A 60,948-nucleotide genomic window follows, 5' to 3' on the forward strand; every position below is an offset into this window, starting at 1 on the left:
GATAACTCATGGTTTTTTTTCATTAGAAAATAAGAATATTTGGAAACACATTACATAAACCACTCACCTTAATAACTTGAATCTTGGCAAGACAACTCACTAACAATCTCCCCACAGCAAGCCCTAATTCCCTATCTCTCTACGTGGAACATGCATGCTCTGCATGCTGCCTCATTTCTTTTTTCTTTTTTTTTTTATGTTCCAAAAACGATGGAACAAAGCTCCAATTTATAGGTTAGGCAAACCGGCAACAACTTAGTTGCAATTGGATGGTTTTGGCGGTCTCAAAGGCAAGGATAAACTGGTGTCCTAAAATCTTTCCATGCAGCCACTTTTTGATGAAGACTAAGCAACCTATACTGCTTATTCATCAAACCTATAATCACATGTGTAAGAAATATAAGTGACTAAGCACTTAAACATATCCACCTTGCCACCTCTAGGTTCCATGTTGCACCATTAATTACCTATAAAATTGGCATTTAAAACTCTAAATAAATATTTATTTTAATTTTAAAATACGGGGTCTCACAATTTATCCTCCTTAAAGAAATTTCATCCTCGAAATTTACAAAAACAAACTCCTTCCAGTACAGACCAATCTAACTTAACTTAATCTTGTCCCACAATTCCTAAGGTGGTCTAATCACTGGGCTACAATGAAAAACTTAGACCACAAGCCCAGGGGTATCTAATCCCTGGAGCTCTAATACATTTTGTCATGCCCCGGACCCGGGATCGGCAATAAAAACTCGAACCTGAATCCAAAATGTGAGTTAAAAGCTCAATAAATAAAAGGAAATTGACACGGGTTGGAAAAATAAACTCCTCTTATTAAAATAACTCCAAAATCCTTACAGGGCGTACAAAAGTAATAAATTAAAATCCTTAAATCCCTTATCTAACACAACCTCAGCTTATCTATCACATGTCTTGCCAAATAACACCTGTCTTACCAAATAACTCATCTCTAAAATAATAGGTGAGGGGTGAGCAACAACCACCGTCGCTTAGTTAGTAGAATATGTAATATGTCAATCAAGCGATGCCTTTTTACACACTCTAGAAAATACAATAATAATATCAAATCATCATACATGTAGTGCCATATCACATCATCTCTTTATGTGTTCATTATATCCTTAATAAATTGTAACTTACCATATGACCCCTACTGGTCATTCTGCCCTAATGTCCCCGTGTGTAGTTTACATTTATCCCTCAGATTAATGCAACACTAAGGTTATCATGCTCCATGAACAATTCCTAATACCCACATATCACTATATTAATAATTCCAAAAGCACTTCCACAAATTCAACATGCTTGACTTGAAATAGAGAGATATTTGAAAGTAGATATATCTCATGATAACACATGATTTTTGTTTATTAGAAAATAAGAATACTTGGAAACACATTACATAAACCACTCACCTCGATAACTCGAATCTTGACAAGATAACTCACTAACAATCTCCCCACAGCAAACCCTAATTCCCTATCTCTCTACGTGGAATATGCATTCTCTGCATGCTGCCTTCTTTCTTTCTTTTTCTTTTTTTACGTTCCAAAAATGATGGAACAAAGCTCCAATTTATAGCTTAGGGAAACCGGCAAAAACTTAGTTGCAATTGGATGGTTTTGGCGGTCTCAAAGGCAAGGATAAACTGGTGTCCTAAAATCTTTCCACACAGCCATTTTTTTATGAAGACTAAGCAACTTATACTACTTATTCATTCATCAAACCTATAATCACATGTGTAAGAAATACAAGTGACTAAGCACTTAAACATATCCACATGTGCCACCTCCAGGTTCCATGTTGCACCATTAATTACCTATAAAATTGGCATCTAAAACTCCAAATAAATAGTTATTTTAATTTTAAAATACGGGGTCTCACAAGTAAATAGAATAACTAGCCTATGGATCACTCACTGGAGATTATGTTTCGATGGATCTTGCTCACAAAATGTTGCAGGAGCTGGAATTGTCATCATTAATCCAAAAGGGGTCCATCATTGCTACTCATTTCTTCTGGATTATAAGGATACTACCAACAACAGGGCAGAGTATGAAGCACTAATTATTGGCTTAGAAATTCTAATAGAGTTGGAGGCAGCTGAAATAGAAGTATATGGTGATTTTGAGTTGGTGATTAATCAATTAAATGGAGAGTACAAGTGCAGACATATCACAATGGCAGGGTATTACCTAGCAACTACTCAATTATTAGATAATTAGGGTAATGAAGTAACAATTAGCCATATTCCTAGAGAAGCAAATTTGATTGCCAATGAAATGGCACAGAAGGCTTCTGAAGCACAGGTTCAAGAGAGAGAGACTGAGATGAAAGTAGAGATACAAAGGAGAAGTCTTTCTTCCATCTTTGAAAGAGGATTTAGCCTGGATGTAATGACTAAAGAGCCTGAGATAAAGCACTAAAGAACATCTATCACCCAATACTTGAAGGACTTTTTTCTTCCTACTAGTAAGAAGATCAGACGACATGCAACTAAGTTTGTTATGTGGGATAAAACTTTACTGAGAAAAACTCTAGATGGGCATTTATTGAAATGATTAGGTTTGGAAGAATCAATGAGGGTGATGGTTGAAGTACATGAAGGTATTTTTGGAGCACACCAAGCAGGAACAAAGATGAGATGGTTGCTAAGAAGATATGGCTACTTCTGCCCCCGACATGAAGAAATATTGTAGAGCTTATGCTAAAAGATGTGAGGAATGTCAAAGGCATGAACCTCTCCAACACACACCATCAGTACCTTTGAATTCAGTAGTAAAGCCATGACTTTTCAGAGGGTAGGCCATGAACTTTATCGGGCAAATATACCCAGCTTCCAGCAGAGGACACACTTTCATAATTGTGGTGACTGATTACTTTACTAAGTGGGTTGAGGCATCAGTTGTGAGGACCATTAATTCAGCTATTGTGAAGAAATTCATTGAGACCAAAATCCTACACAAATATGGGGTGCTTGAAACAATTGTTACAGACAGAGGGCCATCATTGAAACAATTGTTACAGACAGAGGGCCATCATTTATCTCAAAATAAGTAGAAGAGTTTGCAGCTAAGTTCAAGATAAAGATGATCCAATCTAACCTTTATTATCCCTATTCTAATGGTCAAGCAGAAGCTAGCAATAAGATATTAGTGAACATCATCAAAAGAATGGTGGCAGATAGCCCAGAAAGGTGGCATAAGAAGTTGGGAGATACTCTTTGGGCGTATAAAACCTAAAAAAGAACAGGAACTGGGACTACTCCTTATGCATTGACATTTGGGCAAGATGCAGTGCTCCCTATAGAGATTAATGTGAATTCTATGAGGCTTCAGAGAACCAATTTGGCCTACATAGTGATGAATTTAATTAGGCCATGTATCAAGGAATTGAGAATTTGGATGTTTCCCAAATTGAAGCTCTAAGCAAGATCCACGAAGGGAAAAAAGGTTGTTGCCCAAGCTTACAACAAGAGAATAAGATTAAAGAATTTTTAAAGAAGGAGAATTAGTATGGAAAATACTTTTGCCCTTGGGAACTCAAGTTAAAGGTTTTGGGAAATGGAGTCCTACATGGGAAAGCCCTTTTACAATCACCAAAGTATTAGATATAGTGGGTATTGCTTGGCAGATTTAGAAGGAGACTTAAAAAAGCATCCAATCAATGCTAAATTTCTAAAGAAGCACCACCCAACTCTTTGTGATGTTAGAGACTATTATATTAATGAAGTCTAATACTTAGAGAAGAGGTGGGGGCCCTTTCGTTGCAGTTGTTTATATTAGAGAAGTGTAAATAAGTAAGTAAAATAGTGAAGCAGTAAAAGATCTTTTCATTCAACAATTAAGGGAAGTATGGAAGCCTTAAGTTAACAAGTTTACATCTTTAGCCAAGGCAACTATCCTAGAGTGATAAGTCTGCATGATGGTGAAAATGTTGGATAAATGTCAACAATTTGTGATAAATTTATACATGCTAATAAATAATAAATGCGAACAACTAATTAACAGTGTATGAACAATGAAATAATATTAAACATAAATATTGAAGATCAAGGCTTGCGTAACAGAAATTTCGTCCCTATGCAGTACTTGTAGTTCTACGCACGTCTGCTTCACTAGGATTCAACGATCAAGTCAAAATTCTAGCACTGGAAAACTTGACTTCTGGTGAATTTCTATGTGATTCTCTCAAAAAGGATATTTGTGATTGTAAAAGAAGAATGTTGATTTTCTGTATCCTAAATGCCATGCAGATGGATGTATATATAGTAGGTGTATACCTGTTCGCAATAGGTATGAGAATGAAATGTGTCTGTTGGGAGACATCTTCTCCAGATGGGTGTTTTGCTCTGCTTTCTTTCATCACTCTTCATACTTCATCTGAAAAGATGAGTATGTTGATAAAATAATAAAACATTAATTAATTAATTAAAAATAATTAGTTAAAGTATTTAATTATTAAAGCCTGAGCGTAAGAGCCCCAAGGCCCATCTTTTGATAATTAATTATATATTAATTATTAATTAATTAGTACAACCTAAAGCCCAACCCCAAGGGTGAGCCCAATTTTGTTCTCCAAGGTCCATCACTCCAATCACTTTCTATAAGGGACAAAGCCTTACAAAGTGAGGAAACTTTTTGGTAGTGACCAATGTGGTACAATGAAATTTCTACTCAAAATTTCCAACAGAAAATGTGACCTAACTTTTCTAAAGCTATACTGTTGTTGGCCAACTGAGCTTTGGACTCATCCACTTCGTGGTTCACTTTCTTCATTTCCTCGATTTTCTTGTATAGCTTGCTCAAGAGAGTCATTTACTCAGCTTTCAGAGCAGAAAGTTGTTCCTCCAACTTTTGGATCTCAGCAGCTACCACCATTATTCGATCCTCCGCTCTCCTTCACCAGCTGCTGCAGAGTAGTGAAGGTCCTAGTGTGCTTTTCCTTATAAAACCTCTTGCCTATTGGCCTTGAGATGTTGATCCCTTAAGGCCCTCAGATTTTCAAAGAAGGAGATAGATGACTCATACTACACCTTAGTCTTCTGTTAAGCTTGGTATAAATCAGTGAAAGCTTTCTCAGCATCTCAAAGAGCCTTAAGGCTGAATGAGGTAAATAAATCCCTTTACATATATTCTCTGAAAACCTTGCACTGATCTTGAAGATGTTGAGGCTCAAAATGACGCCTTAGGGATCTCAGCTTCGTCCGCTAATTTGCCCAAACTCTTTAACTAGTTCGGGCAAAGAGGCCATGGCTGAAAGAGAAGCCAGGTGATGTAGCATCATACCAGTACCACCAAAAGCAGCAGTAGCAGTGGTAACCTTAGTAGGGATGAAAATAGAGGATTCAGCGGCAGCATCAACCTTTTTAGGTTGAGTGATTGGGATCCCTAAGACTCTTGTAGCTCGAGGAGGTTAAGAATAAGCTACTATACTCACAACGGGCTAATGAGACCTACCTTAGCCCTCATCAGAGGCCTATTAAAACACAATGAAGACAAACTAATAGAGCAATCTGGACCCGCATGAGGAAAAGACAAGAACGCAAGTATGTTTGTACCTAAGATGAGCCATGAACTTTGGGAGGAGGATGTGTTGCTGTAGCTGCCTTGGAAGGAGTTGGTTGGCTTGCCTAAAGAGGAGCATGAAAAGCCCTAGAACTAGTCGCCTCTTAGACAACTGGTATCTCAAGACTATGGGCTCTTCAATAATTGATGTTGGATGATTGGTAATCTCTGGCAAGGGGGAAGACTGGCAAAGCTAGAGTTCAAAACATAAATTTAAAGTGAAAAGACATTAAAAAAAGCTTAAAATGGCTTAAGAAAAGAGAACTTACAAAGGCACTGTCATCCTCTACAAAGTGAAGCATCCCTCCAATTGTTAGATTGAATTGGGAGGTCAGGGTCACTACCATCGCTAGAGGAATGGAAGAAGAAGAAGGAGCGGGTGCTTGCTCGACTGACGACTCAGCTCGAGGAGAAGAAAGACGCACATGTCAGGTTGGAATGAAGAAGACTTAGTTTGAGAAGTCCATTCTTCTTTAGAAGCCTGTTTTGGAAAACAACAAAAACTAGCTGAGTACAAGAGATGAATTTTAGAAATAATTAAGTGCTCAAAGATTCAAGAAAACTACCTTTAATTGCTCCAAGATCTTAGCAAATACCTCCTTATCAATTTGCTGCCTTTCCACACTTGCCTTCATCTCTTGGGGATAAGAATCAAGCTTTTTGCTAATAGCAGGTCCTAATCACAAGAAAGAACATGATCAGTTTAAGACTTAAGGAGATGAATTAAATAAAGAAAAATCAAGTTTGAATCACTTATTGATAGACTACGGGTTTTTTCCTGCCCGTTTTAATTGAAAGGGCAGAAGAAGATCTATAGACTTGAGAAGCATAAGACCTGGTTCTCTTCTTGGTTAGAGTGGCTCTTAGAGCAAGAAGATTAGGTCTAGCTTGAGGCCTCCATTCGGGCTCAGAAATAGAAGATTCTACAACAGAAGATCTTGCCCGACAAGGAGCCCTGGTCTCTGCTTGCAGCCCAGCTTCTGTCTCTTATTCATTGAACATCTCAGAGATGTTCCTAGCATCCTCAGAAACATGGCTAGAACCCGCTCTTTGCTTAGTTGCCTCTACAACAGCCTCCTGAAGAACCAAGGCATCAACAACCTCTTCTTCTGGCCCGACATCCATTTTCTGAGGATTACCTTGGGCTATAATATTAAGGAGATAGATAGCAATCACAAACTATGAAAATATGAAGTAAAGGAAATGGGCAATAATGTAGGTTACGTATCAACAAAAGTTGGTTTTTATGATTGATGGCCTCTTTCCAGCTTTCAAACTCTTCTTTCTTGGAAAATGACTTGAAGAAAACTTGCCCGAAGATCCTATCATGGGCTTCTCTAACATCTCCATCATACTTCTTAGACCACTTGGCCTCCCACAAAGTGGTGAACAGAGACGTGCACTTAAAGTTAATGGCCACGGGCTTATGAGTTATCTTGCTCATTACCTCCAAGTTGCACCTGCTTGCTCGAAACATGGCCTCTAAAGGAAAATAAAGGTGATATGAAGTTCCACACTCGACTGAATCGAAAAAAAGGACTGGAATTGCTTGTCTATACCCCAGTTGTCTACCACAGAAGTTGGGGTGGTAGACCTCCAGCCCGTGTTCATAGCCCGCTCAGTCACTCCTGACTCCTTATGCTAAGTCCCTTTGTTGGATGCCGTTAATGAATTTCTCCTTGCAGAAGCTGCTAGCATCCTCCCCAAAAGAATCCTGGAAGATGTTGTCCGAGAACTAAGGGTATCTGCTGAGCATTGAGGCACCCCATTCCAAATTAACCTGAGTTTTACATATTCTGAAGAAATAGAGGCAAGTTAAGGTGGAGTGGTTGGTGGTGGGAGCCTCTGCTAGAATTTGGGCAGGAGCTACTTCCTCAGGAAACTCCAAGTTGACAGCCCAACATTCGGGGTAGTACTATTGAAGCCATAGCTACACCATCTAGGTAGCTTTATTGCCGCTGGTTTCAAAAGGATGGTTTATTGTCATCTCATAAAAGATGATAGAGATGTGCCAGAAAGAAAAGGTCGGTGGCGACATCATCAAAGGAATGCAACGCTTCCACCAAGGGGACCCATTCCAACTTCACTCATTTGGATTTGTTAAGAAACACATGTTTATTCAACCAATATAAGAAAAGGTACATGTGCTATTGAGCTGGGTCAGCAGTGAGGGAAAACAGGCTGAACATCTTCTTGGTAAAAGATATGAAGCTCATGAAAGAAGTCTCATAGCTCTTGATAATGGTAGAGTTATACTCCAAGCTGATGAAAGACTGAGAAGTCTTTGAGCCTTCAGCAGTCAGGCGTGAGGATGATGACATGTCTACACACCTGCCCAATGACCTTAAACCAAAAACCTGAGCCATATCCAGGATGATGAGAGTCATGAGACCCATTCTGTATTGAAGGTATTGGTCTCTGTGTTCCAGAAAATAAGAGTTGTTGAGAGAAACTCATGCTTGATGGGGATAATGGTCTTGGACATCATGATAAGCTCATAGATGCCATTTTTGTCATCCACTTCTTATTCCAGATGGACTTTAATTTATCCACCCACTTAGACCAGGCTTCATCATTCATTAACGGGAAACCCGTCTTGAAGCTATACCACTTTGGAGCAGAGATAGTGAACCAGTTGGCAGCGGCCATATTGCTTTCCACAGCTACATGAACTTTGGAATTCCAAGCGGGCCCCAGTGAATGCACTCCTCATTCCTCGAAGAAAATGGACAGATTAAGTCCAGCCCGAGGGCGATGAAGGCCATTGAGCCAACAGCGAAGACTGACAATACCCTCTCCAAACTCGTATACAGGGCATGATTTGGGAGCCATTGTTGAATTCAAGATAAAAAAGTGAAAAGGGGGCTAGAAATTGAGGCAAGAAATGGCTGAAAATTTAAGAGATTTGGAAGTTTAGAAAATCAAGTTTGCTGAATAAGATGGCCGAAAAGAGAAAAGTGGAAGTTATTAACGGGCAGGTAGTTAACTTTGGAAATCATGGGTTGGTGCAAAGGTTTATTTAAAATGGCTAATTAAGAGGTGATAATACCTAGTTTCAGCATGCAATTAATTTTAATCATTATCAATATCTTGATTAGCAGACTTAACAATGATTAAAAGAGGCACTGTTTGAGTGGATATTTAATGTTAGGCATAGTGTGATTGGAGTCCCAAGAACTCAAAAAGTAGAAGGAGGATTGGGCTTGGACAAGTCAACAACCCAGGAAGAATTAAAAATCATTTTTTGCCAAGAAAAATAGGCAACAAACCTATGTGAGAAATGACACTCAGAGGGCAGCTCACCCCCAGCAAAAATTACTTTTCAAGGGCATGGATAGGTAAATAAATGGTGACTCACCATACTCCAGAGGCCATCACCAAAAGGCGAGGCTATAAAAGCAACGAAGGACACAAGGAATAAGGACACTCAACCAATCAATCAAAAGACATCCAACTTTGCACTCAAGCAAGCAAGAAATCAGAAAGCTTTAGTTTGTCCAAACTTTACCCTTTTAGTTGTAGGTCCACCATAGAAAGCCATCTTTTGTCAAGTTTTAGAAGCTCTGCTACCTTTCCCCTGTGTTGTAGTATTGAATCCCTCTAGTAAACTAGATTTATATTTCATTCTCCAAAGATTACAACCCTTATAAAACACAAAGAGAAATGGTTGCAAGAAGACGATCCTTGCCTAACAAGGTCATAATCTTGCCTGAGTCTCTTTTGTTTGCACTTACATAAAGTAGATCTGTTGTTTATGCATCTTTCATTGTATCTTACATCATTTTCGACTGCTTTTCATTCAAAGTTTTATCTATGATTAATCTTATTAAACGAATTAACCTTGCTTCTTTAGCGTTAGCCATAACCAAAGAGATAATCTGAAGGGCCCTAAACTCCCTTTAATTGGACATATGATATTATGAGTATAAGTCCTTACTTACAAGGCAAGAAAAAGAACTTTATACAGACTTAACCCATCTGTAAACAATCCAATCGAACCAAGAAGTCTAAATAACTTGTGGTGCTTGTAATCAATCCATTTAATAACTAAGAAAGAACAATCTGTTGTACAAACATAACTGTGGCACACTCAAAACCATATTAGTTTTGACTGTAAGCCTCAAGGCTCCACAAAGGCACCATTCAAAGCTAATAACAAACTCATTTTGTAGTACACCAAGCAGCAAACTTTGCATAACAAGCAAGACCTAGAGGAGTTATGCGAGGGACATATCTAGCCCAAACAGAAATCAAATAATAACTTCTTAAGGTAACATCAAACATGATCGACTGGTACGGTACTCTGTGGTATACAACACTCTAAACTGAAGCCAATCGTTAATGGATCACTTTAGTTTTATACAAGTCGATTATGAAGATTTACCAAAATACTACCGTATGAATAGGAGTCGACGGGTACGGTTCGGTCGGTACATCAATTTCTGGCAAAAAATCCCACCCGTATATAGTTGAGAGTATGAGAAAGAAGTCAAATGATGGAGTTTCACTTTTGTGGCATGTAGCATTAAGTGCTACGAGAATTGGATAGCTTAAATTTACGGGATCACAAGGAAAGCAATAATCCAAACTAATTTAGGTCATTCAAGCGCTCATAGCATTTATCCTACATAGCATGGAAGAATTTTTCCAAATGATAAAAGAAAAAACTTGGAATTTTGATACATATCTAAATACTTAACCAGTAAGATTAGTTGACGCTAGGAGCCTATTTAGAATGATTCCAAATCTAGAGATTTAATTAACATTATGATATTAAATTGTTTGTTTAAGCTGTTACGATCCATATATATGCCAAAAAAAAATTCAAAACAAACAAATGAAGGAAACAAATCCATAATTTTTTTTTAATAGATTATATCTCGGAAAGTGATTTTTGCACTTATTTTTTTCCTCCTCTTACACAGTTCTAATTGTGTATGATCATTAAATTAACCGAATAAAAAAGAATTAACGATAAAAATTAAACAGATGGGTGCAAGAAGAGAAAACAAATGTGTAAAAATTATATCTTTATTTCAATGTTTCATAAAGCTTTTTGGATAAAAACATATGTGATTTCCGCACTCTAAATTTCTGCTACTACACTCTACCATCTATTGTAATCCACCACGTGTAAGTGTTTAGGCCATCCAACTCATGCCCAACAACAGCACACACAAAAACATATTGACAGAATGTAAAGAAGTCGTCATTGCAAATTATGCCAAATCATCATTTTATACACACTCATAACCATAATTAACACACCCCAAATTACATATATACCCTCATCTCTCTCCCTGCCTCTCTGTTTTGTGTATATCTTTTCTTGCAATCTAAGTCTACCCCTTTATTTTCTGTCCAAACACATCAAACTCCATATAAAACCCCCCCCAAACCCCATTTGCACACACCTCTGACCTCCACAAATGACTTCAGTTTGCATATCAAACTGCTTCAACGACGCACGTGACCCCCGCGTGCCAATTCGGGCCACCTACGTGAACCTCTACAAGTGGCCCGAGTCCGACGCGGAGTTTGTGCGCTCGGTGAGCTCCAACGGGCGGCGAACGGATCCTACACTGCGACACGGGCACCCAAGGGTGGTAGACAGCATATCATGCAGGCAAATGTATCTCAGGAGCTATAAGTTTTCAAGGAAAGAGAGCGTGCCGGAGAAAACCCAGAAGTGCTTTGGAAGAGTGAAGGAGAAGATGGCAGGAAATAACAACAATAATGACGGGAGTAAGGGTAAGAAAGGGAAGGGAAAAGTGGGGAGGAAAAAGAATAGTAAGTGTTTGGTTCTCAGGAAAGTGAAGGAATTTTCATCTGCTGCTCTCTTCAGAATATTTCAGAGGTTGCTGTCTTGCTCTGCTAGTGTAGATGTTGTGAGTCATGATGACTAATTTAAATTTTCGGTTTTGTAATTTGTGTTATTTGAAGGGTTTTAATTTAGTTTTTGGTGTTTTAATTAAATTATAATCCAGAAATTGTTGCTGTTAATTTGTGTTTTTGTTTGTGTAATTTGTGTTAATATATAAATAACTAAAAGAAAATAGGGGCGTATATATTTGGTTCTGCAATATTTTCTGCATTTACATGTTTTTGGCTTAGAAATTTGCATCTCTCTCTTTCAGTAAATGCCAAACATTTGAAGCTCGATTAGTTAAGAACATTCATCTCTGCATTTGTTATCCCGATCCAGTGTTCGACTCCCCACTTCCCCAATGTCGTATCACGTGTACGAAAAGAAAAAACAGTTTAAGTTGTTAGCACCATTTGACAGGTAGCTTAGCTAACTGTAGATTATGTACAAAGCTATGTAATACAAATGTACGACTGCTTAATCATGGGTCAAAACAATAGAAAAGTTGACTGGTTCAAGCTTTATCTTGGTTGATTAATTTTGGTAAAGAATCGTTGAACTGCACAGGATTTAAAATTATCAGTCTGCATAACATCTGATTGACCAAAAAAACAAGTGCAGGACCAGTTTTGAATTTGAATGGTGGGTACTGAAAATATTTGAGCTTTCAGTGTTACAATATATATTAGATATTAGGATAAAAACTGTGTTAAAAGTATGGTAATTGGCTTTGGATTCTGTTTAGGGTTAAAGGGAGCTGTGAAAGAGACCTGGCTCTTTTGGGTCAAAGTATATTGCTCTCTTAACAGGAAAAGCCTATAGTTACGGTTAAATTAACTGTTGATTTGGTGCCAACTGCTACATAGACAAATAAGGCACTAAAATGAGTAATTCAATGCTACTTATAAGTGAAAGGTTTTAGGTTCGGTTATTGTCAGTGGGGAATTCGAACAAAATTATTATAGCTAGCTCATTATGAAACTCACTCCCCTACCCTTTAGTGTGGAAAATATCGTATGGATTACAAAAAGAGCAAGAATGACAAAAATTGTACTATATTCAGTGTATGGTATTAAAAATTTCCAATGAATGAAATGATTGCAGTTCTCCTGTTGCAATCCAAAAGTTGTAATCTTGCATTTATTCACGGATATATCTCCATTTTTTGTAACACTCGACACACGACTTGCTACAATCCGACATTAACTAATAAGGTGGAGAATCTAACATATAAACCCGGGTACATTCCTCTCTTCCTACACGAAATGAGTGCTATAATTAAGAAGAGGCTCGGGAGAAGATTCCTATAACTCTCAATCCGATATTATGAAATTAATGGATGAGTAAATTCAGTATACTCCTCAATATCCAACGGGATTAATTTGGTTTTCATCGTGATTCTATAACAAATATGGGAAAGGCAGCCGGTTTTCACTCACAATGTTTAGTTTCTCACACTTTGCTGTTTATTTTTGGGCAAAAAATTAATTAAATTAAACAAAAGCAAAGCACATAACTAAATACGGTTGTGTGAAAAGCTAAAAATAATATGGTTATTCATTTTCATATTGAAAAATTACCTTCAAATACTACAAAGAAGCAGATAGTGAAGGTTTTCACGTCATGAATCTCATGACCTCTATTAACAATTAAATTATAACATGTATAATTATGCTCATGTGAACTGTCAAACATTAGAAGCCATTAAGAAACAATATGTGGCTTGGCCCTGACCTTGTTACATAACTATTTTTACTTTCGGCTTAGAATGTAGGTGGTAAGAACACGAGTAATGGTATCGACAGTCAGCTATATATGCGAGTATCTGTCGGTCATTGATACTAAAGGTGGCAAATGAATCTATTGGTTTGTTAATGCGTATTTGTTAAGACTTGTTTAATTGATATAACCATAATATAGAGCTGGGATTTAGTAGTGGTGATAATGGTGTAAGGTGAAACCAAACTAAATGGGTTTTAATAGGTACCATTAACAATCCAATGAGTTGATTTGTTATCTCTAGTTGATGCATTGTTGATGGTTGTTAATTGTTCATGTATTCTGGAACAAACTTGTATAACATTTGAAAATCACTAACAAACCATCAACAATTGACAGTCATTCACGTACATATAAACATTTGTTGCTAGCACAACTTTAATGAATGAAATGTTATATTACCAAATAATTTTCCCTCCAGTACGAAATTTGGCTGTTAATTATTTAATTAATCTCCCAAACACGAAGGATTGCAGTTTTATCTAAATGAAGTGTGGCTTGACATCACAGCTAGGACGTGAGAGTGAGGAAATAACAAAGTGATAAGTTGGGGGGCCAAGGGAAAAAGAGAAAGATATAATGATAACAGCCACCAAACCCATTGGCTTTTTTGTTGATGAAACTTGCATTCTAAGCAGGTCCTTAATCAATACGCCTGCAGCAAATACTTGATTTCTATATGGTCCTCATCAACATCTGGAAAAGAAGAGAAACTGAGACTTGGAAACTTGTAATAATCATTTTTTATGTATATATAATGATATTTGGAGTTGGAAATTTAGGTTATGACACACAATAAGTAAGCCATATTTTGATACGAAACTTGTTATTTCGGAAGTTGAACCTAATAACTCTCACGTACAAGAAAAAAAAATAGAGTAATGCTAGGTAGACTAAATTTTATGTGTCACCAATAAGAAATAAGCACATTAATCAATACTTAAGTAATACTCCAATCATCAACTTCCATGTCAATTATTTTACAAAATTTAGTTTCCATATTTAATCTCCTTAGTATTACCCCAAGAAATATTGCTAGACCGGATTGATCGTGACAAAAATTTATGACAAACCTTACTAAAAGAGAGAGCTTGCCACCTCAAGGATTGAGGAGTAGTTCCTCCTCAAAATGCTCATGGCATATTCACAAAACTTCGTCCTTATGATTAAAACCTATTTATATTATAAATCAATTTGTAAAAACCATCTCTGTAGAAAAATCAACTAAAACTAAGATTGTTAATTTACACTAAGAGAGGGGAGATAGTTTGAACCTAGGACGTAATGGGTTAAAGAGAAGCCCTTGATCATCATGGTAATCCACCACTTGCTTGTGTTCTTACTTTAATGAATTTTTTTTTGTGCTAGTGATGGTTAAGAGATATTGATCGGATTACTATGATTTTTAATAATTTGTTATGTTATTTGTGCACCTTTTTGCAACAAGAACTAAAGTAATACATATTGGTTATATTAAAGTCAATATTCTCAAATAAGGAACGAAAGTGGTTTTTAGGCGATCATCTCTTGAATAAATGGTCATATTTCGGGGCACTTGGTTCCTGCCCTCAATCCAGCACGGTTACAGGTAATCTTACCTTTCTCTTCAACATCATCATCATCTGATACTGTATCTCATGGTATTCAAACGAGACTACAAACAGGAGCAATATCAAAGAAGAATTATGCAGCTTTTCTTGCTGAAATACCTGAGTTAACATCATTACAACCTCTGGATTCAGTCTCTGGTGGTTTTTCTTTTATAGCGGATATTACAAGTGTTGAAGAACCTAAGATTTCAGGATGGCTTTCACTAAAGCTGAGTGGCAATTAGCTATGCAAGAGGAATATAATGCTCTAAAGGCACATGGAACACGGATTTTGGTACTACCTCCAGCAAATAGATCTGTTATAGGCAGCAAATGGGTGTATAAAGTTAGAAAAAAAACCCTGATGGATCAAATATGTATGCAGTAGGAATCTGACACAATATGTATTTTTATTTACAATATGGATGAAATATATTTGAAATATATATATATATATATATATATTTTCGTCAATTTTCCGGATAATTAAAGATAGGCGAATGGAAGGAGAAGAGGCCCCAGTTTTGCTACTACAGAACTCATATTTAGGGACACAAACACCATGTTCTTATCTATCCATGAAGATTGGAAAGAAGATATTCATTGCAAATACTATTTTCTTGTTTTGCCTACTTTAATTGACGTTAAAGCGATGACAAAGGTCTTCTTAACAGATGAATTCTGAAATAAAAAGATCTCAATTAAACTATGTGACATAAAGAAACTCCATTATTAATGATTTTTTTTTTTTTTTGGTAAACCATTATTAATGAATTAATAAAGTAAAAGTATGTTTAGGGAGTTCTACTTAATCGTTATTGTATTCGCATCTCTTTTGTATGTTTCATTGCATGTAGTTAGATCTACGTGTCTAAGGGAAGGGCTATTGTATGCTCTAAGGCTATCTCCAACCGAAGGGCCTAGAGGGTCAGAGGGCCAAAAATCGTCTCCAACCGAGAGCCGGGTCAAAGGGTTTGTGGACCCTACAGGACAAAAAACAGCCAAAGGCCAACTAGTTGGCCCAATCCAGCCAGCCCCTAGCCGGGCCACAATGAATGCAACGGCTAGTTGCTAACGTCAGGGTGACGTCAGTTAGCCGTTATATTTGAATTCTTCTTTTTTTTTTTTTATTACAAAGTTTAAAACTCTACTTTTTTTTTTCTATAACTTCCTAAGCCATTAAACAACATTAAATTAAATTAAGTAACATGAAACAACATTAAACAACATAAAAAAAAACATTTAACAACATGAAACTTAATCAACAGTTTTACATTTAACAACATAAAACTTAAACGTCAACTCCATGCTTCTTTTGGCCCAAATATGTGCAACAAAATCCTATTGTAGGTACTTGTTTGTTGCACTGGAACGTATCATTCTATAGCGCCTCATTACTCATTTAAGGAGATACTACCAGTTATTGTAGTTTTTAAATTTAAGTTATTGTAATTTTTAAATTTAAATAATAAATTATGTTTGGCACTACGGCCATTTGGCCCTCGGTTACAGATGATTTTTTGTCACAGGGCTATATTTGGCTTTATGGCCCTTTGGCTCTCAGTTGGAGATATGGCCCTACACTGTTCATTAAAATATTAATTTCTTGGAGGGTCAGAGGGCTCATTCGAATCATTGAGGTGGCTAGCTTCCAAGTTCGGTAGCATCAAGTTGAACCACATGTTCAGTGAGACTAATTTTGTGGCTAATGCTTTTGCCCGCCAGGGTCTCTTGGTCTCAAATTATCATATTTGGGATTATTGTACCCCTAGTTTTTCCTCTTCTGCACTTTTATTTGATAGTTCTAGAAACTGTTGTATTCGTGGATTCTTTCTTTAATGATTTGTTCTTCATAAAAAAATATGAGATGCCTTGAAAATTGCCCAGCAACTACTCGATGAATTGCGTCTATGCGCACTGGGTAGGGTAGTTACTAGCTTATGCCTTTGTATGCGTTGTTATTGGCATCTTTCAATAGGCTCACTCGGTATATGATTGCATATGTTGGCATGCCTTGTTAGCATGCTCACACAAAAGCTATTGACATCAATCAACATGCTCGCTTGAAAGTTATTGGCATCTGTCGACATGCGTGCAATATGACTTGGCAAATGACCTTGGGCCTACCAAAACTCGATAAAATGACAATTTTCATATTATTTCATCCAAAAAAGGTCATGCGTGCAATATTCTTGTTAACCCCCCCCCCCCAATAATATTTTCTGGATCTGCCATTAGCCTAGTAGACCACATATTATATTATTTTGGTGGTGTTTATTAGTTATTAAGAAAAATTAGTATTTGGTCCCTAGTTGTATAGGTTTTAATACCCACACCCTTATTAAGCTCCTAATTTCAATTCAAAATATTTTCAAAATAAAAAAAAAATTAGAATAAGTTTGTATTCATTAATTTTTTTATAAAAATATATCAGTTTTCTATTTTTAGGTTTACCCATTCATATAATTTTTCAACTTTTTTAATCTTAAGTGTACAAATTCTTAAATATATCAATTTGTTACATGTAAAATGAACACATTTTTTTATACAAAATCCATCCAACTTTTTTCTAATCCATTTTTTAAACTTATATGGGTACATTCTATTTTGTTGATTTGATAATGTATCTATGTCAAATTTAATCAAAGAAATTTAATAAAGTTATTAAGCCTAATATATATATTGGTGTGGTTTTGAAAAATAGACCCATGTTTTTGTACATTATTTTTTGGTTAATCCTATCAAAAAAAAATTATTTTTGGTTAATTTTGATGAATGTACCCACACACACACACACACACACAATGTACTGGGAAGTATAATTTATCCTTTATATTTTTAATCCCACAACTTATGAGTTTTATTTAAAATATCATTAATATAAATAACTAAATTCAATTTTAGAATAAAAATATAATAACCCACATATAAATACATTATTACATTAATGTTAGGGACTTTAATCAAAAATTAAAAATTAACAAGATTTCAGTCAAAGAACATTGATAATTAACAATCACATCCATAGTCTTTCTAGTTATTATTTCATAATTCGTGTATCTTAGGAGGGTGTAGTCAAACTAAGATTTGATAGGATTTTAAAAATGATAGATTTGATAGGATTTAAGAGGATTAAAGACTCTTACAAAATTCATATGGATTTTTAAAGAATTTGAATGGATTGTGGTGGATTGTGGTGGAAGGATTTGAAATCCTAGGGGGTGAGGTTGGATTCTTTTTAGTCTTGGTTATATATACTTTTGGCTCTCAAATCCCACAAAATACACAACTTATTGAAAATCCTCCAAAATCTTAATTTTTTTGATACACTTGGATTTGGATGCATTTTAAAATCCTTTAAAAGCTTTTAATTGACTACACCTAGATTTTAAAGGATTCTAAAATCTTTTAATTGACTACACCTAAATTTGAATGGATTCCAAAATCCTTTAAAATCTTTTAATTGACTACACTAAGATTTTAAAGTCTTTTAAAATCCTCTCAAATCCTAGTTTGACTACACCCCCCCCTTACTAAAAGGGTAAAATAAAAGCAATTCCTCCCACTCCATTGAACGCACATAACTTATAAAACCATCATTAAATTTGATATAACTCAAACAATAATTTTATCTTCCTTAGTTCTTTGTCTCTGCCTTCAACTATAGCATTTTTTAGGTTATTTAGCAAAAAGCAATAAAATTTTAATATTTATTTATTTATCAAAAGTCTATTTTTATTTTGGACCTAATTAATGATATATTTTTATTAATTAAACATAGGTCTTAGGTTCGATTTCGTCAAGAACGAATTTGAACCACATTATTATGGCAAGTCCATTGTAAGGCTTAGCCCACTCCTCACCCCTTTAGTGTAAATATTATCGTTTGTTAAAAAAAAAAAGGTCAATGATGAATGTCACATGAGTTTTAAGTAAGCATCTCCAGTGGAGTCTTTAAATAGGGAAAACCACCGTATAAAATTGGTATAAAACAAATATAAGGACAAAATGAATCTCTAATGGATCGGAAAGTGAGTCCCTTAAGTATAGGGACTCACTAGATACATAGTGTGTGTCTTCGCATATAAAGACTGTATATTGACAACCTTAAGTGAAAAACAGAACCCACAATCTTGATTGAAGCTTTTAATGCTTTTAATTAATTAAAAAATGGTTAACATAAACAAAAAAAAATTGCACCTTGAGTGGAAAACAAGACCCACAATCTTGATTGAAGATTTTAATACTTTTAATGTTTTTAAGTAATCAAAAAAAGATTAACATAAAAAAAAATGTGCACCTAATCAAATTATCACATGAAATCCTAAAAACTTTAAATTTAGGAATTCTACTATAAGGACTCTACTATTGGAGGCAATATTCTTTTGAAATCACAAAGATTTCTTTTAAGTTTTTAAATAAGTACTCAAAATTAACAGTGGCAGTTCCTAAATAAGGACTTTCACTGGAGATAAAGAGTTAGAACACGGTTCTATTCTTCTATATCTCTCTTCACTTTGAAGGAATGAATGTGAAATCGTAGGGACCATGGTAGCCATGACTCATGAGTTCATTGCAAAGTGGGGTTAACGGTTAACTTGGTGGTTTTTTTCAACATAGCAATAAACGCATGGTCAGATATTCTATGTGGAATCCATTACTAGAACGTGATGAAATGCATAATAATTTTAAAGTAATGTTAAGTAAACTAAATATTCAAACTAAAATCGTAAATTATGTGATGTGTCGCTAATAAGATATAAGTATGTTAATCAATATTTAAGTAATAATTAAATCATCAACAATCATGTCATATAATTTATAAAATTTGATCTAAATAGTTAGTGTGCTAAATTTAATCTAAATAATCGATCCGCCTAAAACTGCCTATAATTTTACGCTGTCAGGATGAGTCCAAAACAAATCGCTCACAGTATTCAAGTCATGAGTCCTATTCCACTCAAACTATTTGTGCTCAGATGGTCTACACAGCAACAAATGCTTTTCACTTCTAGCTTTCTCGTCACTATTTTTAAGTTTAGAGTCGTTGTAAAATAGACAATATATGTGTAGTAGCATATAAAGTAAATAAGATATAATATTGAAGAAATTCAACAAGTGTGCTTACGTTTTTGGGACAACAACAATAGTTTCTTTTTTATCTAAAATAATAGAATTACAAAAATAACTCTCACTTAATTTATATAATCTCACTGCCATTTAATATTACAGTTTAAGGGTATTCGTCTTCAATTGTAAGTAAGAGGTATTAAGTTCGATTCTCGCCAAAGGTAAATTTAAATCATATTATTGTTAGTTCATTGTGAGGCTTAACTCATTCCCCCACCCCCTTAATATAGATAAAAATCTATATAATCAACTATAACTCACCGTTTTTTCTATCTTCTCTCTAGCCGTCTCACACATAGATGCATGAGAATTGGTGTAACGCACCATTACATATTGATCCCTTTATATAGGAAATATTACAAGCTAAAAATCTTCATAACAATAATGCTATCTTCACCTAGCTATATAAGATCAACCCCTATATTAATTATATTGTTGAAATAAGACGTACTATTTGATCAACCACAAAATTATTCCACCTAAAAGCATTCACGTTGGTTTGAATTCTACGTGGCCATTTGTTCTTCTTTTGACAAGAAGCATTATATATCGAGTTCGCGTCGTTTAATGTTGTACAATATCTCTTTCGACCCACCAAACTCTTAGCCTTATCCACCAACAAGTTATTTTCTTGTTTTGTTAAACCGCCTGCAGACGAACGTCCTTCAACATACTCAGCAAAAGGATGGTTGTCATAAACAATTCCGACTTTTGTTATTCAACAAAATTACGATATTTGAAACGAAACAACTTTTAAGTGGGCACTTCAACTCTGAACTGTTTATCTTTCAAGTTGCATCTCATAGATCATACTTGTAAAATATTAGCCAAATTGAAAATATTTGAGACATCTAATTGAGTTTAAAGAAATTGACGAACACTTTATTTTATTAGAAACAATAAAATTTCATCATAATAATTAAATAGGCAAATAGTTTCGAATTGAATTGAATTTTTGCAATAACGATCTATGAATCAAGACTTACAAAATAGACGGTTCAGATCGTTGAAATTTGATGTGAAATGAATCCCGCAATTAATCTTCATTTTTTGAAAAAAAAAAAAGAAATTTCTTCTCTTAAAAAGCCTCCCTTAAGTATATGTTCGGTACTGTACCGAACATTATTTTAGCTTCCAACCGTTGCTCCAAGTCCTTTTCGTTCAGCCCCGTATTGCTTAAAATAAAATATAAAATAAAAATAAAAAAGAATAAAAAGGTAAAGTTTCATACCTTGTTTGACGACTTCCGGACAATACAAAAATCATCCGAATTGGATTAGGATTCTCTCCCCTCCTCTTTCCATCCCCTTTTATTCCCTCCTCTCACATTCTCTATTTTATCTTTCTCTTTCCATAAAAAATTAATATAAGATATTGACGCGGCTTAACCGTGACCGTTCAAATAGGAAGGGAGGGAAGGGGAAAAAAAAAAAAAAAAAGAGGGTAGAGAATCCTACTCCGTCCGAAATAACCATACTTCGGAGCACCAAAAAGTTTTATCCTTTTTTTTTTTTTTTTTTTTTTGGTGGTCCTCTTGGTTACTTTGAATGTTACTCTAGTGGTAACCACGAGCTGGTGGTCCAGTGGTAAAAAGTGGATTACGAAACTTTCTTAAAACTAAAAACTGGAGGTCTCAGTTTCAAAACCAACTGCTGGTGTGAAAGCCAGATTTGTAACCAGAGAGAGGCTGAAATGTCTCTGTGAGTCTTTCCGGCCCTGGAAGGAGTCGATAACCATGGCTTGCCACCAAATCGTCTCCCTTTAAAAGAATAAAATAAAATAAAATGTTACCCTAGTGGTGAAAAAGCTCGCAATGAGATTCGTTAGGAATTAAAGTTCAAATCTAAACTTCCGACAGGCCCCCTAAAACAAAATTGTGTCTCACATGGATTCGTTTTTTTAAAACCAAATCAAGAAACCAAAAACATTTAGGGGTGTGCTATCCACACATCCCATTTTACTTCTCACACACCCTTAATAATTTATGTTTGTTGATCTTCTTCAATTCATCTGATCCGATGGTTGAAAATTAAAAAGATGTGTGAGAAGTAAAATGGAGTGTGTGGATATCACACCCCAAACATTTATTGTCAGATATTAGGGTTCATAACTAATAGGCACATATAGGCAGGAAATGTTTTAAGCTTTGAACAAGAAATCGAGAACTAATAGCTCCATGTCCAACACCAAAACTAATAGCCACACAAGGGTTCAAAACTAATAGCTCCAGGTCCAATTTCAGTTAAACCCTAGTATCTGGATTTAGTTTGAAAAGAAGAATTTTAGCCTGTCGGCGTGAGACTAGCGTGCGCTTATTTGACAGAAGACTAACAAAAGTTTAAATTTAGACCTCAATTGCCAACGTAGCTCATCACAAGGACTTAGTTAACAATTTTTTCATCATAAAAGTGACATTAAAAGTGTCATGTCACCACAAAAACAAAAAAAAGAAATCTCTTCTCTTAAAAAGCCTGCCTTAATTATATGTTCGGTACTACCATACCGAACATTACTTAAGTTTTCAACCATTGCTCCAAATCCTTTTTGTCCAGCCCTGTATTGCTTAAAATGAAAAATAAAAAATAAAAAGAATAAAAAGGTAAAGTTTCATACCTTGTTTGACGACTTCCAGACAATACAAAAACCGTCCGAAATGGATTACGATTGTCTCCATTCCTCTCATATTCTCTATTTTGTCTTTCTCTTTATATAAAAAAAATTAATATAAAACGTTGACGTAGCTTAATAGTGACCGTTCAAATAGGAGAAAAGGGAAGGGGAGAGAAAAAAAAAAGGGAAGAGAATCCTACTCCATCCGAAATAACCTTACTTTGGAGCACCAAAAAGTTTTATCCAAACCACCTTTTTTTTTTTTTTTTGTGGTCCTCTTGGTTACTTTCAATGTTACCCTAGTGGTAACCACGAGTTGATAGTCCAATGGTAAAAAGTGGATTACGAGGCTTCCTTAAAACAAAAAACTGAAGGTCTCAAATTCAAAACCAGATGCTGGTGTGGAAGCCAGACTTGTGGCCAAAGAGAGGCTGAAATGCCTCTGTGAGTCTTCTCGGCCCCCGGAAGGGATCGATAACCGTGGCTTGCCACCAAATCGTCTCCCTTTTAAAAAATAAAATAAAATAAAATGTTACCCTAGTGGTGAACAAGCTCGCAATGAGCTTCGTTAGGAATTAAAGTTCAAAACTAAACTTCCGTCAGTCCCCCTAAAACAAAATTGTGTCTCACACGGATTCGTCCTTTTAAAACCAAATCAAGAAACCAAAAACATTTATTGTCAGATATTAGGGTTCATAACTAATAGGCACATATAGACAGGAAATGTTTTAAGCTTTGAACAAGAAATCGAGAACCAATAGCTCCAGGTCCAACACCAAAACTAATAGCCACACAAGGTTCAAAACTAACAGCTCCAGGTCCAATTTCAGTTAAACCCTAGTATCTGGATTTAGTTTGAAAAGAAGAATTTTAGCCTGTCTGCGTGAGACTAACGTGCGTTTATTTGATGGAAGACTAATAAAAGTTTAAATTTCAATTGCCAACGTAGCTCACCACAAGGACTTAGTTAACAAATTTTTCATCATAAAAGTGACATTAAAAGTGTCAAGTCACCACAAAGATTACGAAAAAACTCGTAAACTTGTACATTGTTGAAGTGTGTAAAGAAAAGCATGAATTATTATATCGTTCCTTGTTGGAGGAAAGAAGATAAACGATAGATTTTTTATTTTTTTATTTTTTTCCTAAAAGAATATCAGTTTGTGTATGCGTATAGAGGGCCTGGTTTTTAAATACAAAAACTCTTCTAAAAATTCAAAATCTAACTTTGAAGATTCAACACAACAAGTATCCATGAACAAAGAAAACAAGTCGATACAACGTGTTCCTGCAAACCCTGCAAGCCCTAGGTAATGTTGTTAAAGGATCGTCAACAAGAGCGCTCTAGCGCGTTATAGATTCTTATCATAGCCATCAATATAATTTTTAGTGGAACCTGTAGTTAAGAGGATATAAACTTATTACACATGTTAGTTAAGCTATAGTAATCTTGCTTTCTTGGTGATGAACCAAATAAATAAATATTGACAAGAGAAAGAAACAAACTGAGAAAATCAATTGAAATCTGGGAGAAGAGTAATTCAATCAAGAAATATTTGCTTCCTCTCCCTTCCCGCCTTCCCGCCTTCTCGTCCGCACTCGTCCACACGTCCTCTCTTGATATAGAAACTAGAACCTCTACTTAAACTATCAATCACTCCGGCCTCTCCTTTTCTTCACCAACTCTCCATATATACCCGTCTTCATTTTCTGAACCGGCATTGATGCTTTCTTAGGACATCTCTCCTAACACAACTAACTCTGGTTAGACCCTGGTCCCTTCAATGGAAAGTTTCAACTTTCAACCACATCAGCAACTTAACACCAGCAAACACCCTTGTTTGATTAGGTGCTTATGATGCAATAACAAAGCATGCGCACACGCATCATAACCTTGATTCTAAACTATATACAGGAACACTAGGCAGTTCTGGTGAACAGAAGCCTTTTACCGTGATCAGAAGGGCCTAAACAAAGTAGACACAGAACCGAAGAGCACAAGAACATATTCCAGAGAAAAGGGACACAACACAGGCTGGTCAAGGACTATGAATAAAGACCCATGGATCTCCAAAGAAGTTTTAAGCTCCACAATGATCAACCATCACCAGTTTTAATTTGTATTCTTCTTTAAGTTTGTTGCTGCTAAATTAGTTTTCAGATTGATTTAGTTTTATACGGGATCAACATAATTGCTCATTTCCCAATTTGCTAGAACAGACAGTAAGATTGACCATTTCTAGTAGTTTCGGAATATGCTAAGCATTCAAAGTTTTAATTTAAGTACTCTAATTATAAAGTTTTCTAGTTTGTATCAAGGTCACATAGAAATTCCAACAGTTTCAAGCTTCTATACGCATGGAACCTTTGAACCGGATCACTATCGTGCAGAAACCATAACCAAAATCATATTATGAATGAAATTATTAGGATATGCAACGAAAAAACTTAGCAGAGCACATCTTGCGGAGACCATTATAAACATTATGTTTGAAACATCTATTAACAACCCTATTAAGAATGAAGTGAGTCACTACAGGTAAAGTGGTACAGATCGAATTGAATAACATAAGAAATCAAATCGAAACAGACACTAGCAGCAGAATCAATACAATCCATTGTAATCCGAAATCAATATCAGCATTATATAACGAAATCATTATCAGCAATTTTTTAACTGAAAATCCTATCAAACAAATTCTACAAGGCACGGTATCTTAAAGCATCAAACTTCTTATAACAGGTAAAAGAGCAATAATACAGTTGAAAGGAAAACAGAAGTAGCAGCAGACCTGAACCATCATCAACTCTATCAATAAATCCGATAAGCGGGATGCAAAATATTGAGTGGGTAGCATCAGCAGTAGCACAGTCAAATACAGATGGGTAGCAAAAATTGAACACTACCCACTTTTAAAGCTCGAACTCCTCGTCCCTAAGAGCCACCTCTGCCGCCTCTTCTTCCTCCTCATCGAGAATAAAGTACTCATTCCTCTCCACCGGCCTGAACATATAGAACATCACCATGTAAAACGCAAGGCTCACAGTCTCCTCAGCCGCATTGCTCACCCACTGGTACTTATACGCGGCAATGGTCTTGAGCGCAAAAACAACGATTCGCGTGAAGTACAAGTACCCAATAACGACAACGTAAAATTGCCTGAAAAGGGTCAGCTTTGCCAAGTTCCTGGCGGCTTTTCCGTCTGTTTTCGAGGTTTCTCTCAGAGACCTGATGGACCAAACAATGGGGAAGATGATAGCGCAGCAGCAAATGATATCAACCAACAAGAAGATCTGGTTCCAGGTGACCCAGTCCTTGATAAATGGTCCCGTCTCGCCGATCACAATCGAGGCTACGTTGGCCAAGACCTGCAGAGGGATCACAATCATCAACACCTTCTTCTCCTTCTCCTGCAAAAAAGGCTTCAAGAACGACCACCCGGTCCCGATCAAAACGATCACGGTAAACAACAAAATGACACGGAGGAACTGGAAGATGTAGAACAACACATCCCAGCCGTGCGCGGTGCCGGTGACCTTCACGTAGTGCTTGTCCTCCGCCGCGCTAATCAGATTCAACGCCTTCATCAAAAGTAATCCGCCCATCAGAAGATGGATCCGGTGCACGGATCTCTTGTTGGTGTAGCAGAGGTAGACCCAGAAGCCCACAAACACCAAATACGCGAGAAAAAAGACCGAAAACAGCGACGGCAGGTTGGTCAACCCGGCCGAAAGGTAGTCGTGGGAACCATCCGGGTCAAGATTGTAGACCTCTGTCCGTACGATCATGGATACGGTGGTCTCCGGCACGCAATTGGCGAAGAAGAGGCTGTATTCGTTGGGGGCGGAGACCGGGTAGGAGTGGCTGAAGGAAGCTTGCGGCGGCGGCGAGAGCTCCTTGAAATTGAAGAGGTGGGTGATGTAGCGGGAGTCCAAGACGCACAGCTGAGGGTTCTGCTGGATCTCGACGAGGACCTGGAGGAGGGACTCCTCGGAGAGGAGGAAGAAGCCGAAGCGGGAGGGATCGTTATCGGGGTGCTTGGAGGTGACGGACACCTGCGAGACCCGGATGCTCACGTGACCGGTGTGGGTGAACCCGAACTTCTCGAAGAGAATCATGGGGCGGTTGTCGGAGGAGATCGTGAGGGTCCTAATCTCCGCGGAGGAAGGGGAAACCAGGGCCGCCACCAGGACGGCGATGACGAGAGGGACGAGGGGTAGATTCGTCATTTTGCTCTCGGCGAAGGTCAGGGTTTGGCCTCTGGTGGGGAATTGGGGGAGATCGGGGCTAAGCTTGGGATTTTGGGGACGAAGGATTTGAAGGTGGAATGGCGTGGATTTTAAGATTTCTATCGGTTTGACCGTAATGCCCCTTTTTATGGGCCGAAATGAAGTGCAGTTGGCCGGCAGGCCCATTTCTTGTTCTTGCGTATCGGAGGAATATGGGAAACTATCGTTTTGTTTCTTGTATTTATACCCTTGTGTCAAATTAAGATCAAATTTTCCGTATACTAAAAAAACAGCGTTAGATCAGTTTTACGGTCTAATGGTATTTTTTTTATTTTAAAATGAGAGGTCTTAAATTCGAATCTCATGAACGGCGAATTCGATACCAAATTAAGTTGTCCATTATGTGCCTTAGCCAAACTCTCATACTCTTAGTGTAATAAAAGTATATCAATGTACTCAAAAAAAAATTAACAATGCCTCGTCATATTATAATTCAACTCAATTTATAATAAGTGCACATATTTTTTTTAATGGTGACCAGAGAGAAGCTGAAATGCCTCTATAAGTCTTTCTGACTCCCGGAATGATGAACTGCAGTGATGAAATCTAGGGGTGAGTTCAAAAAACCAAAAACCGAACCGAATTAATTAAATTAATATTTTTTTATTTAATTATCTGTTTTGGGTATTATTTTCTAAACCCAATTTGTAAGTCCAAATGTGTTGTGAGTTGTTAAGATACAAAGCTTCCAACAGGCGGAAATACATGTATGGGACATTGACGATATAGTATGTATCCGTCTTCTTTGGATAGTTTAAGTCATCAATTGTAGAGATAACAATCAAAAGCTGCATCAACAGATCATACAAAGTGTCAATATCTCGGTTTCTTACAAAAAGAATTAAAAAGAAAAACAAATGGGAAACAAATAGAGGCTCATGTTATAGCAAGAGATACCTTTATCTGGTTAAATGCCAGGAGCCTTAAACCAGCCATATCCAAAACCTTCACACACGTTCCAATATATTGTCCATACTTCTTCGTTGCGAAAGGCTACAACAAAAAGGGGGGAAAATCAGGCTCCTAAAAGAATTCCCTGTTAGAAAGATAAAACTAAACATTCTCAAGTACTGACTAATACAACACGATCTCTGTACCAAGGTTCTAAAAGACTCTAGGTGCTAGTCGGGCGACGAGCTGGGGCCTAGCGCCTAGGCAGCTAAGCGGGGTCTAGGCGGGCGCCTAGGCGGACTAGTCAGATTTAACTAAATCCATTATATTTCATGTAAATAAGTGTATGTATATACTAAAAATATATATAATTTCATCATAAACTACAAAATAGAATGACACATATATTATGAAGTATTGGAACATAATGAAAACATGGGGAACAAGCATATAATGTGTGCTCATTTAAGTATTCGACAAGTCTCTTACAATTTATTGAAAAAAAATAAAATGCAAAATGAAAGTTATCTATTTTTTGCCTAAGTGAGTCGATGCCTAGGCGGGTGCCTAGGTGGTCTAGGTGGGCGCCTTAGTAGGTCTATGGGTCCTTTCTTAATTTTCAAGCGCCTAAGCATTAATCGGGGAGGTAACCAACCGCCTAGCGCCTAGGCGGCGCTAGGCGGGGATTTTTAGAACAATGCTCAGTACTCATTCATTTGGATGTTAGACTGGACATAGTAATTTACCTACAATGACAACGAATCAAACAAGTAAGCATCATCACCACAAGAATAATAATATCGCATAATAGCATACAAACATGCACCAAACTACAGTTTAACAGAAACATGGGTACATAAAGCTCCTTATTTTAGAAAATTTACGTATCTACATGTTAATACATGACCAATGCTATAATATCTTGAAACTCCATGGTATACGTAATGACTCATTTTCTTAGCATTGGAAGTCTTAGTAACACCAAAATATAGAACATTATGCACATAAATTCTACTACCTTCTCTCATATCAGATTTTTTTTCATTTTTTGAAAAATAAAAAAATAAAAAACCGAAACGGAACCGAAAAAAAAATTGAACCAAACTGAAATTTCGGTTCGGTTTCGATTTTGGAAAAAAACCGAACCCAACCCTAATGAAATCACTAGCTGATCCTCATTTTTTTTTTCTTTTTTTAATACAAGCACAATATAACAATTATGTTGCTCATACATATTATAGCAAATAAAAATATACATTGCGTAGCAAGTGTTTTAAATAAACACAACCTATTTGAGTCAAATTAGGTCATAACCTTTCAATTTTCAACCAATTTGAGTTACAAAATTTTTAAAATAGGTCAAAATTAAGCATTCAATTAGGGGTGGGTTCAAAAAACCGAAAACCGAAAACCAAAAAAAACCGAAAACCAAACCGAACCGAGGCCGAAAAAACCAAACCGAACCGAAAAAAAAATCATAAATAAATACTAAAAAATACATGTTGCCATCAGGGTTTGAACCCTTTCCCTGCGGGTTGGGGTTGGTTGTTGCAAGCCAACTTGACTGTAGGCTTTGTGTTGTTATAATTGTACCAGTAATTTATTTATAGGTTTCTTATGTTTAATGCTTTATACAATTTCTTAACTTTACAAACCCTAGCCGTCTCACTCCCATTTCATTTCAGATCTCAAACACCTCTCTGTTCCGTCCGCTGCTTCCTCTTTGCCTTTGCTTCATCTCTCTCTCTCTCTCCCCCTCCCTCTCCCTCTCCTTCCTCTCTTCCTCCAAATCACTCTCTCCAGTCTTCTCCTGTCCTCCTCGCGGATTCCTTCTTCCAAACCATGATTTTCCCTCGCCCTTTTCGAGATCCGACGAAAAGAGGAATTGAAAGAGCTTGCGACGATCATGGCGATATCGCTGCAACAAAGGTTGTGGTTTTATTTATTTGTTAGTTCATAGGTTTTTAATTGTATGGTTACCCATTTGAAATTTATGTAATTTAAGGTGAAAAAGTTTGTATTTTTCTCTGAATATGTTTTGGAATTTTCTAGATCTATTGTGGACTTGACTATGAATTTGAATATGGGCACTGGGCATGCGCTATTGAAGTCCGATTATGGTATTTAGAAGAACCCAATTGCTTTTTTTTTTTTCGATTTGCATCGATCAGTTAATTTGTTGAGTTATTTCATGATTTTGTAAATTTTAAAGTTTTTGAATTTTGAATCCTGGTGATGTACATTTGCTTGAAGAATATATGTTTATGTATTTGCATAACTTTTGAAAATTTGAATTCGTTCTGCTTGATCACAAGTAGTTGAATTATTTGAATATATTTAGGATTTTGAGGCTCTCAATTCTCTGATATATGAGAACTGGGAGGTTGATAGGTAGGTTCCTTCCATTTACATCATTAAAAAATAAAAATAAAAAACCGAAAAAAACCAAAACCGAACTGGAAAAAACCGAAACCGAAAAAAACCGAACCGAAAAAAAAATGAACCGAACCGATTCGGTTTTGCACCGACCATTGACCGACCCTATTCAATCCAGTGGCCATCAAAATTGTCATGTGTTAGGCACATGAATGCATTTTTTGGGCTATCCATTTTATGTGTGGTCTCTCTGTGATCTTTATTATTGATTGACACATGTTCATAAACTTATTCGCATGTCTACAAACTTATTTATTTATTTAAGGGGATTAAGTTTATGGGCACATATCAATTATTGGTAGAAGCTATACACAAAATGAGTGCATGGAATTTGTACTCGCCAAGGCATCCACCAAGGTGACGAAGACGAGAGTAACAAGGAGCAATTTCATCATTTTTCTCTCGCCTCTCGATGAGGGTCGAGAGAGATGGTTTGGGTTTTAGGGACAAACGAAGGGGGATCGGGATGGTGTGGATTTATTATTGGGAGCATTTTGGTCAGTTATATTTATTTACAGTTATAGTGAGAGACCTCAAGTTCAACTACATTGATGACAAGTTCAATATTGTTGTAGACCTATTTAACTGAAGAATTATAAGGAGGGAGAGAGGTGCAATGGTAAGGAGATAGAGAAAGTTTGGTGTAATCAGAGGTGTGTGTTAACTTACTCGATTGTGCCTTTATTTATATTAGTAAGAAGGTAAGTTTCTTACCCTTAGGTATTACAAATTAATTAGGACACTATCTAAAAGATATTGTAGAATTCTAATAAGATTTACACAGCCACATTCCTAACCTAACTAGGATTGCAGTAGATATTTAATTATTACAGTTTGACAATTATTTTCCACTCCATTGAGCTGAAATGAGGCCTAATGGTTTAGAGCACTTCCACCCCTTTCTAGTCTCTTAAGGGATAGTTGATTTAATCCCCCCTCCCCAACCAAAAAAAAAATAAACAACTCCAACCCGTTTCAATCGACTGAGCTCTGGGGTAGCCCAATTGCTCACCCAGTGAGTAATCGAATGGCCCAACCCCCAGGGGTAGTGATGCAAGGCTAACGTTACAGTGACGTCAGCCACTATTAAAAATTAAAAATTAAATATAATAAAAAAATAAATAAAAATATAAAAAATTATAATTCTTTTCTATAAACATATAATCATGTTCTTTCACCTTACACCATGTTTTAATATTTTCAAATACTTTTAACAAATCTTTCATTATTATCCAAAATTAAAAATAAAAATATTTTTATTATTTTATTAAAAGAAAATGATAATATTTTAATATGAAAGTCTTGCACTATTCACTTCAGGGTGGCGATGCACTTGAATAATTACTATTCAGTAAAAGTAGTTACTGTTTATTGAAGGATTATATTACCTATTGCCCAGGGAGCTTTTTAAAGGTGGAAGTGCTCTTATGGGCTTAGCTCTAGTTTGGTACTGAGGTGATTCTGAAAAAAAAGTGGCTATAAAAAAAAAGCTGGGAGTTTTTTTATGTTTGGTAAACATTCAGCTTCAGCTTTTTTTCACAGTTTTGAGTGAAAAAAAACCAAAAACACAAAGCTGCAAAACCCAGCTTTGAAAAACCATCTTTTTTTCACATCTGTTTTACATAAAAGTTTATCGAACACTATAATACTGCTTTTTCTTTTTTCAAAAGCACTTGTACAAAAAAGTTTACCAAACACTCTACTGCTTTATTTCACATCTGCTTATTCTCACAGTACAGCAGAAACAATTTTTTTTTTCAAAGCATAATAATATCAAATCAGCACCTATTTATGGTCTTGTCTAGTGGGCTTGTGGAGAAATATTGATACGCGCATGTGCAACACGTGGACGCATATTCGGATGTCCCGACTCCAAGTCATATCTCATAAATCATTACGACGGACTGTCCCTATCCAGTCCAGGGCTCCCAATCGGCAGTTTATTCATGTCTCGGAAATGCCCTTGTTCCACCATGAAACACCCACATTGCCATCGTAGACTGGCAATTTCATATTTTACTAAATTATTTTGCTTTTTCCAACAAAAAAAATATTGGCAACATGATTATTACTAATAGCATTTTCTTAATCAATGATGGATGTGATTATCTTAATTAGTCGAATCTGGCCCCATCCCTTCAATGCAATTAAGATGGATGTTGACATGGTATTTAAGCTATAAACTTGACTAGTGTTGTGTGAATTAATAGATAGAATGTTTCACATTTTTTTTGAATTACATTATTGCTGGTTCATTATAAAGCTTAGCACACCACTCCTCTTAATGTAGTTAATATTGTTTATTAAAAAAAAAGATGAATAATTGTCACATACTTTTTTTTTTATTTCAGTCAATTGTCACATACTATTGACTATTGACTATTGAGCTAAAAATTTATGAATAATATACTTAGACCATCTGTAAAGAAGATGTCAAATTTTAAACATAAATTTAAATTTGAGGCTTCTGTGGCACTTTAATTTTTTTTTTTTTAAATTGTGTTCTACACCTAATATACTAAATTTAAACTATTATTTATTGCATTATTTATTTTTTATAATTGTAATAAGTATTATTAGAACAAATAATAATAATAATAATAATAATAATAATAATAATAATAATAATAATAATAATGGTAAAAAGCATTTACTAATCACTAAAAACATATTTGAAGTTGCTATCAAATTTGTCACCGACCACATTTGATGTCAATCCACATCATACTATGTAAGAATTAACATTTCAATTGGAAAACGTTAAAGTTATCTTTTGTTTTTTATTGTTATTATTGATGTAAACCTTTTAACCTTTTTCTTTGGAGATGCTGTGAAGTGGTTTATGTGACATCCCGTCCCAAAATTCTTATTAACGTACGTGTGAAATTACGACATTGCCCCTAGTTCGTTTTGATCACGTTATTGGTTGTCTTGTGTGGTGTGGCATGTGTTGGACCACACACACACACTCACACTCACTGTCATTTTCCCTTTCCCTCTGTCTTTTCCCTGTCTCTCTCTCTCCCGTGTCTCCCTCTTCCTTCCCATCACCATAGATGTACGGACACACACATAACTCCACCAAATCGACCCAGATCGAGGAAACTAAAGGCACAGCTGAGATCGTGAAGCTTGTGGGAGCACAACCGTACCATTTTCAGGTAAGAAATCCATCGTTTTCACGTAGTTTCGTCAATGGCAGTTTGCGGTACTATTCATGCAAACTTAATTCTTTACGTTTTTGGGAATTTGAAGTACATAGATAGCTTGGTGGTGTCCTAAGGAGTCTCAGAGTAGCTCGTTTGACGAATTTGGACGTCGGGAAAGCTTGGTTCGAGGTTGGCCGAGTTTTGGAGCTTTGGACAGGTGAATTCTCGTAGATTTTAGCCTTTAAAACTTGTAGGATCGTGTTCTACTAGTCCTAGGGGTTAAAATGGTGCAAAAATCTTGAAAAACGGTTGAAAAACGAGCGAGAAAACCCAAGTTGTAGGTTTTCCGGCGACGGCAACGGCGCCGGTGACGGTGCCGGCGAGGGGGACTGGCCGGAGAAGAAAGGGGAATATTCCGTTGAGTTTAACGGAATATTCCTAACGGCAGTGACGGCGTCAGTTAGGTTTAATGGAATATTCCGTCAGTTTAACGGAATATTCCTGACGGCGTCTATTGACACCGTCAGTGTGCCTGGCACGTGGCCGCGTGTAGGGGCGCGTGGGTCCGTGCCTATTTTGGCGCTTGAGGGCGCGTGGGAAGTCCAAAAATTATTTTAAAAATATGGGTGTGATCGTGAGGTTGTGTAGATCACGTTGGTATACTCATTTGTCCATTTTGAGCAATGTATGAGAAGTTATTTTGAACGGATGGTTATGTGCTTTAAAGTTAACGTTTTTATAGTTAATTCGCATATAGGTGACACGTATCCCGAGGACGAGCGTGCACACTCGAGGCAGGGGGGCTACGACCCTTCCACATATTGATTGTTACGGGAAAATAGTTACGTTTCGCCGTCCTGGACTACCTGTGGTTACTTTCGTGGGTGAGCAGAGTGGGGTGAGACATGGCGTTATTTTGGCTTTGCGAGCGAAAAAGTTGTTGTCTAAAGGTTGTCAGGGGTACTTAGCCCATGTGGTGTTGGAGGAAGCTCCTCCTAGCTGTGTTGAGGACGTGAGGGTTGTTCGATACTTTCCAGATGTTTTCCCCGAGGATTTGCCTGGGTTACCACCAGATCGTGATTTGGAGTTCGCTATTGAGTTGCTTCCAGGTACTAATCCTATTTCTTTGACTCCTTATCGTATGGCACCTGCTGAATTAAGGGAATTGAAGGTACAGCTGCAGGAATTAGTGGATAAGGGTTTTATTCAGCCTAGTACTTCTCCGTGGGGAGCTCCAATATTGTTTGTGAGGAAGAAAGACGGAACTTTGAGGCTGTGTATTGATTACAGGCAATTGAATCGGGTGACGATTAAAAACCGTTATCCGTTGCCACGTATCGATGATTTGTTCGATCAGCTTAGAGGTGCTTGTGTGTTCTCTAAGATTGACTTGAGGTCTGGGTACTATCAGCTGAAGATTAATCAGGATGACGTTCCTAAGACGGCGTTCAGGACTCGTTATGGTCATTACGAGTTTCTGGTTATGCCCTTTGGGTTAACGAATGCACCAGCAGCTTTTATGGATTTAATGAATCGGGTGTTCCAGCCTTACTTGGATAGGTTCGTCATTGTTTTATCGACGATATTCTGGTGTATTCTAAGTCGAAGGCGGAGCATGTTCGACATCTTACTTTGGTGCTAAAAAGGTTGAGGGAACATCAATTATATGCTAAGTTTAGCAAGTGCCAGTTTTGGCTAAACCAAGTAGCGTTTCTGGGGCATGTTATTTCTGCTCAGGGTATTCTGGTTGACCCTCAGAAGGTTGCAGCGGTGGAGAATTGGGAGCAACCGCGAACCGTCACCGAGGTGAGGAGTTTCCTTGGTTTGGCGGGGTATTATCGGAGATTTGTTAAGGATTTCTCGGTTATTGCCTTACCATTGACGAGACTAACGAGGAAAGATGTTAGATTTGAGTGGGATGATAGGTGTGAACAGAGTTTCCAGCAGTTGAAGCATTGTCTCACTCAAGCACCTGTTTTGGCACTCCCGGACGATAGTGGTGATTTCGAGGTTTATAGCGATGCTTCCTTGAATGGTCTGGGATGTGTGTTGATGCAGCATGGTAGGGTGATTGCTTATGCTTCGCGTCAGTTAAAACCCCATGAGTTGAATTACCCTACTCATGATTTGGAGTTGGCTGCTATCATTTTTGCATTGAAGTTGTGGAGACATTACCTTTACGGCGAGAAGTGTAGGATCTTTACTGATCATAAGAGTCTCCAATATCTTTTTACTCAGAAGGAACTTAATCTTCGTCAACGGAGGTGGATGGAGTTGCTCAGCGATTACGACTGCACGATTGATTATCACCCTGGTCGTGCGAATGTAGTTGCTGATGCTCTTAGTCGGAAGTCTCAAGGCCGCATTAATGCGTTGTATGCAAGCCGTATTCCTTTTTTGGCGGACTTGCGTGCTACGGGAGTGAGGTTAGAAGCAAAATATCGAAATGTGGCTTTACTTGCTAATTTTCAAGTTAGGCCCATCTTAGTTGATCGGGTGCTTGCAGCTCAAGTAGCTGATGAGCAGACTCAAGAATTAATCCAAACTCGAGAACAAGGTAGGAGGAGAGACCTCAGGGTACGTGAATCGGATGGCATGTTGATGCAAGAGGGAAGAATGTTCGTGCCAAATGATGTGGATTTGAAGAAGGAAATTCTTGATGAAGCACATATCTCGGCTTACGCCATGCATCCAGGGGCTACTAAAATGTATCATACCATTCGACCATTTTACTATTGGCCGGGTATGAAGAGGGAGATAGCCGAGTATGTGAGTAAGTGTGCAATTTGTCAGCAGGTTAAAGCAGAAAGGAAGAAGCCGTTTGGGTTGTTGCAGCCGCTTCCCGTTCCCGAGTGGAAATGGGAAAATATCACCATGGACTTTGTGTACAAGCTCCCGCGTACACATAACGGTTTTGACGGCATTTGGGTGATCGTTGATCGACTCACTAAGTCCGCACATTTTATTCCAGTGAGAGAGAAGTATTCTTTGAGTTGTTTAGCGGAGTTGTTCATCTCGAAGGTAGTGAAGTACCATGGTGTCCCGGTGAGTATTGTCTCGGATCGTGATCCACGGTTCACATCTAAGTTTTGGGTGGCTTTCCAGGAAGTTTTGGGTACAAGACTACTCTACAGCACGGCGTATCATCCTCAGACGGATGGACAGTCAGAGAGGACTATTCAGACGTTGGAGGATATGTTGCGAACTTCGGTGTTGCAATTTGGTGATGCTTGGCATCAACAGTTGGATTTGATGGAATTTGCCTATAATAATAGTTTTCATTCGAGCATTGGCATGGCACCATTTGAGGCATTGTATGGTAGAGCTTGTCGCACACCGTTGTGTTGGTCAGAGGTAGGAGAAAGAGTTTTAGTGGGTCCGGAGATTGTTGAGGAGACTACTCAGAACGTTCAGGTAATCAAGACTAATCTGAAAGCAGCACAGGATAGACAAAAGAGCTTAGCGGATCGGCATGCTACGGACAGAGTGTACGAGATCGGAGATTGGGTATTTTTGAAACTTTCACCGTGGAGAGGTGTAGTGAGATTCGGGAAGAAAGGCAAGTTGAGTCCCAGGTACATCGGACCATACATGGTCACGGAGCGGGTTGGTGAGGTAGCTTACAGGTTGGAGTTGCCTCCGGAGCTAGCCAGGGTGCATAACGTTTTCCACGTGTCTATGCTCCGACATTATGTTGCTGATCCATCTCATGTGATACCTCCTCAACCATTAGAAATTAATCCAGATTTGACGTATGACGAGGAACCTGTGACGATCATCGATTGGAAAGAGAAAGTTCTGAGGAACAAAACGGTGAATTTAGTGAAAGTTTTGTGGAGGAATCATTCCGCTGAGGAAGCAACGTGGGAGACAGAAGATCGGATGAGGGATTTGTATCCTAGATTGTTCTTTGGCTACTAGGGGTTGTTATTTGGTTATTTAGAATTTCGGGACGAAATTCTATTAAGGTGGGTAGGTTGTGACATCCCGTCCCAAAATTCTTATTAACGTACGTGTGAAATTACGACATTGCCCCTAGTTCGTTTTGATCACGTTATTGGTTGTCTTGTGTGGTGTGGCATGTGTTGGACCACACACACACACTCACACTCACTGTCATTTTCCCTTTCCCTCTGTCTTTTCCCTGTCTCTTTCTCTCCCGTGTCTCCCTCTTCCTTCCCATCACCATAGATGTACGGACACACACATAACTCCACCAAATCGACCCAGATCGAGGAAACTAAAGGCACAGCTGAGATCGTGAAGCTTGTGGGAGCACAACTGTACCATTTTCAGGTAAGAAATCCATCGTTTTCACGTAGTTTCGTCATTGGCAGTTTGGGGTACTATTCATGCAAACTTAATTCTTTACGTTTTTGGGAATTTGAAGTACATAGATAGTTTGGTGGTGTCCCAAGGAGTCTCGGAGTAGCTCGTTTGACGAATTTGGACGTCAGGAAAGCTTGGTTCGAGGTTGGCCGAGTTTTGGAGCTTTGGACAGGTGAATTCTCGTAGATTTTAGCCTTTAAAACTTGTAGGATCGTGTTCTACTAGTCCTAGGGGTTAAAATGGTGCAAAAATCTTGAAAAACGGTTGAAAAACGAGCGAGAAAACCCAAGTTGCAGGTTTTCCGGCGACGGTGACGGCGACGGCGCCGGCGACGGTGACGGTGCCGGCGAGGGGGACTGGCCAGAGAAGAAAGGGGAATATTCGGTTGAGTTTAACGGAATATTCCTAACGGCAGTGACGGCGTCAGTTAGGTTTAACGGAATATTCCGTCAGTTTAACGGAATATTCCTGACGGCGTCTATTGACACCGTCAGTGTGCCTGGCACGTGGCCGCGCGTGAGGGCGCGTGGGTCCGTGCCTGTTTTGGCGCGTGAGGGCGCGTGGGAAGTCCAAAAATTATTTTAAAAATATGGGTGTGATCGTGAGGTTGTGTAGATCACGTTGGTATACTCATTTGTCCATTTTGAGCAATGTATGAGAAGTTATTTTGAACGGATGGTTATGTGCTTTAAAGTTAACGTTTTTATAGTTAATTCGCATATAGGTGACACGTATCCTGAGGACGAGCGTGCACACTCGAGGCAGGGGGGCTACGACCCTTCCACATACCAGTGAGTGGGCTTTTGTTTCCGTATACACCTATATACATATAAATTCCCAGAAATTAGTATAAATGCTTCGTTTTATGCCATTCTTTTTTATATGATTGATGGTTATGCATGATTAGTGGCATATATGTTTAATTACATATTCATTTATGCATATGTCATATATATATATATGTTGGTGCTGTGGAGGCATAGGTAAGTGCCAGGTAAGCGTTATTTAACGATTGCATTAAATAGCGGTTAGAGATGCTTAGAGAGCTCATAACCTGCACCCCCGGTGTTAGTGCTCCCGCCCAGAGTAGGGCACAGTCCTTCACGTGTCGTTCACCTCTCGCACCACACGCTCAGCTTGGAATCCAAGTTAGGTGCACAGTCCTGTCGTACAGACCACTATAGGTGGTTCCGACTCGTAGGTGACCCGCGATTATTCGCACAGCCTTCACGTGATCGTAGCACTAGAGCGTTTATATGTATTACACCCAGGCCTGTCGTACAGACCACTTTAGGTGGTTCCGACTCGTGGGCAGGTTTAGTTGTTGAGATTGAGATTTGAGCTCTATATTCAGCCGTACAGGTCACTTAGGGGACTCCGGCTGCCAGATTATATGCTATTGATGTGATTTATACCTGAGCACTTGCATATTATTATGAGGCTTTGACATGGCATACCTTTGAGCATGACTGGCATATTTATACATACGTATATATGTTTATTTTCTGGGAAGTATACAGGTTTTACGGCGAGGGGTTAGAATGTATTTTATGAAATGGTTTTCAAAGAGCTTTGTTTTTGCCCACTCACGCTTTTGTTTTGCGCCCCTCCAGGTTCTAGTAGCTTAGCGGATTCGGTGGTTTTCCCAGAGGGCGTCCCGGCTTTTCTGACAGATACTCACCAGTGTAGGGTCACCTTCGGGTGGACTTTGTCGTATCATTTTCTTTGGACTTCTGTAGTCTTTATGCTCTGAATTCAGCGTTTCACTTACGCTAGCACTCATATTGTCACTTATTGTATGCTAGTTTTTAAATTATTCGTACTTTTACATTACTGTTTTTAGCTTCCGCACTGTACACATGGCTACGTCACTTCCACGTGACGGCCAGCATGCCCTGATCTCGGTCGGGGTGTGTCAGTTTAATTGATAGATTAGAAGGGTAATATTATACAGGCCACGGATGAGAGGATTGCTAGCTACATTTTTACCTATGCTTTATTTATTTATTTCCTTTTTTCTAAGTTCTTGCTAGTTTTTCTCATCAAACATTTAGGTGCTTTGATAAAATTTCCATTTGTGAGGTTACTTTATTAAGATCATTTCTCTAAAAAAAATCAACCAATTTGAAAATCGTATAGCATTGCCATTATATTGTCGTGATTGTTTGAGTGTTTAGCTAAAAAAATACAAATTTGAAAATGTTGTGATATTAATTACATGTGTTGATGTGTAAATTATTAGTAGACTATATTTACAATACTTGAAGATCTTATTCCTTTGTGATTGTATTATTTGCAAGGGAAGGAATACTCATCAGTTTACTAGGCACAAATGATGGAAAATAAGCATCACATAAATTCCTCATCTCTCTCCCTCTGATGTCGCACCCTCTCTCTCATTGGCCACAACATGTTATCAAGCACGCTCATGACGTTATGTTAAGAAACTGAAGGTTATATGCTACAAACTTGTTCACAAGATACATCATCGCAATCTAAATTCTTCTAAAATACTGTCTAAATGTCGATATTTTTTCAGCCTAATTGCTTGAAGCATTCATGTAAGATCCCACATCGCTCAGGGGTAAGGATCCTGCAAGCCTTATATGTATATTCTCATCTTTACTCAGCATGAGGCTTTTTGGGAGCTCATTGGCTTCGTAGTTCATCGGAACTCCAAAGTTAAGTGAGTTTGCGCGAGAGCAATCCTAGGATGGGTGACCCACTGGAAAGTTCTCGTGTGAGTTCCCAGAAACATAACCATGAGGGTGTGGTCGGGGCCTAAAGCGGACAATATCGTGCTATGGTGAAGTCGAGCGCGGGATGTGGTGGGGGCCCGGGCCGGGATGTGACAATTCACCATTGAACATGCACTCTAATTTCATTTTATAATTATATATTCTACTTAAATTATGGTTAGTAATTATATTATATTATGTTACTACTGTTTAATTGTAGTGAATTGAATCTAGTGTGAATAAGCAAAGAAAAAAGAAGAAAAAATGGGATTTTTTTTTAACTCTAAAATGATTTAGTTGCAATGTCATACAACTGTTAAAAATATGTTAAGTTAGCCTTTAAATGATGACATGACAAATATAAAGCCCACATTTTTTATGGCGTGGCAAATAAAAAAAAATTAATTATTGAAGAAAAATAATTTAAAAAAGGAAAAACATGTGCCTACCTTCTTCTCTAGGGACCTTTAGAACCGGAACCGGATCCCTTTTGAGGCAAAAAAATCTAAGCCTAAGGATAAAAAATATGAGCCTAAGGATCAAATGATCCAGCCCATTGAAATTTGATCTAATTGCTTCAAACAGAGGGCCCCTCTAAGAGTTATAATAATTGTAGCCGTTGGATCAAATTTTAATGCTCCGAATCTTTTGATCTTTGAGCTCAATTCCTTTGGATTCGGAGGGGATCCAGTTCCTTTAAAACCTCCAGTGCTTCACCAATGCCACCTCCACTCACTATCTTTGACCATGATGTCACCTCCACATCCACCAACGATGTCAAGGCTGACTTCGACCACGTCCTCTCCAACGTCACCTCCACTAGTGACCTCACAAACCAACGCCAAGGTCAGCAAGCCTGACCTCGCCCAATGTCTCAAGTCCACGCTCTATCGCCTTGACGCCATTGCCAAGTGCATCAACTGAATCAACAATGTCAAGTAGTTCCTCAAAGCCCAGGACTACGAGTCTGCCACTAATTACGTCTAGTGCTTCCTTATATCAACTTCACATGAATTCCATCATCGACCAGATGAAGCATTCTAATGTGTTGAGATTCATCACCACTGACACACCTCGATCAGGATCAGGGCATGCTGGCCGTCACGTGGAAGTAACGTAACCAAGTGCATAGTGCGGAAGCTAATAAAATAATAATAAAAGTACGAATAAATAAAAAACCAGCTTTACACAAAGTAAGAACATACATGTGCAAGCGTAAGTGTGAAAACAAAGTTCAGAGCACGAAGACCTAATGCAGTCCGGGAGAAACGACACTACATAAACACACTCGAAAGTGGTCCAACACTGGTGATAATCTATCAGATATGCCAGGAAAATCCTCTGGGGAGCGACCAACAATGCTAGCCAACTAGAACCTGGAGGGGCGCAAAACAAAAGTGTGAGTGGGCAAAAACAAAGCTTCTCAAAAAAAAAAAAAACCATTTCAAAACAAGATTCTAACCCCTCGCCGTAAAACCTGTATACTTCCCAGAAAAATAGAATATACATACATACATATATAATTCATGCTCGGAAATATGCCATGCCAAAGGTCTCTAAATATAATGCAAGTGCTCGGGAATGTCAAATCAACGCCATGTAAGCTGTCAGCCGGAGTCACCTAACGTGACCTGTACGGCGGAATCTAGAGCTCAAATCTCCCTCACACTAACTATACCTGCACACGAGTCGGAACCACCTAGAGTGGTCTGTACGACAGGACTGGGTGTAATATATATACGCTCAAGTGTTACGATCACGTGAAGGCTGGGCGATGAATCGTGGGTCACCTACGAGTCGGAACCGCCTAAAGTGGTCTGTACGACAGGACTGTGCACCTAACTTGGATCCAAGATGAGCGTGTGGTGCGGGAGGTGAACATCACGTGAAGGACTGTGCCCAACTCTAGGCGGGAGCACTAACACCGGGGGTGCAGGTTATGAGCTCTCTATATATCTCAAATCACTACTGAACATAACATAAATCACAACTCACTTGGCACTTACCTGTGCGTCCGCAGCACTAAACATATATATACATATGCGACTAATAATGCGTAAATAAATGGCAAATAATAAGTGTGGCATATAAACGTATAATGTTTCATGTCACTTTTGGGAAAAGTATAAGTATATAGGTATATACGGAAAACCAAAAGCCCACTCACTGGTATGTAGAAGGGTCGTAACCCCCTTGCCTCGAGTGACCGCGCTCGTCCTCGGGATAGGTCTCACCTATATGCGAAATAACTATAAAAACGTTAATTTTAAAGCACATAACCAACCTTACGAAATAACTTCTCATACAATGCTCAAATGGGGTGTATGAATACACCAACGTGATCTACTCAACCTCAGGAACATCCCCATATTTTTAGAAAAATTTTCTGACGCCGGACGGGCCCCCACGCGCCAGCCAAGGCACGGCCACACGCGCCGGCCACGCGCAAGCACGTGCCTGGCACACTGACGGAGTCAATTAACGCCGTCAGGAATATTTCATTAACTTTAACGGATTCCGTTAACACCGTTAGGAATATTTCGTCCAGACTGACAGAATATTCCGTCGTCTTCTCCGGCGAAGCTCCAGCGCTGTCGCCGGCGCCGGAAAACTGGGAAATTTTTAAAACTTCGTATCTTCTTCGTTTTTCAACCAAATTTCACAAAATTGGTACCAAAATGAAGCTTACAACAAGAGGAACAAATCCATACCACTTTCAAGTACTAAAATCCACGGAATCTCGCCGGGAAAACACCACCAACTCCGGCCAACCTTGAACACGATCCCGACGTCCAAAACCTTCAAACGAACCACCCCGAGCCTCCTAAAGACCTCACCAAGCTTCCTACAAGCTTGAAATTCCCAAAAACACAAGGATTAACGTGTGCATGAACAGTGACCAAATCGGGGTATCCCGAGTTCGACGTGAAAACGAAGGTATCCTTACCTGAAATGGGTATGGTTGAACTCCTACGGACCTCACGAGCACGAATATGTAATTTGTTTCCTCGATCTGTGAAGGTTTGGATGGTTTTTGATTGTGTCCGTACGTATTGGATATAAATGGGAGAGAGAGGGGACTCGGGACAGGGGTGCAGGGCAAGGGAAAAAGTGATAGGGGTGTGGGAGTGTGTGTGTGTGGTCCAAAACCTGCCAACAAAATCCAAAAACAACCACACAACGAAATAACCATGCTAGGGGCAAAAACGTCATTTCACCCCTACGGTACGAAAAGTCCGGGACGGGCTGTCACAATCACGGTGTTCTTGCCTTCCAAACCAGTTATCAGAACTAGTTGTTGATGTTGCCATCTGGCCCCTCATCCGGAAAGATGAGAATTTATGACCAAAACCGGTTGGGAGAGTTGTTGGAAAACTAGACAACAACAAAGGGTGGAAGAGATGGTGCTTTGGACGGGGAAGATGAGTTTTTGGTTTATTTATTTTTTACTTAGGTTTATTTTTTAATTTAATTTAATTTTCATTTATTTGAAATAATCAAATATTTAAAATATAATTTATTTTTATCTACATGGCGCAATTGATTGCCACGTTAGCAAAAATATCGACCTGCATTTGTCAGATCATCATTTAGCAGTTAACTTAACAAATTTTCTAACTATTGTATGACATTGTACCTAAATCATAACTCTGTGCATGAATTTAAAATGGTTTAAAATGACGATTGAGGTTGTTATTGCATTCAAACTTAAAAAGAGGCAAAATATAATTTATCAAGTAACACCTCAATGCAAACACGTTGTTATTGCTTTCAAACTTAAAAAGAGGCAAAATATAATTTATCAAGTAACACCTCAACCCAAACACAATAAGACATAAATTGAATAAAAATTAAGGTTTAGAGGGCACGATAGACAATCTAATAAGAAACGTATTAACCTTGGAGACAAAGACTTATATGACTCTAAGAAGGGATTTTTTTAAGTGCATCGAAAATATGGAACGGTATATCAAGTTTGATAATACAATTGATTGAAAATTTGAAAAAGAAGTTTCAACTAATTGTACTATGAATTTTTATATACCCCTAATTCCGACACAATGAAATATTTCTCTACCTTGAGGGAGTGGTTTGACCGAGATTAAATATTGTGCACTCAAAATGAGTTAAGCTTCTTTGTGACCTGAATTATTGATTAACACATATTTAAAAATTTAATTTTGCTAACTTTGTTATCCTATACTTAACGAGTGTCAAATAATAACGGGTCAAGCCACACCAAATATGAAGATTTGCTCTCGGTCCGACCCCTCTGTCTCTCTCCCTGTTCAAACCTGGCGAGCGGCGAGTCTGGCGACACGACATCTGATCTCAGTAACGAAGTAATACCAACCCAAAATCACCAAACTACCCTTATACAAACCCTGATATTTACACTTCACAGCCGGCAACTCCACACGAAATTTCCTTGACCCCACAGGACTCGTTCGGTATTTTACTCCCAGGAGTACCTATTTAATGCTTCGCCGCGGAGATTTCTACCTCTGGCTTTTTTCTGTTCATCCAGACGAATCCTCCCGACGGAAATCCAGACTTCGAAGCCGATAAGTGTTCAAACTACAGAGGTTGGATTTCCCAATTCGCCGTCGGGACAGAAACCCAGAAGGAAAAATTCAAAATTGAAGGAGAACGGTGCCATAGAGAATTGTTTCGAGTGTTTGAGCTATCTGATTGCTCTAATTTTTCATGAATTTTGCAATACGAACCCGTAAGTTTGATTTAATCACAATGTTCTTGTTATTTTGCTAATTTTATACACTTTATGATTTTTCAATGTGGGTTTTTTAAGTTTCTCAATTTTGGGTATTTGATTGAATTGTTTAATTTTTGTATGCATTGGGTTATTGGTTTGTTTGGTTGCCGAGAAAATTAGAAATCGCAGGGAATCAAATTTGAGACTTTTGAGCATCTTAGAGCTCAATTTGTACGGATTGTATCGAAAGGTTTCGAATTTTTTGATGGGGACTGTAGAATTAATTTTCCCACGAATTTTCTTGGCAACCAAACAGGGTGTTAGGGTTTCCAATGACTTTTAGATGACATTGGTTGTTTCTTTTTATGTGGATTCTTCCAATTAGGAAACCACTTTGTTTGAGTTTTATTCCGTTGCATGTTATGCAGATACCGGAAAAGGATCGGAATCGTGATCACGGAACCAGAGTTTTCGATGCATGTATTAAAGAATTAGAGATTTGAGGTTAGATGATAATTGGGGTTTCACAAAAATTTGAGTGGTTGATAGTAGGTTTGAACCAATGAATGTGGTTGGCAAAGTTGGGAGCCTAATTTCCCAAGGTGTTTACTCTGTTGCCACCCCTTTTCATCCGTTTGGCGGGGCTGTTGATGTCATTGTGGTTCAGCAGCAGGATGGGACGTTTCGGAGCACGCCTTGGTATGTCCGGTTTGGTAAATTTCAGGGTGTTCTCAAAGGTGCGGAGAAGATGGTCCGCATCAATGTAAATGGCACAGATGCCAATTTCCATATGTATCTTGATAACTCGGGTGAGGCTTATTTTATACAGGAGGTTGAATCGGGTAAAGTAAGTGAGATAAATGGGGTTGTCAAGGATTCTGAAAATTCAGAAGCTACACAAGGGGATAATACTTTCGATGGTGATGGCCAAAGTCATGACATTCGTAGACTTGAGCACAGTTTCTCTGATTCTGTGGTGGTTGAAATGAGAGAGGAACACAATTCGTTTGGCGCAACACGGATGGAGAGGGCATGAATCTGATGTTGATCGGAGGTTCTATGAATTTCAAGATGAGCAATCTTCTCTAGAGGGTTCTGTTGAGTTATCGGGGTATGGGTCTAGTCGATACAATAATCTAGACAGTGAGCGTATTGTGGAATCACAGAATTTAAACTCGGAAGTTATATTGGTGAGTGTAGATGGTCATGTATTGACAGCTCCCATCTCAGCATCAGAACAGACCGCAGAGAATGTGGAATTAGACACACCTCGATTCAATCTGGGTCCAGGTGAAGAGACGGACTTCTGTGAAGGCACCGAGGAGTTTAGTTCAGGTGAAACTGCTTGGGCTGCTGATTATATCAGTAAGCTGAATGCATCTACAGCTAGTGTTGCTTCTGGGAATGTCAGCAGCGTCCAGAAGGATGATAATGTTATTGGACATCAGTTGGAAGTTGATGAAAGAGAAGGGGAATGCGCATGTCAAGCTCAAGAAACACAAAAGACTTCAACACAGGAAAGAGATCTTCAGATGCATAGCAATTCAGAAGACACATCTGCTAACAAGGAAGATGTTTTCAAGTGCTGTTTGGAGCTAGAAGAAAAGGCCAAACATGAAGTGAAAGGTGTTGTTGAAAATATGGGGTCCTCATTGGAGGTTCAAAGTTCACCAGAAACATCTCATGAGACTCTTCCGGTGGTTGATAGAACTGAAGATGCTACTGTTGACTTGAGAAATAACGATGAGGTATCTGCATCTTCTGGTTCTGTTTCACCCGACAACAATATGCCTCCACACTTGGAAGTTGAAAATGAATCAATTGAGAAGATTGTGTGTTCTGCAGAACAAATGAGTATTAACAGCATTTCTGTACATTCTGTCAGTAATGATCCAGACTGGAAGGATGGACAGTGTGCTACATCAGCAGTGGTTGATGGGACAGAAATTAATCAACAAAGACCTGAAAGTGTAGATGAATGCAGTAAAAGTGAGCTAATAGAACCCCCAACAGAATCTTCAAGCGAAGAAACACAAAATGAGCTAATAGAACCCCCACCAGAATTGTCAAGTGAAGAAATACAAGTCCATTCAAGCATAAGTAAGCACCTCTTACCGGCTCCAATTGTTATTTAAATCTCCCTATTTTGCCATAGTCTAATTTCTGTTTATTGTACAATTTCCAGGGTTTGAGATTTCTCTCTGTGCGAATGAACTTCGTCCAGGTATGGGGGTGAAAGCTGCTGCTGAAACCTTTGCTGCACATCGTGTATCTGCAGAGGATTTTATAACTTCTGCAACATCAATTTTGAAAAATGAAAATCTGATTGTCAGATATAGGGAAAGATACTTTTCGTGGGAAAAAGCAGCTCCTGCTGTTCTTGGAATGGCTGCTTTTAATCTAGATTTATCTGTTGAGCCCGAGGATGCAATTCCTGTCGAACAAGATGGCTCAGAAAAACCAAGGAATGAGGATCCTGGAACACCCTCCACTCCTTCTGGACGCAGATGGAGGCTCTGGCCCATTCCATTTAGGAGGGTCAAAACACTTGAGCACACCGACAGTAATTCATCAAATGAGGATGAATTTGTTGATTCTGAATCTGGTCTGCAGAACTCACAAGTTGAAACGGTTCCTGAGTCCCCTCAGAAGCAATTTGTAAGGACAAATGTTCCCACCACGGAGCAGATAGCATCTTTAAATCTCAAAGAAGGTCAAAATATGATAACTTTCAGTTTCTCTACAAGGGTTTGGGGGACACAACAGGTTTGCCAATCATCTGGTGTTTCAACTATATTTTGAGCTATAGCCGGATAGAGTTGTATATTTCTACCATTTAGCTGCTAACCCATGTTTATCTTTACCAGGTTGATGCACATATATACTTGTGGAAATGGAATGCCAGAATTGTAATTTCTGATGTTGATGGAACTATTACCAAGTAAGGCTACTGTCATGTAATATGGTTTGGATTGCTAAATAGGATTGCTTCTGCAACTTTCCATTGCCATAGGAGATGTAGTTTAGTGCTGGACAATCATACAAATTAGTCTTTGGACTATCGACAGCACATGAAATCTGCAAAGCTATAAAAAAAAAAAAAAAACATTTCAAGATACAAAAAAGACAAGATATTTTACCATCATGATAATATTAATGCTTAGTTGAATGATAAAATTTTTCACCTTGATGCATTTTACCAGATCGGATGTGTTAGGTCAGTTCATGCCATTAGTTGGAAAGGATTGGACGCATACTGGTGTGTCTAGACTTTTCTCTGCGATTAAGGTACATCTCTTGATTGCATAACTTATCAATTAAGGTTATCGGCTTGATTCTCAGTCAAGGTTCATTAAGGTCATTGTAGGAACATTGCAATTAATTTTTATAATTTTATTTTTACATTGTCATGGACTGATTTGCTTTTCTTTTGTGGACGGCTATCTAATATTGATTCCTGCTTTTAATACAGGAAAATGGATATCAGCTACTGTTTTTGAGTGCACGTGCAATCGTACAGGCATATCTAACGAGAAGCTTTTTACTCAACCTAAAACAGGTAATCTAATAATAGCCTGGTTTTTGGTCTCCCTTTCCTTCTAATCCAACACCAAAATTTTGTTCTTTACCTCCTTTATGTGATTAAAGGCAGATATTAGACTTGTAAGATTGAGATTGTCGAGGCTTTGTTGATAGAATTGCATAACCAATTTGGTTACTCTCCTGTACTTGCAGGATGGAAAAGCTTTACCCAATGGACCTGTTGTTATCTCACCTGATGGATTATTTCCTTCATTGTTTCGTGAAGGTGAGGTCATCTCTTTAATTTATGTTCTGCTTGCATAACTAACTTTGTTATAATGTTGTTTATGCCCACTCTGTAACTGTAGACGTTACCGCTTTTCTCATGAAGTAAATCTCTGTGAAAATTAAACCCAAATGGAAACTAACAATGCAGAAAGGCAAACACTGGAAGTTTTTGTAGTGTTTATGACAAAATAGATTTTTAGATGGTGGTAGGATGATTTGGATCAAATCAGCGTATTTTGGCCATGACATTGTTATGTGTGGTGCTCTGTTAAACAAGCAACTATTCTTGCTTTCCAGTTCACTATTGATATCCGATGAGACCAATGTTTCAAATATCCTGGATATGCTCGATATTTCCACGGAAATATCCAAAAATTCAGGGAATGATATGGAAAGAGGGGGTGAAGTCTAAACTTCACCCCATATCCGCGATATTTCCGGAAATCAGTCAATTTCCTTGATATTTTCGATATTTTCAGGAAATATCCAGTGTTTGCAGACAATTTGCAAAAAGTTTGCAGGAAATATCCATGAGCCTATGTATTCTTTATTTTTTAAATTCTTTCTTTATGGTATTAGTTTACTTCAATAAAACTTGTATTGCTTTCATGACGAAAATTTCAACTAACTTATATGTAATTTATTCTTTCTAGCGAAATGCTTTATCTTATTACTTGTCATTAGAAGGAAGTTTTTCTTCTCACATATCACATACCTATTGTTTACACATTATCTAATCATTAATTCTTGATTCGTACTTGTGTTGTGGCTTCATATGACATTCCCTAAAAAAATAATTTTAAATTTTCACGTTTTTGAGCAAATTTCCATCATTTCCATCGAAGGCAATTGATATCAATATCGATATACGATCGATATTTCCACCGATACCGATATTTTAAACACTGGATGAGACTCACATTCTCTATAGATTTGGATATGCAATCATGAGAACCTTTTGATGTGTCATTCACTTGGCTTTGACGGTACTGACTTCATCATTTGTTAGTTCATTGACCTTTGACAAATAAGATATTAGTTTGTCTCCGTTATACATCATACCACCACTACCATATACTAAATAGCTCATTTAGTTGCTTACGATTTTGAATTCTGCCTGCTTTAAGTTTTGAGATTATATAGTTGGTGCTGATCAGTTTGTTTTTTCCTATTTGCTGATGGCAGTTGTAAGAAGAGCACCACATGAATTCAAAATTGCCTGTTTAGAGGTAAGTAGGAGATAAAGATTAGCTCGAGTTCAAATTCGAACACTTTGGGTTGTATCCCTTTCTTCTAACAGTTGCGATGCATGCTAATTGCTAAATCATATATTGCAGGACATTAAAAAACTCTTCCCCGCCGATTACAATCCATTCTATGCAGGATTTGGAAATAGAGACACGGATGAGCTCAGCTACAGGAAAATTGGGATTCCAAAGGGCAAAATATTCATAATCAATCCCAAGGTATATTTCATATTTATCTTCCGGTGATGCTTTTTACAAACGAAAAAGAGCAATGCATGTCTCTTGTGTGGCTAAACCGTGGTGATTAACTGGCAGGGTGAGGTGGCCATCAGCCATCATCCCGTTGATGTGAAGACGTACACATCTCTGCACACTCTTGTCAACGACATGTTTCCTCCAACTTCACTGGTTGAGCAGGTAAATACTCTTTTGCATCCTTTCCTCCGAACATAATCCATAGTATCTAACTCAATTTTGTCTTCATCGCTGATGATGGACGAACCTGGTTTTCGACATATGTGCAGGAAGACTTCAACTCGTGGAACTACTGGAAAGTGCCATTGCCGGAAATTGACTGATGGATGTCACTTGCAGAAAAGCAACTCCCCTTTGGCCAAACACGGCGGTGTTGGTGGCTTCGAGGACTAGCTATAGATGAAGTAGAGAGAACAATACTCCACATTGTTGCTGATCATCTGCATTCTATGCACATAATAGAACTGGTGATTACTCTTTTTTGGTCAGTTGTATTATCAGTGTAATATCCAAGCCATTGACATTGTACTAGAATTTCCGAATTTTGATAGGAAAGAAAATAAAGCTCTCTTAAAGAATAAAAGTTCTTGTCACACTTGCCCCTCCCATTTTGCCCTTCTCCTTTTGTATTAGTGAATCACTTTTTCTTAGGCCACTTAGCTAGCATGGATTGTCCCTTCCTTGTACTTAAGTTGAAACCTCTCTTGCCACTTTGTACTGCGGATCTCGCTAAAAACAAATTTGAAACAAATTATTATGGCTAATCCACTGTGAGGTTTAGTATACTTTGCGTAGATAATATCTAATGTATTAAAAAAAAAAAAAAAAGAGAAGTTGAAACCTCTCTCTTTGTAGTTTAAAGAAATTTGGAATATCGTTTTGTTGGAAAAATCTTCACGAAACTCCCACAAATTGAAACAAAGATAGGAAAGCCGCAAATCACTATTACTGGTAAAGCGAAAATTGGAGCATTGGTACTTTGGCTTTGGGATTTTGGCCCCTGGATTAGAAATCCCTGAATATTAATTCATCAACTAAAAAACATGAGAATTACAAGTGATGGATTTGCCCTAGTAATTTGAGTTTTCCTCTCGTTCGGGTTCAAACCCTTCTATCCCTCCTCCCTCTCCCTGGACCGCTTGTATTAAAAAAAAAAAAAAAAATTTGATCCCTAAACTAAATATCTGCATGTAAATTTTGAATTTCTCATAAGTATGTTTCTTATATCAAGTACAAATTGAAATTATTAATGAATAAAAAGTGACTAAAAAAAGAGAGAATTAAAGTTTAAGCCTGGAACGACGTCGTGAAGGCTTAAAAAATTTAAGCGTTTTCTTCCGAGAATTCCTCCAGGTCCCCATGCAACAGGGAAGAAGGAGGGCAGTTTGGTAAATTCGTAGTCCAAAAAGGCCAAAAAGGAATCGGAACAAAAGGGAAAAGAAAACCGCGCAAACAAAGCAGTCCCAACTAAAACCAGAAAAAACCGTTGATTTCGTTTTGCAGTTGCACCCAAAAGAAATCGCTCGACTCGTTCCTCTTCGTCTTCCTCTTCCGGCGTTCATCAACCCAAAATCAGCCCAATTTGACCATTAAATCTGTAATTTATTCTTTTAATTTCTCAATATTTATTTCATTATTTGTTTGGAGGGCGGGAAATTGCGAGACAAAAAGGAGAGAGTCCGTCGGATGACATGTCGTGGATTAGAAATGCGGTGAACCTGGCAGTGGAAGCAGGGGCCGCCAACAGCCTCACCCGCACCGTTCGAAACTACACCGACACGGTCGTCCTCCACGCCGGCAATGCCGTCGCCGGCGGAGCTAGACTCCTCCTCCCTGACCGCATTGTACCATTTTCCTCACTTGTTTTCCGTTTGACAAAAGAATCATATTTTGATTCAAGTCCACTTATTAATGTCTTATTTTCTGTTAAATTGGATGGCCTGTTTGGAAGTTTTTCAGAATGGCCAAAAGCATTTTTGGTTGTTACACATACACTTGTAATTGCTTTTTCAGAAAGCAATTGAATTTTGGCTGGGAAATTGATTGTTGCACTCCCCTTTACTCCTTTCCACTCGCCCTCTTGTTTCTAATTGTAAAATTGAATAAATAAGGGGAGAATAAGGGACCAAATGAGAGTGCGAAAATCAGTTCAACAAGCTTCTATCGAAAGTGCTTTTAGTAAAAATGCTTTCGAAAAGAAGTGCATTTTAGAGAAACATGTCCAAACGGACCCAATTTATCTCGAGAAAAATGAATGCCCTTTTCATATTTGCTTTATTTATTTGTTTGGTTGCTGTTGGTTTGAGCTTTTGTATTTTAACTATTAAGTTCTGTTTGCATGGTTTTTGCTTCTCAGCGTCCCAGGAATTTACAGAGTTTTAAGCAGACTGTGAAAAGATTGGAAGAAGCTTCTGTTTCTTGTAGAGGTGTAGAAAGGGTTCAGCTGCTGAGGAGGTGGCTGGTTTCACTCAAAGAAATCGAGAGACTGTCCACCCTTTACAACGCGAGAAACGGAAAGGGTTCTGAAGACCACCTTAAATCCGATGAGTCAGCAGACTCCCCGAGGAAACCTACCCTGGTGAGTAAGTCCTACACTTCGTGTTCGCTGCTGCTGTTGTTTTTTAGTTGCTCTTCTGTAATTCTTGCTTTAATGTTTGCGACAGGTTTATTACGTAGACTCTGATGCCGGAGATGAACCGAAAACTTTTCGTGATGTCTTTCTTCATAGCCAAGCTCTGGAGGGCATGACATTATCCACGGTAAGTTGAACAAGTACAAATGTTCGCTTTCGATAGGCTTGATAACATTCTCCTTGTAATATAATATATGATGAGTGAGATTTCTCTATTCATACTTGGTTGACATAGAATTAGAAGGAAGTGTTTATTTTCTGCTACCAACTACAAAGCTGATCCCTAGTGTATATATGACGAGTGAATAGAGCACCGGTAAAGCGAGATTTCTCTATTCATACTTTCTTCATAGCCAAGCTCTGGAGGGCATGACAGTATCCACGGTGTGCATAATAATTCCATTATAAGTAGAGAGAACCTTTTTTTGAATTATACAGGAAAATTTGAATGAAATGTTTCTGATGGATTAAGATTTCTTTCTTCTCCTTCTAACCTGTGTGAAAAGTTTTAGAAGTATGATATCTAGAATTTTCATCCTTTCAGCATTCCCTTGAGTTTTAGTGACTTCTGTATGCAATGGCTGGGCTTTGTATTTGCTGATCCATGGAGTTTAACCGCAGGTTAACTCTTTTGTATGACTCAGATTCTTGAAGAGCCAAATGAGGAAGAAGTTTCGCTACTTTTGGAGATATATGGGTGATTTTTCTCACTCTTCGAATCTTTTTATTATGGCCGATTGTTATTGTCATTACTTGTTTGGGACAACTTAGGTCCTTAAAATTACAGTTTTAGCAGGTGACAGTTAAAAAAATTCTATTCGGTTGACTAAAAAATATATTTAAGATTTATCTAAACTCTAAAGATAGCTTTTGCAGATAATATTTTTTGAATATTAAATATTACGTGAATTTTCTTGTATGGTTATATACAGGCTCTGTCTTACAGGAGGAAAGGAAGTACATAATGCAGTAATGAGCAGCGTACAGAATTTGGCAATTGCACTTTCGTACTATCAAGATGAAGTACTGGTAAGGACGGGGTATGCATGTCTTCAGCATGACAGCATGTGCATTTACATAGGGTTTAGATTGTATGCCTCTAAATAATATTGAGATCAGACACCTAAAAGGGTCCCTATATTCAGCTTTTGCAAGGGGCCATATAAATCTCAGAACCCGAGCCTGTACTCTAAATGGTACTAGGAAGCTCATTTAGCCGATGGAACCATTAAGTATGCTACAATTTGATGCAAGTTTCCCGTCCTTTGATTTATGATCTAATAAATTAATGTTGTGCTTGAGATTTTCAGTCTCAATCCAATCTAAGTTTTAAAGACATAAGGTGTTTCTTGTTAGAATTGATATATTATTATCATCTGAAGGCTCAAGTTCCCAACAAATTGTTCCCTTTTTTCTCATGTTCTCAAACCGCCATCTTCTGTATGGCAAAGCATGGTTTTCTCGCTACATGATGCACCATGTTTTTAATTTTCCAGATTATACCATAGCTTAAGTAAAAAGCAGCAGCATTTTTAACATCACACAATCATGTTGCAAACTAAATTTTTTTATTTTAGCACCTGCATCCCTTCCTCTCTTCTCTGTTTTACATTCTACTTCTCTTTTCAGATAAAGCGAGAGGAATTGCTCCAATTTGCTCAAAGTGCAATTGCAGGGCTGAAAATAAATGCAGATCTTGCAAGGTGGTCGTTGAGGAACACAGTTTTTCCATTTTTATTGCTGCATGTTTGGGCATTGACATAAGCCCTAAGAGATATTTGGAATGTAAATGATTGTTTTATTATTGGTCTCTGATGTATTGTGTTGTGCTGGTTTTTTCTTTGATATATAATAGCTCCACTTCAAGCCTTGAAATGTTAAGTTTGTTCTCTATATGCTGCAGTAGGCATTGCTTATCAAAGTTACAATTACATGTTTGAATGTTGATAGTCAGTACGCTTTCTCAATATGTATAATGTATATGCACTATATATGTATATATATGATCTGTGTGTGTGCGAGGCTGCGAGCGCTTGCGTGTGTTCTTTGTATGCATTTGATTTATGAAACGTCATACCAGTTAAGCATGATTATTTTTGTAACTGTGTTTCTATACCATTTTAGTATGAGCTCTTATAGTTTGGTTGCCTTTGGTAGTTGATTTTGTATAGGAAAGTAATAACAGTATTTATTTTTGGTTTGCTTACGCTTTATTGATTTCCTTTAATGAATGTTTATTCACCTAATCTTGTTCTCCACATCTTCCGGTGACTTGTTCCGTGCTCTCAGAATAGATGCTGAAGCCTGCAGTATAAGGGAAGAACTTGATAAATTGATGGCACAACAGAAGCCTCTTAGTGAAGGTTGTGAAAAATCATCTAAGAAGACAAGAGATGCGACAATAGAGGTAAGCTTGACGTTCTTATTTATGCAGATGCACGACATACGTATTCAAATCCACTCACATTTGCATGGAGTTTCACGCACACATGCAGATACATAGCCCATACATGCACAGACTTCAATTGAGATGATTTTATGTCCAACCTTTCTTTTGACTTTAGGAAGACATCTCTTTTCTTGTTTGCATACTTGTTTTATTTGATTTATCTATGCTTCTGTAATAATATTTTCATATCCGATGTGTTCCCAACTTCCCATTTCTAACACATCAAAAAGCATAAACGTATGTATTATCTTGTTATATCTTAGTACTGTAATCATCACTTGACCATTTCTGTTAATCTTTTTTATTAGAGCTGTACACTGCGCTTCAGTTAATTTAGTCCAAGGACTGTGCTCAACTAATTTTAGAAGAAGGATAAACGAATGTGAATAGGGTATTTTGGGTTCAGATTTAGTGCAGTTGTGCCGAGCATGGTTCAGGCAGCTAACTGGTCATTCATTTTAGATGCAGTTGTATTTGCGATGATTTTTTATAAGGAGTTTTGGTAGTTAAGTGCAAATGACTGAAAGTTTTGATTTCCTTGCAGAATTTAAAAGACGCGCTTGTAGAAATTCAACTATGTTCCAGGTTGGAGGCTCTGTTACTAAAGAAGAAATCATTGAGCAATGGGGACTCACCCGAGATGCATTATGAAAAGGTCAAGGAAACCAATTGTCAAGTAGTCATCTTACAGAAGTTCTAAAATTCTTCTATATTTCATTTTTTCTTTTGTTACTAAACAAGAAGCTTAACTGTGCCGCTAGAGGGGCACTGCACCTGTTCAGGATATTAGGCCCCATATTCTTAGTCTTGGGTCAAGACTTCTCTTATTAGTATTTAACTGCCGTGTTCTATGTCTTGCAGGTTGAGAAATTGAAAATATTATCAGAATCTCTTGCTAACTCCACCTCACAAGCTGAAAAGCGCATTTCAGACCACAGGTTTCAAATATTATCTTAAAAGATTTTTTCTTGTGTCTATGGGTGCGAGCTTATGCATGCAGGTTTCCATTCTCTATTTTTCTGTCCCTGTATCACTACATATGTGTCAAGAAAATAGATGCTTGAGTTAGCACATCCGTTGTGAAGATTTCCGTCATGACCAAGTATACCAATAATTTAAAGAGTTAGCATATATTTATTTCTTTCTTTTCCATTGTGAAGATAGTGTTCACCATGACTGCGTTTGACCGATGATTTGAGTTTAAAGAGTTATCACATCCTGTGTGAAGATAGTTTTGTGTGGAATTGTAAGGGGATAGTGCACTTTGTGATCAATTCTTGTTTGGTGCATGTCAGGGCATGCATCTCCAATATGATATTTGATTAATCGCTATTTGACATGGAAAATGTGTAAATTTTGACCATATGCGTTTTCTTAATCTGGTTGGCTTTGATTTTGGTAAAATGCTTTTCTTTGTTTTGTCCTTCAATACTTCAAGCAGGTCTCAGGAAGAAGAAGCACTCAGCTTTCGTGTAGCTAAAGCTAATGAAGTAAGCCAAGTGGAGAAGGTATATTGCCTCAAAGGACTTATTTGCGTCCAACTATGTAACTCTTTTGCACAGAGATGTCTTGATTGAATAAGCTACAAATGTTAATTGAGGTTCAATTAATAAGTTATATTTCTTGAAGCCTCTCTATTACGTTAATTTCTAAAATGAGTTTTAGTTTCTCAGGATTTGTGGTATCCAACACAATGGTATGTGCCAATTTAGTTTGATGATTAAATAAAAACTGCAGAGTTCACCCTCAGTTTTCATACCCATGGCTAGTACGTGTAGAAACTGTTATGTTAGAAAGGCCTCTGTATGATTTAGTCATCTGTAATAATATTTTACAGAACAGATAAATGACATCTTTTTATTGGTGCCACCGTTAAATTTTAATTTGGATATAGTGGACTGTTTATTCGGGATAAATTTGTTTGGTTGTGATCATTTTGTTGTTGAGGTACACAAATTTTAGTAAATTTTCAGGAACTGGTGGCAGAGATCGGAAAACTTGAGAGGCAAAGAGAAGAACTCCAAAATGAACTGAAAAAGGTTCCTCCTGTGTTTCTTATGTCACTCGTTTTATGCTTTCAAAGAAAATATGCACTTTAGGAGATCGCAGTCATTCCCAATTCTGTTTATTTGATTGTTAGTTCTAGGCATTTAGGTAACATGTAATCTGACGGTAAATCGTCCATGTGAATGGAGCCTATCAAATGTCAAATGTCACTCCTGCCAATTCTATAGTCTACAAAATGAATCCTGTTGAGTGTTTTTTTTGTTTTCATAATCTTTGGCTGGAGAATGCATATACGACTAAACATTATTTTATAGGTGATTATCGCATTGAAGGCCGTTCGTGCACGCCTTCACAATGCAAGGGAAGAAAGAGAACAATTTGATGAAGCAAGCAATCAGATTCTTGTACACATAAAAGCAAAGGTACAATAGGTTTTTGATTATGCCCTGGTTCGTGTTCAGAATGCATACATTAAGTATGGTTTTTACTGCTCTAAATTGGATGAAAATTTGATAGCTCGCTACGGAGTATCTTTTTATATTTGTTTTCTTTAATGATAGGAAGATGAGCTATCAAAATCTATTGACTCATGTAAAGCAGAAGTTGACGTTGTAAATACGTGGGTTAGTTTTTTGGAAGATACCTGGGTTCTGCAGTCTTCGTACACAGAGCAAAAAGAGAAGCAGGTCAAGTATGTAGTTCTTATGTACACTGATCACCAAATTAATCTGATCCCAAAATTCCCAACATATTATGTCGGATAAATTTATATTTAAAACTGGAAATGGAACAAGTACTTGATACGATATACTTAATGAAATGTGTACTTGCATTGTTGTGTCGTATTCAATGATTATGATATTTGGCTCTTTCATGTTTAAGTGGCGAACTGGAGAGATATGGAGACTATTTTGTGAATTTGGTAATCCAACTTCTCTCCACTTACAAGGTAATAATACTTTTCTTCATTGATGGTTGTTTTTAAATACTGCATCGTATTCGTCTGTTATCTATTACGTTGTGTTTTTTTCCACTTCATTCTCGTATCACAATTAGGCAAACTTGGGATCGTCAATCACTCGCATCAGGACTCTCGTGGAGTGCTTGAACTCAAGTAAAGGGTAATTCTCTGTCTCTTTTAGCAGTTTTTACACCGTTAGATCGAGCCTCTGATTATTCATTTACATCAGAGCAAATATACTGGGCATAGACGATGGAAGTTCAAAAGAAAGCAACCCGAGGAAAAATCTTGAAGAGGATTATGTGGACATGGAAGCCAAGGTATGCATAAATCTTCCGCCTCTTCTTCTGCTGATATTATTGTTTGTTAAGCAGTATGGAATGGAATTCATTGTTCTGTGTTTTTCGTTAATAAGGAAAATATTTCTCAATCTATGCTTCTTTGGCCATTTTCCAGTTTCTGACCACCTTAAGTGTAGTGGATACCATGAAAAAGCAGTTCTACTGTTCAAAGCGAAGGCATTTTCAGGTAGTCGAATGTGCTGTCATTTTCCCATCTGCCATTAGGTGCACTTTTATGCTCGTAACCTCACTCCTCTGATATCGATGGATACACGGTGTTTTCTTGAATCAGGAGAGATGATGAGAAGGTCAAAGAACTCTTTGATGCCATCAAAAATTTAAATGATGAATTTGAATCCATTGATAGACCAATATTGGAAACTGAAGCTTCACCGCGAAGACTAGAGACGCCCTCTAGTGATAGGGCCATTACAAGTCCATCTCCTACCGCTACCTCTCCTTTGACAACCAGGACTCCAGAACTCAAACATGATGCCAATTCTTCCTTGACTAAGGGAGAGATGACACTGGACCCAAAGGAAGATACAAAACTAGGGCAGGAACTTGGTAAGACTGCCCCATTGTCCACCGGGACTCCAGAACTCAAACAGGATACCAATTCTTCCTTGACTAAGGGGGAGAAGGCACTGGACCCAAAGGAAGATACAAAACTAGGGCCGGAACTTGGTAAAACTGCCCCATTGACCACTGGGAGTCCAGAACTCAAGCAGGAGACCAATTCTTCCTTGACTAAGGGGGAGAAGACACTGGACCCTAAGGAAGATACAAAACTAGGACCGGAACTTGGTAAGACTGCCCCATTGACCACCGGGGCTCCAGAGCTCAAACAGGGTACCAACGCTTCCTTGACTAAGGGGGAGAAGACGCTGGACATAAAGGAAGACACAAAACTAGGGCCGCAACTTGGTAAGACTGCCCCATCGCCCACCAGGACTCCAGAACTCAAACAGGATACCAATTCTTCCTTGACTAAGGGGGAGAAGACATTGGACCCAAAGGAAAATACAAAACAAGGGCCGGAACTTGGTAAGGCTGCCCCGTTGACCACTGGGACTCCAGAACTCAAACAGGATGAAGTTTCCAATTCTTTCTTCATCAAGGGGTCAAATCTACTAGACCTGCAGGAAGAGTTGCCGAAACTAGACCCTGATCTTGGGAAGACCAGTCCAATGACCACTGAGACTCCAGAACTTAAAAAGCATGAAGGAAAGGAAGAACCGGCGAAACTACAGCCAGAACTTGGGAAGTTTGTCAAAGAAATCTCAGTGGATGAGATTTGCGATATGGTGTTTGATGAACTTGAAAAGGAAGTGAAAAGAACTAGCTGACCGGCAAGAAATGTAGGCCAAATTCATATGGTGGAATAGTGCATTACGAGTGCATATTGATCTTATTAACATTGCTGGCTTATGACATATCTTGTTGAAGAAGCAAATAAGTAGGTCTCTTTCGACGCAAGATGTAACGCTATGTACCTACAGTCGACACTCCTTATAGGTTGTAAAACAAAAGTTGACAAACACTGGAGTTGCTTAGGTCTATTGATGCTGTGTAAATTCTCTGATCCATTTGAAGATGTAGATAATACCTTGAAGAAAGTGGACTATATTCTCGTGTAGATACTGTAACTGTAAAATTATTCCAATATTGTGCTTTCAACAGTGTGGATGTAGTTTAGAAACTGATTTTCACCTTTTCAAAGACAACAGTTTTGACGGGCACGTATATGTATTTCACAATAACTGATCATGTGTCTGGCATGCGATTACGATAAAACAACAAATTTCTAAAACGTAGTGTCAACTATTCCGAAAAATTGAAAATTGTACAATACACCCTTTTGCAAATTAGAAGGAACTTACACCAAGTCCTCGCTTATTGGAGTTAAACCTACTCTTCAGCACCCAAAGTATGTGATACAACTTGAGTGTTGATTATTGGCTCAAACAAAGTAGTCTAAAACCAACAAATGATGTCGGCTACTTTCGGCTACTTTTATGGTTGGCATGCTACATGTGGGAAATAAAAAATGGATGCACTTACAGGTGGGAAATAAAAATTGGATGCACTTACAGGTGGGAGATGCACTTATGCCTAATTCTTTATTACTTGATGA

The 60,948-nt window shown here is 37.9% G+C and overlaps 4 protein-coding genes across 4 annotated transcripts; 3 read left to right on the plus strand and 1 right to left on the minus strand.

Moving 5' to 3' along the window:
- The first annotated feature begins 10,937 nt into the window (after positions 1–10,937).
- LOC103932970 lies at positions 10,938–11,599 on the plus strand. The gene has a single exon (XM_009342623.3). It carries the CDS (start codon positions 11,018–11,020, stop codon positions 11,492–11,494), a length of 477 nt encoding a protein of 158 aa, XP_009340898.1. The 5' UTR covers positions 10,938–11,017; the 3' UTR covers positions 11,495–11,599.
- A 13,557-nt stretch (positions 11,600–25,156) lies between these two features.
- On the minus strand, positions 25,157–26,881 carry LOC103932971 (protein CANDIDATE G-PROTEIN COUPLED RECEPTOR 7-like). The gene has a single exon (XM_009342624.3). It carries the CDS (start codon positions 26,790–26,792, stop codon positions 25,476–25,478), a length of 1,317 nt encoding a protein of 438 aa, XP_009340899.1. The 5' UTR covers positions 26,793–26,881; the 3' UTR covers positions 25,157–25,475.
- Positions 26,882–44,924: 18,043 nt separating this feature from the next.
- Positions 44,925–51,027, plus strand: LOC103932972 (phosphatidate phosphatase PAH1). The gene is given in 12 exon segments (XM_009342625.3): positions 44,925–45,124; positions 45,538–46,142; positions 46,144–47,209; positions 47,295–47,875; positions 47,977–48,050; positions 48,313–48,397; positions 48,582–48,668; positions 48,845–48,917; positions 50,105–50,148; positions 50,257–50,385; positions 50,482–50,583; positions 50,691–51,027. Coding segments are annotated over 11 exon segments (2,766 nt in total). The 5' UTR covers positions 44,925–45,124; positions 45,538–45,671; the 3' UTR covers positions 50,745–51,027.
- Positions 51,028–52,636: 1,609 nt separating this feature from the next.
- Positions 52,637–60,483, plus strand: LOC103932973 (cingulin-like protein 1). The gene is given in 18 exon segments (XM_048573347.1): positions 52,637–52,999; positions 53,085–53,180; positions 53,698–53,750; positions 53,986–54,082; positions 54,683–54,756; positions 55,343–55,460; positions 56,047–56,157; positions 56,364–56,440; positions 56,944–57,010; positions 57,476–57,541; positions 57,824–57,931; positions 58,070–58,200; positions 58,392–58,458; positions 58,566–58,630; positions 58,700–58,790; positions 58,927–58,977; positions 58,979–58,998; positions 59,104–60,483. Coding segments are annotated over 18 exon segments (2,589 nt in total). The 5' UTR covers positions 52,637–52,759; the 3' UTR covers positions 60,161–60,483.
- The last annotated feature ends 465 nt before the right edge of the window (positions 60,484–60,948 follow it).

The sequence above is a fragment of a genome, unplaced genomic scaffold, assembly GCF_019419815.1.
Source record: "Pyrus x bretschneideri cultivar Hongxiangsu unplaced genomic scaffold, Pyrus_bretschneideri_v1 Contig11, whole genome shotgun sequence".
Lineage (NCBI taxonomy): Eukaryota > Viridiplantae > Streptophyta > Magnoliopsida > Rosales > Rosaceae > Pyrus > Pyrus x bretschneideri.

Excerpts from the sequence above, each read along its gene's own strand:
- LOC103932970 (XM_009342623.3), top strand. The coding sequence starts at position 11,018 with ATGACTTCAGTTTGCATATCAAACTGCTTCAACGACGCACGTGACCCC.
- LOC103932971 (XM_009342624.3), bottom strand. The coding sequence starts at position 26,792 with ATGACGAATCTACCCCTCGTCCCTCTCGTCATCGCCGTCCTGGTGGCG.